This window comes from Zingiber officinale, chromosome 6A, assembly GCF_018446385.1.
Source record: "Zingiber officinale cultivar Zhangliang chromosome 6A, Zo_v1.1, whole genome shotgun sequence".
NCBI lineage: Eukaryota > Viridiplantae > Streptophyta > Magnoliopsida > Zingiberales > Zingiberaceae > Zingiber > Zingiber officinale.
In genome coordinates, this window is record NC_055997.1 from 67232789 (window position 1) to 67304877 (window position 72089).

General features: G+C 38.1%; 1 protein-coding gene across 1 annotated transcript; it reads left to right on the forward strand.

Annotated features, from left to right (window-relative positions):
- The first annotated feature begins 39552 nt into the window (after positions 1-39552).
- On the forward strand, positions 39553-44553 carry LOC121996476 (transcription termination factor MTERF8, chloroplastic-like). Its single transcript, XM_042550464.1, has 2 exons — positions 39553-40781; positions 44223-44553. The coding sequence occupies exon 1, from the start codon at positions 39609-39611 to the stop codon at positions 40779-40781; it is 1173 nt and encodes a 390-aa protein (XP_042406398.1). The 5' UTR covers positions 39553-39608; the 3' UTR covers positions 44223-44553.
- The last annotated feature ends 27536 nt before the right edge of the window (positions 44554-72089 follow it).

Below are 72089 nucleotides of genomic sequence, written 5' to 3' on the forward strand. Positions count from 1 at the left end.
TACTGGACACAAGGTCCAAGGGATGAGCTCCAAGTTGCCCCTAGACATAAGGTCTAGAAGTGTCTTAATGGTTTTGGGATTAGCTACCTCAATTCTCATTAAGAAAGGCGCGCAAAGTAGTACAATGCCGGACCCAAGTAAAGTTGAATATTATTTTAAAGTATAAAAGTATTAATTTGGAAACAAATAGAACAAGTTCCTTTATCCAAGTTGCAAATTCTAGCAAGTTAAATGGTTGTTTCCTTTAGAGATGCATGATGTAGTTCTATATTGCTATTTTCATGTTGAGCATGTACTCTCTGCTTTCTTTAATGTTTATGCATTCCTTATCGGATTTTGTGAGTAGAAAGCACTTACTAAGCTTTTAGCTTATAGATGCTACTTTTCCTCCTACTGCAGATATGGATAAAAATAAAGGAAAGGCTAAAATGGCATAGAAGAAGGCGACAAGGAGACACTGGTGATGTGTGTGTGGATGGCGGAGATGGAAGATTTGGGGACCTTGCTTTTAAATTTCTGCAAGTTAAATTATTTAGGTTTCTTCTTAAATAACTAGGAGAATTAATAAAAAATTCAGATTCTTTATGCTCTCCCTGTTTTACTGTTTTGAAGTTAGTCAAATACTTTTGTTTTGTTGAGTTCTGGAACCATTCGAATGATTAAATGCATAGATGATGCTTGGTAAAATGCTTGGTTTTAAAATGCTCAGAAGTTCTCCTTATGCATGCTGGAAATTTTCACCTGCTGTGAGTTTTCTGCCGTGGAGAAATTTAATCTGTAGAGATCTATATTTTTAGCCTGATTACATTGCTGGACTTATTCAGATCGTTAAATGCTTTTGCTGATTACCCCTTTATACTCTGCTGGAAATGTAATCTACCATGAGGTTCGGTTTTGGATTGCATTGGTTAAACCTGGAAAAAAAAAATGTCTCTGCCGAAATACTTATCTGCCTTTGGGATTCCTGTTGCATGCTGGAATTTGTGTCTGGGTTACTGTAGTGAGGATATAAGATTAGTAATGCTATGTGCGTACTAGTATTTGACCACTTGTAGTATGCTGCCTTATGTGCTGCCAGTATTGATGCATGCTGTAGAGTATTAACATTTAAAGGTTTAGTTGTTTTTTTTTTTAAACTATTCTCCTCTTGTTACAGTTGAAGATTATGCATGCTGTAGAGTATTAACATTTAAAGGTTTAAATCTGCTATGAAGTTTATTCTTATTGAATGGAAATCTGCCTTTATTAATGAATCTGCTATTAAGTATTTAACAGAAGTAACAAGCAAGTTTCGTTGCCTACATGCTACACTTGATTATGTTACACCTTTTTGCATGTTTAATTAGTAAGAAAAAAAAAATTTTTAAATGACAGCAGTTTAAAGTTCTAATAGACATGTGAATTTCTTGATATATAAATGGGTAAAAGCATCTCTAGTGTTAATAGTGAGTAGCATTAGTTATGTGAAGATAGTAGAATCGGTAGCGGTCACCCTCAGAGAAGTAGTAAGGAGGGTGGTTGTTACAGTTGGTATCAGAGCAGGTCCATTTTCCCGCAACACACACACATCAGCATCTACCTTGCCGTCTTCAAGTAAGAAAGTATTTAAGTTCTTTCTTTAGTGCTTTCCTTTCTTATTATTATTTGCAGTATGGATGGATTGTTTATAAGTGATTAAGTAAGATAAGAGTTTTTAGCTATTTCCTTTCTTAATATTTAAATGTGTATGTTTAGAAAGGGTAGAGAAATTATCAAATTTTCTTATTTGTTTAACTAGATGTCGAGAAGAGGACGTCCCGTCTGCTTCGTCTTGAGGACCAAGTTCGGGAGGAAGAGGAGGCCAGCTCAATCGAGCCCAATCTTTGAAGTTGTTTCCAACTTCGAAACAAGTAGGTGAAAGCGAGCAAGTAATTGCCAATCGATGGCAAATCAACAACCGATCCCTCCTACTCCTCAAGCGATGCATGGAGACTCCATGGTAATCGAGGTTCCACCACTACCTGAGGAGTTGTCACAAGACCCGAGACAAGAAGCTTACCTTATACGATGGTGGCAAACCAGAGAGCTTCTCGAGCACGATCGAGCCACAGGATGCCGGGCTTGGTTCAAGACACCGGAGAGCACCATGGAACTTCTTGACTGCCGGAAGTCGAGAAGGTCAAGTGTGCCTCCTTCGCTCTGACGGAGACGCACGCGTGTGGTGGGAGAGAGTCAAAAGCAAGAGGGCGATCAATCGAATGAGATGGATTGATTTTGAGGATGAACTACGACGAGTTCTTTCGCCAAAAGATCACCAACAAGCACTACGAGGAATTTATGGAGTTCAGACAGGGGATCGGCGGTGGAGGAAGCGGTTAAAAGATTCAACAGGCTAGCTCGTCTCTGCCCGGAACTAGTAAGCACAGAGAAGGAGCGAGTCGGACTAATGCTCGAATGCTGAAGCCCGTGATATCACTTAATGTGAGCAGTGGAACTCATCACCTTGACTGGAGAAGAGTTGGTCAGTAGAGCCTTAGTAGCTGAGCACTACCTGAACGGCATGAAGGCACAAAGAGAGCAACACAAGCCAATCAAGATGGAGACCAAGACTGGGGGAAATCAGAAACCCCAGTCAAATAATCAGAACTGGAAAGGCAAGGGCACTAAAAGAAAGCGGTGGGATTCAGGAAGTAACTAGAAGGAGAACGAAACCAAGCGGACTAAGCTCCTTCCCGCCTAAATGTGGGAGAACACATCCAGGAGCCTTTTGGGTAAGACGGATGTTATTCTTGTGGTCAAGAAGGACACATGGCCAAACAGTGTCCTAACAAGTTCAAAGCACTAGCCAATACAATATGGAGCCAAGCCTCAACTACATTATATGCCCGCAACTCTGGAAGGACCTCGATCAAGGAAGGTTGGAAGCCCCACCGGTTCTAGACAATGCCAGAGTATTCTCCCTCCAAAGAGGAAGCTGCTGGTGCCTCCACGGTCGTAACAGTCAAGTAGTTATTTTTCAACATATAGCTACTTGCACTATTTGACACTTGGGCGACCCATTCTTTTGTATCCATACCTTTTGCCAAAGAACTATAGGTACCTACAGAAAGCATGAATTCCAAGTTCCCGACAACTCTACCTTCGGAGAAGTCATGGAATCTAGTCGGTGGCTTCGGTCTGTACCAATCGAATTTCAGACCGAGAGTTATGTGTTAACCTGGTGGTCCTCGCTATGCAGGATTTGCTTCAGTGGACTGCTGCAGAAGAAAAGTGATCTTTAGTCCGAAGGTGAACCATCCTTTGAATTTACAGGAGTACCAAAGAGGAAGACCAGAAATTCCTCTCTTCTCTCACACTCACCAGATGTTAGCTAAAGGGTGTGCTGATTTTCTTGCATTCATTGTGAGTACAGAGGAAGAAGAAAGACCTAAGCAGGAGGAAGTTCGGGTAGTCTGTGAGTATCCAGAGGTGTTCCCAGAAGAGCTGCCTGGACTACCTCCCAATAGAGAGGTGGAGTTTGAGATTGAACTGGTTCCTGGTACCGGTCCAATTTCAAAAGCTCCATACCGCATGTCCCCAGCAGAGTTGAAAGATCTACAAGAACAACTTCAGGAGCTGCTTGACAAAGGCTTCATCCGCCCTAGTCACTCACCATGGGGAGCTCCTGTGTTGTTTGTCAAGAAGAAGGATGGATCTATGCGGATGTGCATAGATTATAGAGCTCTGAATCAAGTGGCCATCAAGAACAGGTATCCACTGCCCAGGATCGATGATTTGTTTGATCAATTGAAAGGGGCAACAGTGTTCTCCAAGATAGATCTGCGCTCTGGGTACCATCAGTTGAAAGTGAAGGAGAGTGACATACCCAGAACAGCTTTCAGGACTAGATACGGACACTACGAATTCGTAGTCATGCCTTTTGGTGTGACTAATGCACCTGCAGTCTTCATGGACTTGATGAATAGAGTGTTACGACATTCTAGTCTATTCCAGAACTTCAGAGGAGCATGACACGCACTTGAGAATAGTTCTGCAGACCCTTCAACAAAAGCAACTCTATGCTAAATTCTCAAAGTGCGAGTTCTGGTTGGAACAGGTGGCATTTCTTGGTCACATTGTTTCAAAAGAAGGTATTCAGGTAGATCCAGCCAAAGTAAAAGCGGTCAGCAACTGGAAGAGACCCAAGAATGCCAGGGAGATCAGAAGCTTCCTTGGTTTAGCTGGGTACTACAGGAAATTTGTGGAGGACTTTTCCAGGATAGCCTCTCCACTTACAGCCCTCACCAGGAAGGACAAGAAGTTTGAATGGTCAGATAAATGTGAGCAGAGTTTTCAAGAACTCAAGAGGAGACTGACCAGTGCTCCTATACTGACTGTTCCAGAGGATGACAAGAGTTTTGACATCTACAGTGATACTTCCAAGATGGGCTTAGGAGCTGTACTCATGCAAGAAGGAAAAGTTATAGCTTATGCTTCCAGACAACTCAAAGACTACGAGAAGAACTACCCCACTCATGATCTTGAGTTGGCAGGTGTGGCTTTGAAACTCTGGCGACACTATTTGTATGGAGTCCAATGCCGAATCTTCACAGACCATCGAGTCTTAAGTACTTCTTTACTCGGAAGGACTTAAACATGAGACAGGAGGTGGCTAGAGTTGGTCAAAGATTATGGTGAAATCCTCTACCACCCGGTAAAGCTAATAAAGTGGCGGATGCACTAAGCAGAAAATCCAATGCATCCTTGATGTCCTTATCATCATTAGCCCCGCCACTGAAGATCAGAATTCGGACTTGAAATTATTTATGGGCAACTTTCGCATTGACCCTAGAGTCAACCCCGCTTGAGGATATACTGAAAAAGCAAAGCGAAGATCCAGATATTCAAAAGATCAAGCAAGGGATACAAGAAGAAGGAAGTTCAATTTCGAGTATCAGACGGTGGAATTCTTTATCGGGAAATCGCCTTTGTGTTCCCAATGATGAAGAGTCGAGAAAGAAAATTTTAGAAGAAGCCCATAGTACACCATACTCCATGCATCCTGGTTGCCAAGATGTACCAAGGCGTGAAACGAAGTTCTGGTGGTCCGGACTCAAAAGAGATGTAGCTAAATATGTCAATACCTGCCTGACATGTCGAGGGTCAAAGCGAACACCAGAGACGAGTTTTACAACCTCTTCCAATACCAGAGTGGAAGTGGGAAGACATATCCATGGATTTCATAACAGGTCTCCCAAGAACCACAAATGAATATGATGCGATATGGGTGATAGTGAAGATTGACCAAGTCCGCTCATTTTCTAGCCATCAAAGTGTCTCACTCTATAGAGCAGCTAGCACTGTATGTTAAAGAGGTGATAAGACTTCACGGAGTTCCCAAATCTATTATTTCGATAGAGATGGGCGCCACCTCTCACTTTTGGGAGTGTATTCATGCACTAGGCACCAAGCTCAAGTTCAAGACTGCCTTCCATCCTCGGATCGATGGACAGAGGCAGAGCGAGTAAATCAGATCCTAGAAGATATGCTCAGGGCTTGTGCACTAGATTTTAAAGGCAGTTGGTGCAAGTATCTGTGCTTAGCTGAGTTTGCCTACAATAATAGCTATCAGGCTACCATCAAGATGGCACCATATGAGGTGTTGTATGGTAGAAAGTGCAGATCACCTATATGCTGGCAAGAAGCAGGTGAAAGAAAAGAAATGGAAGTAGAGCTGGGCATTCAGACAGAGCTGATAGAAGAAACCACTCAGGCTGTCCAGAAAATCAGACAGAGGATTGAGACTGCTCAGAGTAGACAGAAAAGCTATGCTGACACACGCCGTAGGCCACTGGAATTTCAAGTAGGAGATTCAGTTTTTCTCAAAGTTGCTCCTATGAAGGGAGTGATGAGATTTGGCAAGAAGGGCAAATTGAGTCCTCGCTATGTAGGACCTTACCTGATTACAGACAGGATTGGGAAGGTAGCTTACAAGCTGGAATTACCACAAGACATGTCAGCAATACACAATGTGTTTCATGTCTCCATGTTAAAGAAGTGCCTCCATGACCCTAGCCAAGTGATTGAGCCTCAGTCAGTGCAGATCCAAGAGGATCTTAGTTTTGAGAGTAGACCTACACAGATAGTGGACAGAGCAGTCAAGAGACTAAGAAGCAAGGAAGTACCACTAGTGAAGGTCGTCTGGCAGAACCAGAAGCACGAGGAAGTCACTTGGGAGCGGGAGGACAGTATGAGACAGAAGTATCCAGAGCTATTCTAAGTTCGAGGACGAACTTTTTTTAAGGTATGGGGAATTGTAACGACCCAATTTTCCTTATTTTAAGTTCTAAAAGTCCATAAAATATTTGGAAATACTTTTAAAATATTCTAGAGATTTTTAGGAATTTTTAGAGTATTTTTATGTAATTTTTGGAGGTCGTTTAGTAGAGTTACAAAAAGAAAGAAGTTTTGATAAAAAAACGTTGAAGGGGAGACTCGAACCCAAGACCTTGACCCGAACCGAATCTCAGCTGAACCCAGCCCAACCAGCTGAGCTACAAAGTTTTTTGTTAACCTTATAAGGAAAGAATTAAGTTTATAGCATAGTTAAGCGATATTTTAGAAACCGAAAATAAACTTTGAAAATAAAAAGGTGCGCGGATAAGGATTCGAAGCCTAGACCCTTGGTTTGGTTGAGAGCCGACTAACCAACTGGACTGCACGTGTTTTATTAACCTAGTATGGAGAGAAATAGATTTAAGCATAGTTGGAATCGAATTCAAACTAGGTTATAAAAAGAGGTTAAGTTAAGAGAGGAAAACCTAAAAAACTTTCTCTCGAAATTTCTCCTCTCCTTCTCTCGCGACGGCGCCGACTCTCTCGGGCGAAACCGCAGCCAAGGCTAGGGTTTCCTCCTCTCGACATCGGCGAGGCGTTTTCCGGCCGGTCTCCACGCGTGGGTGACCATTCCGGCAAGGGGAGCTCGGGAAACACAAGAAAAAAAGGGAGAAATCGGAGCTCCACCGAAACCCTAGAGCGTTTCCTTCGGATTGTAAGTCCAAGAACCGGATGTAAGTGCTTCTCACCTGCGGTAGGAGTAGCTCTCGGGTTTTATTTGTGTTTTGTTGTAAGATGAACAACAGTAGCCTTTCATTCTAGTTTGTGGTTTCAGATTTGACCTTGATCTAGCAAATTGGTATAGTTTTTCTGGTTTAAATCTGTTGGTGTTTTTATTTAGTGCACGAACAGAAGTTTTGAAGGTTTTCCGTGACTACCACAGCATGCTAGTTAGATGTATTTATCTTACACTTCAAGCATGTTTAAGTAGATATAAATTACTTCAAGCCAGTGTATGATTGAATGATTGTTAGGAGTCAAGAATAAGTTAGTTTTTACAAGCTTGAAATGTGGAAAACTCTTACTGCCATGAGCTGCTTAAAAGTTGTTCCTTATGACCATGTATTCTCCTTTTAGTGGCTGAGGAATTCTGTTGGAATCGGTTTGAATATATATCCGGTTACATTTCAGTGATATAGTAGTTCTTTCTTTAATTATTGTGGAGTTTTGTTTGAATATGTACTGGATAATATTTTATATCAGTGCCATGTAGTTAAATATCTCTTGTTTGCTGAATAAATGAGAGAAGTACAAGCAAAGCAATACTAAGATACAATCTGATCCTAAGTTTCAGAAATTAGAATCAAGGCACACTAAGTGCTTAAATAGATGCCAAGGCATTTATTTAGAAGAAGTGATTAAAGAAGTATATAAAGAAAAGTATTTTACTTTTAAAGGGCATGTACCGGACACAAGGTCCAAGGGATGAGCTCCAAGTTGCCCCTAGACATAAGGTCTAGAAGTGTCTTAATGGTTTTGGGATTAGCTACCTCAATTCTCATTAAGAAAGGCGCGCAAAGTAGTACAATGCCGGACCCAAGTAAAGTTGAATATTATTTTAAAGTATAAAAGTATTAATTTGGAAACAAATAGAACAAGTTCCTTTATCCAAGTTGCAAATTCTAGCAAGTTAAATGGTTGTTTCCTTTAGAGATGCATGATGTAGTTCTATATTGCTATTTTCATGTTGAGCATGTACTCTCTGCTTTCTTTAATGTTTATGCATTCCTTATCGGATTTTGTGAGTAGAAAGCACTTACTAAGCTTTTAGCTTATAGATGCTACTTTTCCTCCTACTGCAGATATGGATAAAAATAAAGGAAAGGCTAAAATGGCATAGAAGAAGGCGACAAGGAGACACTGGTGATGTGTGTGTGGATGGCGGAGATGGAAGATTTGGGGACCTTGCTTTTAAATTTCTGCAAGTTAAATTATTTAGGTTTCTTCTTAAATAACTAGGAGAATTAATAAAAAATTCAGATTCTTTATGCTCTCCCTGTTTTACTGTTTTGAAGTTAGTCAAATACTTTTGTTTTGTTGAGTTCTGGAACCATTCGAATGATTAAATGCATAGATGATGCTTGGTAAAATGCTTGGTTTTAAAATGCTCAGAAGTTCTCCTTATGCATGCTGGAAATTTTCACCTACTGTGAGTTTTCTGCCGTGGAGAAATTTAATCTGTAGAGATCTATATTTTTAGCCTGATTACATTGCTGGACTTATTCAGATCGTTAAATGCTTTTGCTGATTACCCCTTTATACTCTGCTGGAAATGTAATCTACCATGAGGTTCGGTTTTGGATTGCATTGGTTAAACCTGGAAAAAAAAAATGTCTCTGCCGAAATACTTATCTGCCTTTGGGATTCCTGTTGCATGCTGGAATTTGTGTCTGGGTTGCTGTAGTGAGGATATAAGATTAGTAATGCTATGTGCGTACTAGTATTTGACCACTTGTAGTATGCTGCCTTATGTGCTGCCAGTATTGATGCATGCTGTAGAGTATTAACATTTAAAGGTTTAGTTGTTTTTTTTTTAAACTATTCTCCTCTTGTTACAGTTGAAGATTATGCATGCTGTAGAGTATTAACATTTAAAGGTTTAAATCTGCTATGAAGTTTATTCTTATTGAATGGAAATCTGCCTTTATTAATGAATCTGCTATTAAGTATTTAACAGAAGTAACAAGCAAGTTTCGTTGCCTACATGCTACACTTGATTATGTTACACCTTTTTGCATGTTTAATTAGTAAGAAAAAAAAAATTTAAATGACAGCAGTTTAAAGTTCTAATAGACATGTGAATTTCTTGATATATAAATGGGTAAAAGCATCTCTAGTGTTAATAGTGAGTAGCATTAGTTATGTGAGGATAGTAGAATCGGTAGCGGTCACCCTCAGAGAAGTAGTAAGGAGGGTGGTTGTTACAACTAGACCCAGATTGGATAATAGCTATGCAAGAAGAACTAGCCCAATTTGAGCGTAATGAGGTCTGGGACCTAGTTCCACCACCTAAGAATAAGAAAATAATAGAAACAAAATGGGTATTCAGAAACAAACTAAGTGAAACTGGGGAAATTACTAGAAATAAGGCTAGGCTGGTTGCCAAAGGATTTAGTCAAGTTGAAGGACTTGACTATGATAAAACATATGCCCCAGTAGCCAGATTAGAATCCATTAGAATGTTACTAAGTTATGCAGCTCATAAAGGGTTCAAACTATACCAAATGGATGTTAAGTCTGCCTTTCTTAATGGACTAATAAAAGAAGAAGTTTATGTAGGTCAACCTCCTGGGTTTGAAAGTCTAGAACACCCTGATTATGTATTTAAGTTAAAGAAAGCATTATATGGACTTAAACAAGCACCCAGGGCATGGTATGAAAGGCTAACATCCTACTTAACATCTAAAGGATTCAAACAAGGTCAAATTGACCCAACCTTGTTTGTTAAATCATTAAATTCAAACATATTTATTGCACAAATTTATGTAGATGATATAATATTTGGTTCAACAAATTCAGATTTTTTAGAGGAATTTATTAATCTAATGGAAAAAGAATTTGAAATGAGCCTAGTAGGAAAATTAACTTATTTCTTAGGATTACAAATCAAACAAACAAATGAGGGAAATTATATTTATCAACACAAATACACTAAAGAATTACTTAAAAAATTCGGAATGGAAAATACAAAAGAAATAAAAACACCTATGGCAGTAAACACAATCTTAGATAATGACCCAAATGGAAAATCAGTTGACCTAAAATATTATAGGAGTGCAATAGGTAGCCTACTGTACTTAACTGCAAGCCGACCTGATATTTTATTTGCAGTTAGTATGTGTACTAGATACCAAACTTGTGCTAAGGAATCCCACTTGACACAAGTTAAAAGAATTTTTCGATATCTTAAAGGAACAATAAATGTAGGAATTTGGTATCCTAGAACCAATAATTTTGAACTAATAGGGTATTCTGACTCAGATTATGCTGGATGTAAGTTAGACCGCAAGAGCACAAGTGGAGGATGCCAATTATTAGGTTCATCACTTGTTAGCTGGTTTAGTAGAAAGCAACATTGTGTTGCTCTATCTACAACTGAGTCAGAATACATAGCTATAGGTGAATGTGTTGCACAATTACTATGGATGATGCATACTCTAAAAGATTTCAACTTAAACATTACAAATGTAAAAGTATTAATTGACAATATAAGTTCAATTAACTTAACCAAGAACCCTGTGCATCATTCAAGAACCAAACATATTGAAGTTAGGCACCACTTTATCAGGGATCATGTTACTAAAGGTGATATTGAACTCAAATACATTGAGTCCAAATCAAATTTAGCTGACATTTTCACAAAACCACTCCCTGAAAGTGAGTTTAGCAACTTAGGAATGTGCTCAATAGACTAGGAATTTTCAATTTCAAAATTGTTTTCAAAAATCACTCTTTCAAATTATAAGTCAAATTTGTTTGTTTTCAAAACTTTCCATTTTTAGATTTTCAAAAACGGTTTTGGCCTTAGACTAGTTTTGAATCCTTAGAAAGCATGTACCCATAGGACTAGTTTTTGAGCATCTCACCAACACCTTAGGTTTACCTTGCTTGTGTTTGACAAACATAGAAAGGGGTGAGATGCATAGGCCAACTGTCTGGACTTAAGATGCTTATTTCAGTGCATCAGCATAAGTCTGGACGTTAAATACAATTCAGATATTAATCAGATTAAAGTTCATCAGTCAAGTCAAACACTGACTGGTTATAATTAACTTAATCTGACTAACCAAGTGAAAGCTACTATCTTCTGATAGTTAGTTAGTACCTAATTGGTTAGATAGCTGGTTAAAGATAAGGGTCAAGTTCAGGGGGAGAAATTAATGTGTGTTTGAAAAATGTTTTTTTACATCTATGTTAAAACTAACTTATTTTTAAAACACCAGTTTTTCAAAAAGTTAAATTTAACTAAGTTTAATCCAACCTAATCTCAAAACCTGATTTTAAAAGATGAATATTGCAAATTTAAACTTATTCAGTTTTGTAACATATGCTTGAAAAATCAACTTTCCAAACTTAGCTTTTATCAAATTAGCCTTAAAAATTTATTTTAGCAAAATTTTACTTCTTGAAAAATTATTCTTACTTGCTTAATTTTTGCTTTGTTTTGAAAAATCGTAGTTGAAAAATTCACTTTTTTTTGAAAAGAAAATGTTACTTAAACATGAAAAGTAAATTTGAAAAACCTATTTTGAAAATTTTTTTACGCTTGAAAAGTTACACTTGATTACCTTTAAATTTATACTTTTCAAAAATCAATTTATCTCCCCTAAGTCAACTTGACTATTTTTCTTGGTGTTAAAAATTGTACTTTTACAAACTCTTCACTATGATTGTGTACCCTTGTTTATTTTTGATGAATGTCAAAGGGGGAGGGTTAGGTGGTTAAGTTAGCTAAACCAGAATTGAAAATACAAACTAACTTAAAAACCACATAAATGCAGGTTGTTTCTTGCATATGTTTTCACTAACTTAAACAGGTTGTCATTCCATCAAAAAGGGGGAGATTGTTGGTGCGGTTAACACTAACGATTTAACCCAGGTTTTGATGAATGACAAATAGGTTAAGTTAGTTTTGTTGTTGTCTGACACTTTGATCGAGTGTGCAGGAGAAGTCCAGCTAGGTCGACGGGCTGACCGGATAGCTGGCGAGAAGTCCAAGCGGGTCGACGGGCTGATCGGACGCTTAGCGAGAAGTCCAGCTAGGTCTACGGGCTGACCGGATAGCTGGCGAGAAGTCCAAGCGGGTCGACGGGCTGACCGGACGCTTGGCGAGAAGTCCAAACGGGTCGACGGGCTGACCGGACGTCTGGCAGGTAAGTGAGGTAAGTCACTGGAGGGGAGTGACTGTGAGGATGTGTTCCTGGGAAGGGGACATTAGGCGTCGATCCGGCTTAGATCCATTTTGGATGTCTAAGTCGAGATCGTGACTAGATTCCGGTCTCGGAAAGACGGAATCTAAGTCATACTCTTTTTATCCATCTGTTGAACTTTAACTGTGCTAACAATCTGTTTTACAGGATGTATATTTGCCTCAGACTAACTTTGTTTTGCAGGAAAAGAGAGTTTTCTAAAACAAGGTGGTCCGGGCGCCCGGAAGGGATCCAGGCGCCCGGAACAGCATATAAAAGAAGCCCCAGACAGGAGCTTCAGATCAATAAAATCAATCAAGCTGAGAACTCTTCTACTGCTGGTCTTGCTGCTCGACGTTCTGTGCGACGCCAATAAAGCTCCGACACTACGCTCCGTTCTTTTCCCTTTGTGTCGGTATTTATTTTTCAGTTTTCATTAGCATTCCCTGTACGGTTCTTTTGTAATCATTATTCCGAATTGCTAGTGATTGCCCAACGAAAGTGGTCAAGGACCACGGGCCTTCGAGTAGGAGTCGTCATAGGCTCCGAACGAAGTAAAACCATTATGTCTATTTTACTTTTCCGCTGCGTTTAAACTCTTGTTTTTCGAATCGATATTCACCCCCCCCTCTATCGAATCTAACGGTCCTACACATATAACGCCACATAGCATACTTAACATGATTTTTAAGTCATAATGCCCAAACACAAAATTTAAATGTCCTGGAGTCATAAAGCAGTAACATAACTAGGCATAGTTCTTATTAAACAAAAGTAGGTCTTTTTCCTTTTTAGCCAAGGCACTATCACACACATCCTTCTAGCGCCTCTTGCTGCTCCCCTAGTTCATTCATGCCTTGCCTTTATCTGTGGTACAAGAAAGTAAGCTGTGAGCACTCATGGCTCAGTAAGTTCCTTTCCTACTCACAAAAACGTATAACATATTAAAAATCACAAAACATAACACATGGAGGCAATTCATCATATCATAGAGCATATCATGGCATATCGTAACATAAGCGTAAGGTATCATGGCATAACATAACATAATCATCAACTGTACGCTGACATATCATAACATCATCATAAATATCATGGCATAATCATAAGGTATATGCAAGGTGAATTCCTAAACATGTATCATGAAAACATATGCAATATGTCCTTTGAAAACATATAATATACATACTTAAACATAATCTTAACATGATTAGGGCCCCGGCTTGTACCACATACATAAATGCGCGCATCCTATGTAGGTCCAAGGTAGAAAGTCTTGAACCCTATAAGGCATACATACTAGGCCCGTTTCTTAGTCCATCGACCTATGGGCACTTAGGAGCCCATCCCTAACGAGGCCCGTTTCTTAGTCCATCGACCCCGGGGCCCTTATGGAGCCCACCCTTGGTACAAGCCATACATAAAGTAAAATAACATATTTTTACATATCATGGTTCTTATCTTATCTTGTACATTGTGTCACTTATCATTGTAACGCCCCGCCCCTCCTGCTAAGGCGACGGGGGTTACTTGGACACATGCATACTTAATACAGCGGAAGTCTTACTTAGAGAATTTAAAAAACTTTTCATACTTTAAAATCACCATAGACATAAAAGAACCACATAGCATACCTATCATAATTTTTGAGTCTTAATACCCAAACACATACTTAATGTCATGGAGTCATAAAGTAAAAATATCAACATGACATATTTCTTATTAAACAAAAGCAGGTCTTTTCCTTTAGCCAGTCCACTACCGCACACATCTTTCTAGCCCCTCCTACTGCTCCCCTAGTATATCCATTCCTTGCCTTTATCTGTGGTATAAGAAAGTAAGCTGTGAGCATTCATGGCTCAGTAAGTTCCTTTCCTACTCACAAAAACCGAATAGCATATCAAAATCCCAAGTCAAAGGCATGAAAACAAATTTATCATATCAAGCATCATATCATGGCATATCGTATATAATCATCATAAAGTATCATGGCGTATTCTAACATGAACATCAAATGTATCCTGACATAGCATAACATCATCATAAATAACATGGCATAAACATAAAGCATATGCAAGGTGAATTTCTAAACATGTATCATGAAACATATGCAACATGTCTTTTGAAAACTTATAATATACATACTTAAACATAATCTCAACATGATTAGGGCCCCGGCTTGTACCACATACATAAATGCGCACGTCCTATGTAGGTCCAAGGTAGCAAGTCTTGAACCCTACAAGGCATACATACTAGACCCGTTTCTTAGTCCATCGACCTAGGGGCACTTAGGAGCCCATCCCTAACGAGGCCCGTTTCTTAGTCCATCGACCCCGGGGCGCTAATGGAGCCCACCCTTGGTACAAGTCATACATAAAGTAAAGTAGCATGTCATACATATCATAGTTCTTATCCTTTCATGCATATCATGTTTCTTAACATATCATAAAATATGCATATTTTGGCACACAGCACATGCATGAATCATAAGCATACATAATGAACATATCACTTATCATATCATAAAGCATGCATATTTTGGCACACAGCACATGCATGGATCATAAGCATACATAATGAACATGTCATTTTATCATATCATAAAGCATGCATAATTGGGCACATAGCACATACATGGATCATAAGCATACATAAAAGAGCATACCACCTATCATAGAAAGACATAACCATTCATGGAATCATTAAATAACATCTCTTGATTTAGTACATAGCATGTGAGGTACATCTAGGTCACTAAACCTATTATGGCCGAAAGTCATGAGTAGGGGCATGATCTCTAGACAACATATAAACATAAAAATCTCATGATATCTTCACATACTAGCATAAGAAAGATCATAGGCATGTTAACCTAAATTTTTAAGCCCTCCTAGGTTTCTAATTCTTTCATGGCCGAAACCTTCATGAAGAGCAATCAAGTTCTAAGCAACATGCAAACATGTAAACCCTAAACTCATATCATATCATATTTCATAAGGAACAACTTAAGCATGTTTAGTTTGAGTTCTAAGTTCCTTAAGCTTCTAACCTTATCATGGCCGAACCCTAGCATGTCTCATTCTAGGTTACAAGTAGCATGAAAGTGTTGAACCTTAAGCCAATATCTTATACATTTTCATGAGGAACATCATAAGCACATTTGATTCAAGTTCCAAACTTCCTAAACCCATTAACTCAAGGTGGCCGAAACATATCAAGCATGGAACTAGGTTTCTAGTGGCATAAGAGCATGGAAACCACAACTACATTTCATAACATTCATCACAAGAAACATCATGAGCATATCTAAGTTGGATTCTAAATTTCTCTAGGCCTTTAGACTAAGAGTGGCCGAAACATATGAGTATGGAAACTAAGTTTCTAGTGGCATAAGAGCATGGAAACCACAACTACATTTCATAGCATTTATCACAAGAAACATCATGAGCATATATAAGTTGGGTTCTAAATTTCTCTAGGCCTTTAGACTAATAGTGGCCGAAACATGTGAGTATGGAAACTAAGTTTCTAATGGCATAAGAGCATGGAAACCACAACTACATTTCATAGCATTTATCACAAGAAACATCATGAGCATATATAAGTTGGGTTCTAAATTTCTCTAGGCCTTTAGACCAATAGTGGCCGAAACATATGAGCATGGAAACTAAGTTTCTAGTGGCATAAGAGCATAGAAACCATAAACACATTTCATAGCATTTATTACAAGAAACATTATAAACATATCTAAGTTGGGTTCTAAGTCTCCTAAGCTTTTAAACCAATGGTGGCCGAAACATGTGAGCTTGGATTTGTTTTTCATGTGACCTAAAAGCATGGAAACCCTACACAATTTTCATGGCATCATTACAAGAAACAACATGAGTAAACTTAGTTTAAAATCTAAGCATCCTAGCTTTAAAACTTAGTGTGGCCGAAAGTTACATGTAACCAAATTTCTATGTAACAAGCAACCATAAGAACATCAAACTAGTTTCATATCATTTTATCAAGAAGGTCATGAGCCTCCTAGACTTGGTTTAAACTTTCCTAGACCTCAAATCTCATCATAACCGAATCTTCATAAGCATGAAATAGGATTCAAAACCAACATACAATCATGGCATAACATTTTAGCTTCATATCTTGTCTTAGGAAAAATCTTAGCATGCTTAGTTTTAGGTTTAAAACTCTCCTAGGCCTTTAGTTCTTTCATGGCCGAATATTCATGAGCATGGAAATGGAGTTTCAAACAACATACAAGTAAGAGAAAAAAGTTAACAACATCATTATCATAGGGTACATAACACAAGAACAAGGAAACATGTTTAGTTTGAGTCTTAAGCTTACCTAGTCCTCTTGTTCATGCTTGGCCGAGAGTCTAAGGTTCATGGATCTAAGCTTTTATTATTCATTCTAGCATGGAAACCTTAGATTAACCTCTTACATAAGATACATGTCACAAGAAAAATAATAAGCATATTTAGTTACAAATTTCTTAGACTCTTCCTCTTGTTTTGGCCGAAATTTTCATAAAGCAAGCCCTAGGTTTTTAAGCGATCTATCTTCATGGAAAACCATATAAACTATTGTACCACAGGTGAGGGGAAGCTTACTTAGTGTTCACTTGTTAATCCTTAAAGAAAAGGTACCCTTGGTGAAGAGGAAGAAGGGAGCTTTTTCTTCTAGCACTCCTTTTGATTTCTTTTTCTTGGAAGGGTACACCTTGAAGGCTCCTTCTTGTAATTTAGTTTTCTCTTAGGGAGAAAACCTAAACTTGGCTTGTGGAGATGAGGGAGGAGGGCTTCTAGTTTCGACAATGGTGAGGGAGAAGGAAGAAAATGAAATCCTTTTCTTTCTTTCCTTTTTATGCTAAGTGGGTGGAAGATACAAAGATGAACTTTGCTTCCCTTTCTCCTTAATTCATGTATATACTTTTCTAATGAGAATATGTCCTCATTCCTCTCCCTTAATTCTTCTCATCATTGCTCTCTTAAACCCCACGAAAATAGAGAAGAAAAAGAAAGAAAGACAACTTGTCTTTTGCTTACTCCTTTTCTTAACCAAGAGGTAAACAAGAGGAAGAAAGCTACTTGATTTTCTCTTGTTCCCTCACTTAATTATATCCTCACTTTTAACTACAATTCCCATCATTTCCCATCCATATGTTATTCATTATCCTAGTGGTTATCATACATAATTTTATTTCTTTCCTTTGTGAGAGGTTCTGTAATGACCCGCCTTCTACTACTAAGCTGTAAGGCCGATCGTCACATTATGCTGTGCTAAACTATTCCCTGACCATCTCTAAAACTAGATGCGGAAGCTGTACTGATTAAAATTTTGCTATACTATTATCTTTTCTTCATTCTACATGTGCTAAGGGGTGTAATCTAAGCTATTCATGTCGTTATTACATCCCCCATGGTCAAGGAACTGAAATAAGTGTTTTCCAGCGGTTATCAGACCTCCCAATAGATCCACAGATCGATTGGAATGGTCGGATCGATCCAGTGATCGATTCAGCCGGCTACTGTAAGCGGGGCATAGGTTGGATCGATCCAGTGATCGATCCAGCACGCTACTGTTCCCGGGACGATATTCTGGATCGATCGGCTGATCGATCCAGACTGACCAATCGATCCAGCAATCGATCCCAGAGCTTTCTGTTCGCGACAGAAATTGCTGGATCGATCGGCTGATCGATCCAGAAGCCTACTGTTCGTGGAACAATTTGCCCAATCGATCAGCTAATCGATTGCTGATCGATTGGGAACCCTCGAATCGATCAGCTGATCGATTCGAGTTTCTGATTTCGACCAAAGGTCTGATTTCAGCACTTGTTCGTGCCAAAATCGCCTATAACAATTCTAAACCAATTACAAAACATTCTATCATCACAAAATGGTGTTCTAACGTGATAGGATGCATGATTAACTAATTCATGGCATTTAACCTACTAAAGTGCAAAATAACAAAATGCAAAAAGGTTCTCATGCTTAAAACAATCTTGCTGAAATTCCTTAGATCTTTATCCCAAGTTCCTGCCCACACACATCTTCGTAGCATTACCCTCCAATCTCCGCTAGTCCATCTTTCCTTTACCTTTATCTGCAGTATAAGGAAAAGAAAGTATCTATAAGCTTTCCCTTAGTAAGAAACCATCTACTCACTAAAATATGCATACGATGCAATTTATGATTTTAAAACATGCTATTTGAAATACATACTGAATATGCTAATCATGACATGGCATACAACAGATAGAAAACTAAGCTAATCATAATCTATCATGTGTGTTAACGGAACTAAACTGATACAAAAGCTGAACTGAGCTAATTCTAGCTAATGCTAAAGCTTTACTGAATTCATCTAGCATTTTTGTGAAAGTTTGAAAACTATATACATATAATAGATGAAAATACTAAACATGCTGCTGTTTGGGCCCGGCAACTGTACGTGCTATGCGTGCATCCCTAACTAGACCCGGGTTTGCAAGTCCCGAATTCAGTAAGGTTTACTAGGTTATCTAAACCTAGGGACGACTGTGGGAGCCCAACCCAATGGATATCTAATCCTGTACAGTGCCACTGAAAAGTAAAATACTGAATATAACTAATTATGGCTTGTCTTACTCTTTCTAGGTTATCTGAACCTAGAGCTAGGTTGTCTAAACCTAGAGGCGACTGTGGGAGCCCACCCATTGGACATTTAGTCCCATAAAGCTGAAACAAGACTACTATACTATCTTAAATGCTTCTGTTGCATTTAACTGAGCTGTTAAACTGGCTAAACTATACTAGTTATTTCATCGAACACTTGGTGTACATCAACTCTCCTCTCTATTAGGGAGGTCATCTCTAGGCACCCGACAACGTCCAAACCTCCAACTGAAGAGGAAAGATGTGTCCGGCCCATCTAGAGCTGCCCGACTAATCCCTAAATCTGTGAGGAGGGTTAACTACGCCCTGTATATCGACAAAAATCTGCATATGACTAATTTAAAAGCATACAATCATACGAGAGCTACTTATACTGTAGGTGAGGGGTTTCTTACCTCCTGTTCGAATTTTCTTACGATTCTAATCGCTAGATTCCCGGAGGAGACGATCCTTTCGACGATCTTCTCGCGTCTTCGCGTTCCTCTCGCGGAGGGGAGCGTCCTCGTGTCGAAGTCGTCGCCGGAAAAATGCTCCTAGAACCCTTGGCTTGGTGCGCCGAGAGAGGGAGGGGAAAGAGGAGTGGGCGGCGGTGAGGGTTGAGGAGAAGAGATAGGTCACGTTCAAAGAAAATAAAACTCCTCACTTAAATTTCCTATTTATATTAAGTGGGTAATTTCACCCAACTCTAATATAAATTTAATTGCCTCCCTTTTCTTTCAGCACGACACTGCTGGGTTCACTTGGTTACTAATGTCATCTATAAGACGTAGGACCCAACAGGTCTCGGGTTCAATTCTCGCTTAAGCTATTTTCGTTTTCTATTTATTTTTGCTACTTCCGCTACTCTAAAAATTCCATAAAAATATTCTAAAATTTCAGAAAAATCATAGAATATTTCTAAAATAATTTTGAGAATTTTCGGACGTTACAGGTTCAAGGTTCAAACCTTCACCTCTTCTTTTTTATTTCTCTTATTTCTTTTTCTTTTGATTCTTCTTACTTTTATGCTCTAAAGCAAATAACACCCATATACTTATCTTATAATTTTGTGGGTGTTACAGTACCCCATACCTCATAGAAAGTTCGTCCTCGAACTTAAAACAGCTACGTCAGGTGGTGTCGGACTTCCTGCTGAGTGCATCGGCTACCTTGTTTGCTTTAGCAGGGTGATAAAAGATCTCGCAATCATAGTCCTTGACTAGCTCGAGCCATCTATAAGACGTAGGACCCAACAGGTCTCGGGTTCAATTCTCGCTTAAGCTATTTTCGTTTTCTATTTATTTTTGCTACTTCCCCTACTCTAAAAATTCCATAAAAATATTCTAAAATTCAAGAAAAATCATAGAATATTTCTAAAATAATTTTGAGAATTTTCGGGCGTTACAGGTTCAAGGTTCAAACCTTCACCTCTTCTTTTTTATTTCTCTTATTTCTTTTTCTTTTGATTCTTCTTACTTTTATGCTCTAAAGCAAATAACACCCATATACTTATCTTATAATTTTGTGGGTGTTACAGTACCCCATATGTAACGACCACCCTTCTTACTACTACTCTCTAAGGATGACCGTTACTTATCTACTGACTCTACTTAACCGGTATGATTAAAATCCTCGAAGAAACCCTATCGAAAAATTTTGGCAGAATCTCCCCTTTACCGGTGACCTTAAACTGACATACATAACATAATATACACAGCCACAGGCGGCTGGAACACATATCAAACACACAAAAGGAATAACATCACCACGCAGTTTAATGAAATCAAATCATGCAAGTAATGAATAGCGGAAACAAAATAAAAACATACAATTAACTAACAGCGGAAGACTAAATGACTCATCTAATACATTCTTAATAAATGACAATCTTAATAAATTCTTAAACTAAGTCCCAAGGCTTTCATAGTCCTGGCATCACACACCATCCGCGCCACCTTGTCGCCTTCCTTTCTATATCTTTTCCTTTCCTGTATCTGCAGTAAGAGGAAGTGTAGTCTATAAGCAAAATTTGCTTAGTAAGCACTATCTAACTCACAAAATCACGAATGTGCATGTATACGAAAGGAACTAAAAACTATATGCTCTAAAAAGAAATAAAGCATAAACATAACTGCTCATGTCAAACTAATAGCAAAGAAAAGCTAAGAAATCTACTCATGTAATTCTAATCGCTAATCATGCTACTCATCTAATAGGTAAACATGAAAACTACTCATACACTAGATAAACATGGTAGAATAAAGAACTAAACTTACTGAATTCTAAACACTTTCTGAATCTTATTTCACTTGTTTAAAGACTTATTCTTTAATACCTTATACTTATGTAAAACTCGTTTTACTTGTTCAAAAACTTATACTTATAATACTTCAAAATAATAATCAACTTCTTCTTGGGCCCAGGCGTAGTACCATCTTATGCGTGTTCCCTAATAGGTTGGGGTAGCGAGCCACCAATCCTAAAAGAGCAGACCTCGGTCTACCAGGGCCAAGACTCGGAATTGAACACCTGGATTTGTTTAACGACAACCTCGGAAGTCGGGTACTAGCCTCTTCTTAAAAAAGTACTTATAATTTTAATTACTTCTTCTTTAAATGCCTCGACATTTTAATAGGCACCTTGTGTGCCAAAAATCCCTCAAGTCTTGACTTTGGGATCTACTTAAGGCCTCGGCCTTTTCTTTTCTTTTCTTTATCTCTTTTTACTCTTATCTTTTGGTACTTTAGTAGGAAACCACAACTAAAGCCGAAATAAATCTGTCCATGCTAAATGAGGTAGTAGTGAAACAACAAGATCTACTAACTGGAATTTAAACTTGCTGAAATTGAAGCGTAACACAAAACTAGACTTGCTGAACTTAACATAAACTGTTCATGCTCGTAATTTGAGTTCACATGCTTCAATTAAGGAATTAACAAGGAGAAACCAACCTTAAAACTGATCATGTGCATAGAATTAGCAAGGAAAAACTAAGCTACAATGACAAATTCTGCATACATAACCAATACAAAAGAAACCAGAAACTGATTGCTTTAAAGGAATGCCACTCATGCACATTTAATTACATAAGGAACTAGAACTCTAAATCTACTCATGCTCAAACCTATAGCAACGAAATAGAAAATGAAATCTAATCATGCATATTCAATAGCAAATGGGAAAGTTCAAACAGCATGCTAGAATAAACCAAAAAAAATCTGCAATGCTAATCTACAATGCGTTAAAATCTGCTATGCTAGACAATAAAAAATCTGCTATGCTAGACAATCAAAAATCTGCAATGCAAGCTCTAAAGCTAGGATAGGTTTAATGGGCTGTTCTTGTTCAACTTAATGTCCAAAGTGGAGCATGGGAACAAAGAAGTTGACAACAAATCCAAAACCGAACAAAGCATTAGAACATGTTATAAGAAGGAATTAAAACACAATCCTACATGCTTAATCTAATTACTTCCTTCCTTTGAAACTCACGGCAGCAAACCCTTATCCATCAGAATCCACAGGAATGCAGAAATCCTTAGGCATGTTACAACCGAAATGCAAAAGAAATTCGTTCACAGCAGAATCCTTTATCAAAGACTTACACAACAACTAAGCAAAAAGGAACCCAAATAGCAACTACATGGCACAAAAACAACTTCACGGCAGCAAACATGAATTCCCAATCTTCACAGAAAATTCAAAAACAAGAAGGAATACAAATCCGGAGCTATCCTACTGCAGGTGAGTAGCAACTTACCGGCGATTCTTGGACTTACAACCGAAGGAGAGGAAGGTCTAGGGTTTCAAAGCTTTAAAACTTGCGGCTTCTTCTTGTGCCCGCGCTGACCTTGCCGAGAGAAGTTCGGCTTGGTGAAGGATCCGTGGAGGAGAGAGCTCGCCGGCGCCAGAGACCAAACCTGGTTTCTTCTTCGTTTCCGCCGCGAGAGAGGAGAAGAGTCGCCGCTCGCGTCGGGAGAGGAAGGGTGAGGAAAGAATTTAGGTTTCGTAATTAATCCCTAAGTTCTTCCTTTTAATACTCTAAGGTTTCTGTTAACTAGTACTACTTAAATATATTTCGATATAGATTTAGTTAAGAAAAGTTCGGCTGGTCTGTTGGTGGGCTGCGTTCTGCTTAAAGCCCAACTCGTGGGTTCGAATCCCAGCTGCAACCATTTTATTTCCTATTATTTTACTGTTCCTAACTACTACTTAAATATATATCGCTCCATTTATGATTAACAAAACACCCGTAGACCAGATGGTTGGGCTGAGTTCGTTAAGAATTGGGTTCGGGTCTGTAATCTTGGGTTCAAAACCCGGCTTCAACATATATTATTTTTTTTTCTTTTACTTCTTCCTCTTGGTAAAAATACCAAACGAACTCCAAAAATTACATAAAAATACTCTATAAATTCCTAAAAATCTCTAGAATTTTTCTAAAACATTTCTAGATTTTAATAAGGTCTTTTAGAACTCTAAATCATGAAATTTGGGGTGTTACACCATACCTCATAGAAAGTTCGTCCTCGAACTTAAAACAGCTACGTCAGGTGGTGTCGGACTTCCTGCTGAGTGCATCGGCTACTTTGTTTGTTTACCAGGGTGATAAAAGATCTCGCAATCATAGTCCTTGACTAGCTCGAGCCATCTGCGTTGTCTCACATTTAGGTCCTTCTGGGTGAAGAAATATTTTAGACTCTGGTGGTCTGTATAAATCCTACACTGAGCCCCATATAAGTAATGTCTCCATGTCTTTAGAGCGAAGACCACCGCTGCTAGTTCTAAATCATGAACGGGGTAATTCCTTTCATGTTCTTTGAGTTGTCTAGAGGCATAGGCAATGACTTTGCCATCTTGCATAAGTACAGCTCCGAGTCCTAAAAAGGAAGCATCTCTATACATATCAAAATCCTTGTTGCTTTCCGGAAGAGTAAGAATCGGAGCACTGGTCAGTCTCCGTTTCAGTTCCGTAAAACTCTTCTCGCAGTCGTCCGTCCATTCATACTTTTTATTCTACTTGGTGAGAACGGTCATCGGGGCTGCTATCTTAGAGAAGTCCTCTACAAACTTCCTGTAGTAGCCTGCTAGCCCAAGAAAACTTCTGACTTCACTGACGTTCTTTGGCCTATTCCAGTTGCTTACAGCTTCAATCTTATTCGGATCCATCATTACTCCATCCTTGGAGATAATATAACCCAAGAATGATATTCGATCAAGCCAGAACTCACATTTGGAGAATTTTGCATATAGTCGTTTTTCTTGAAGGATCTGCAATACCGTATTCAGGTGTTCGGCATGCTCTTCTTGGGTTCTCGAGTAGATGAGAATATCGTCAATGAAGACAATCACAAATTTGTCGAGATACGCCGCAAAGACCCGATTCATCAAATCCATGAACACAGCAGGGGAATTTGTCACTCCGAAGGGCATAACTACAAACTCATAATGCCCGTATCTTGTTCGAAAGGTTGTCTTTGGTATATCCTCTTGTTTCACTTTCACTTGATGATAGCCGGACATTAAGTCAATCTTTGAGAAGACGGTTGCTCCCTTCAATTGGTCAAACAGATCATCGATTCGCGGAAGGGGGTATCTGTTCTTGATTGTCGCGTTGTTCAATGCTCGGTAATCTATACACATTCGCATAGACCCATCCTTCTTTTTCACAAACAGTACAGGAGCTCCCCATGGAGAGTGACTAGGGCAAATAAGTCCTTTGTCGAGTAACTCCCGTAGCTGTTCTTGAAGTTCCTTCAACTCAGTCGGTGCCATTCGGTAAGGTGCTTTAGAAATTGGTTTAGTACCCGGAACTAATTCAATTGTAAATTCTATTTCTCTATCGGGTGCTAATCCCGGTAGTTCATCAGGAAATACTTCCGGATAGTTGTATACCACTCTGACCTCTTCTAGCTTCTGGCTTCCGGTTTGTCTTGTGTCAACCACGTGCGCTAGAAATCCATTACAACCTTTGTCTACCATACCTTGTGCCTTTACCGCTGATAAGAATGTTTCAGTTTCTTTCCTAGATTCCCCAATAAATTCAAACATCGGTTCAGCTTCAAGTCGGAAGACTACCTTCTTATTATGACACTCGATTGAGGCACCGTACTTGCTCAAGAAGTCCATGCCCAGTATAATGTCAAAATCCCACATGTCAAGTACTATCAGATTGCAGTAGAGTTCTCTGTCTGCGATTCGGATAGGTACGACCCGCAGCATATGATCCGATGGCATAACTTCCCCGGATGGTAGGGTTGTTAAGAACGTACCATTTAGTGTTTGAGGTGGTATGTCTAATTTCTTTGTAAATGGTGTTGAGACGAACGAGTGTGTCACCCCAGTATCAAATAATACTAAAGCATGCTGATTAAAAATAGGCAACTGACCTGTAACGACAGTAGAGGCGTTCGCCACATCTTCATTGGTAAGCGCGAAAACCCTGGCATTCATCGTCGCTGGCGGGGCTTCCAATCTCCCTTGGCTGATCGAAGTCCCTTCTATAGCGGTTTGCATCTGGTGTAGCTGTGAAGGGGCACCCCTGTTCTGGTTGTTCTGCTGGAATGGTGCCTGCAACTGAGTAGGACAGTCTCTGGCCAAATTTCCTTCCTGTCCGCAATTATAGCACTTTCTTGTACCTTTGTGACACAATCCGGAATGCAGCTTCCCACAAATAGAACACTGGGGGTATCTCGGTTGCTTATTTACTGACCCACTTTTTGCATTGTCCCACTACTTTCTTTTTCCGGTAGAAGTTCCTTTCCAGCCTGGTTTGGTACTCTGAGATTTCTGTCCTTCTGCTCATGTCTGACCTTTATTCTCCTTCATTGCTTTCTGATAATGTTCCGTAATCAGTGCACTGCTGACTAATTCTTCTGTAGTCTGCGGTCTATTAACTCTGCCGGCTACGTTCAGTGCTATCTCGATTCGAAGCATCTTCAGCATCAGTCTGACCCTTTCTCTCTCTGTACGCACTAATTCAGGACAAAGGCGTGCTAGACGGTTGAAGCGCTTTACTGCTTCGTTCACCGATAAGTCACCTTGCCGGAACTCGGTGAACTCGTCGTAGTGTCGGTTCGTCACTTGCGTATGGAAGAATTCTTCGAAGAACTCTGTCTCGAAGTCCGTCCAATTCATCAGATTAATTTGCCTCTTTGCTTTAACTCTTTCCCACCACATTCTCGCATCTCCGGAGAAGCAGAAAGATACACATTTGATCTTCTCTTATTCAGGCCAGTCTAGAAGTTCCACTGTGCTTTCTACTGTCTTGAACCAGGCCTGGGCATCCCACGACTCGCAAGTACCCGAAAAGTTTTCCGGTTTCAGCCTCAACCACTGTATCAAGTAAGTCTCTTGTCGAACCACTGGGGCAGGGGCCACCGGTGGTACTGGTGCAACTATTGGCACAACGGGCACTGCGTTCTGAACCACTGGTGGGGTGGTAGGGGTTCCTTGTTGACCCATCAAAGTCGTGATCAACTGTTGTTGTTTCGTGATCTGACGTTGAAGGTCGGTGACTACCTGAGTCAGATCTGGTGGAGTTACTACCTCGTCTGCTCGGGTAGTACGTCTCATAGTCATGCTTATCTTCATTAAACAACAACAAATTATCGTTATCTCTATTTGCTGTCATAAGGTTATTACTAGTCCTATCCTACCATCATGCATACCTATCCTAATTCAAAGTATAAGTAAACATGCAGAATATTAGAGCATTAACAAAAGTTAAATTAAACTAAATCAAAGAATAAGTAAACATGCATAATATTAAAACATCAAAACAAAAATTAAATTAAGCATATAGAATCTTACTTGGAGCGGCAGGATGGAGGCTTGACATGTGTGTAGTGGAAAGGATAAACTTGGCTCTGATACCAAGCTGTAACGCCCTGCCCCTCCTACCAAGGCAACGGGGGTTATTTGGACACATGCATACTTAATACAGCGGAAGTCTTACTTAGAGAATTTAAAAACCTTTTCTTACTTTAAAATCACCATAGACATAAAAGAACCACATAGCATACCTATCATAATTTTTGAGTCTTATTACCCAAACACATACTTAATGTCATGGAGTCATAAAGTAAAAATATCAACATGACATATTTCTTATTAAACAAAAGCAGGTCTTTTCCTTTAGCCAGTCCACTACCGCACACATCCTTCTAGCCCCTCCTGCTGCTCCCCTAGTACATCCATTCCTTGCCTTTATCTGTGGTACAAGAAAGTAAGCTGTGAGCACTCATGGCTCAGTAAGTTCCTTTCCTACTCACAAAAACCGAATAGCATATCAAAATCCCAAGTCAAAGGCATGAAGACAAATTTATCATATCAAGCATCATATCATGGCATATCGTACATAATCATCATAAAGTATCATGGCGTATTCTAACATGAACATCAAATGTATCCTGACATAGCATAACATCATCATAAATAACATGGCATAAACATAAAGCATATGCAAGGTGAATTTCTAAACATGTATCATGAAACATATGCAACATGTCTTTTGAAAACTTATAATATACATACTTAAACATAATCTCAACATGATTAGGGCCTCGGCTTGTACCACATACATAAATGTGCGCGTCCTATGTAGGTCTAAGGTAGCAAGTCTTGAACCCTACAAGGCATACATACTAGGCCCGTTTCTTAGTCCATCGACCTAGGGGCACTTAGGAGCCCATCCCTAACGAGGCCCGTTTCTTAGTCCATCGACCCCGGGGCGCTTATGGAGCTCACCCTTGGTACAAGCCATACATAAAGTAAAGTAGCATGCCATACATATCATAGTTCTTATCCTTTCATGCATATCATGTTTCTTAACATATCATAAAACATGCATATTTGGGCACACAACACATGCAATAATCATAAGCATACATAATGAACATATCACTTATCATATCATAAAGCATGCATATTTTGGCACACAGCACATGCATGGATCATAAGCATACATAATGAACATGTCATTTTATCATATCATAAAGCATGCATAATTGGGCACATAGCACATACATGGATCATAAGCATACATAAAAGAGCATACCACCTATCATAGAAAGACATAATCATTCATGGAATCATTAAATAACATCTCTTGATTTAATACATAGCATGTGAGGTACATCTAGGTCACTAAACCTATTATGCCCGAAAGTCATGAGTAGGGGCATGATCTCTAGACAACATATAAACATAAAAATCTCATGATATCTTCACATACTAGCATAAGAAAGATCATAGGCATGTTAACCTAAATTTTTAAGCCCTCCTAGGTTTCTAATTCTTTCATGGCCGAAACCTTCATGAAGAGCAATCAAGTTCTAAGCAACATGCAAACATGTAAACCCTAAACTCATATCATATCATATTTCATAAGGAACAACTTAAGCATGTTTAGTTTGGGTTCTAAGTTCCTTAATCTTCTAACCTTATCATGGCCGAACCCTAGCATGTCTCATTCTAGGTTACAAGTAGCATGAAAGTGTTGAACCTTAAGCCAATATCTTATACATTTTCATGAGGAACATCATAAGCACATTTGATTCAAGTTCCAAACTTCCTAAACCAATTAACTCAAGGTGGCCGAAACATATCAAGCATGGAACTAGGTTTCTAGTGGCATAAGAGCATGGAAACCACAACTACATTTCATAGCATTCATCACAAAAAACATCATGAGCATATCTAAGTTGGATTCTAAATTTCTCTAGGCCTTTAGACTAATAGTGACCGAAACATGTGATTATGGAAACTAAGTTTCTAGTGGAATAAGAGCATGGAAACCACAACTACATTTCATAGCATTTATCACAAGAAACATAATGAGCATATATAAGTTGAGTTCTAAATTTTTCTAGGCCTTTAGACTAATAGTGGACGAAACATGTGAGTATGGAAACTAAGTTTCTAGTGGCATAAGAGCATGGAAACCACAACTACATTTCATAGCATTTATCACAAGAAACATCATGAGCATATATAAGTTGGGTTCTAAATTTCTCTAGGCCTTTAGACCAATAGTGGCCGAAACATATGAGCATGGAAACTAAGTTTCTAGTGGCATAAGAGCATAGAAACCATAAACAAATTTCATAGCATTTATTACAAGAAACATTATAAACATATCTAAGTTGGTTTCTAAGTCTCCTAAGCTTTAAACCAATGGTGGCCGAAACATGTGAGCTTGGATTTGTTTTTCATGTGGCCTAAAAGCATGGAAACCCTACACAATTTTCATGGCATCATTACAAGAAACAACATGAGTAAACTTAGTTTAAAATCTAAGCATCCTAGCTTTAAAACTTAGTGTGGCCGAAAGTTACATGTAACCAAATTTCTATGTAACAAGCAACCATAAGAACATCAAACTAGTTTCATATCATTTTATCAAGAAGGTCATGAGCCTCCTAGACTTGGTTTAAACTTTCCTAGACCTCAAATCTCATCATAACCGAATCTTCATAAGCATGAAATAGGATTCAAAACCAACATACAATCATGACATAACATTTTAGCTTCATATCTTGTCTTAGGAAAAATCTTAGCATGCTTAGTTTTAGGTTTAAAACTCTCCTAGGCCTTTAGTTCTTCCATGGCCGAATATTCATGAGCATGGAAATGGAGTTTCAAACAACATACAAGTAAGAGAAAAAAGTTAACAACATCATTATCATAGGGTACATAACACAAGAACAAGGAAACATGTTTAGTTTGAGTCTTAAGCTTACCTAGTCCTCTTGTTCATGCTTGGCCGAGAGTCTAAGGTTCATGGATCTAAGTTTTTATTATTCATTCTAGCATGGAAACCTTAGATTAACCTCTTACATAAGATACATGTGACAAGAAAAATAATAAGCATATCTAGTTACAAATTTCTTAGACTCTTCCTCTTGTTTTGGCCAAAATTTTCATAAAGCAAGCCCTAGGTTTTTAAGCGATCTATCTTCATGGAAAACCATATAAACTATTGTACCACAGGTGAGGGGAAGCTTACTTAGTGTTCACTTGTTAATCCTTAAAGAAAAGATACCCTTGGTGAAGAGGAAGAAGGGAGCTTCTTCTTCTAGCACTCCTTTTGATTTCTTTTGCTTGGAAGGGTACACCTTGAAGGCTCCTTCTTGTAATTTAGTTTTCTCTTAGGGAGAAAACATAAACTTGGCTTGTGGAGATGAGGGAGGAGGGCTTCTAGTTTCGGCAATGGTGAGGGAGAAGGAAGAAAATGAAATCCTTTTCTTTCTTTCCTTTTTATGCTAAGTGGGTGGAAGATACAAAGATGAACTTTGCTTCCCTTTCTCCTTAATTCATGTATATACTTTTCTAATGAGAATATGTCCTCATTCCTCTCCCTTAATTCTTCTCATCATTGCTCTCTTAAACCCCACGAAAATAGAGAAGAAAAAGAAAGAAAGACAACTTGTCTTTTGCTTACTCCTTTTCTTAACCAAGAGGTAAACAAGAGGAAGAAAGCTACTTGATTTTCTCTTGTTCCCTCACTTAATTATATCCTCACTTTTAACTACAATTCCCATCATTTCCCATCCATATGTTATTCATTATCCTAGAGGTTATCATACATAATTTTATTTCTCTCCTTTGTGAGAGGTTCAAGGTTCAAACCTTCACCTCTTCTTTTTTATTTTTCTTATTTCTTTTTCTTTTGATTCTTCTTACTTTTATGCTCTAAAGCAAATAACACCCATATACTTATCTTATAATTTGTGGGTGTTATAATCATATCATACCTTACAGACTTTTGGGCACACAGCTCATCATAATGGTATGTAAAGATTTGGACACACAACACATCATATATTTTATGCATAAAGTTGGCACACAGCTCATCATATATTTCATGCATAAATTGGGCACACAGCACATCATATATTTCATGCATAAATTGGGCACACAGCTCATCACATATATCATGAATAAATTTGCACATAGCTTCATCATCAATAATACACACCATAGCATAAGGGTTTCCATCATGTATAGATCATAAGTGTGCATAATTTAAACATAGAAGCATAGAAATCTCAAAATCATGGCATATAAGATACATGAAAACATAATTCGATTTCTAACCCTAATGTCTTTTGGTGGCCGGACCATATGGGTTGGGTTTCTTTTGGTAAAACTTCATACCAACATGTGAACCCTAAGTAAGCATCATTTCTTATACCATAAGATTTATCATGATTAAGTTTAGGTTGAGTTCTAGGTTATTTAAACTTACAACTTATCATGGCCGAAACTTATCAAGCATACATTGGGTTAAGAACTATCACTCAAGCTTGTGAACCCTAAACAACCTTCATAGCAAACATTTCAAGGAATAACATGAGCATGGTTGAGTTAGGTTCTAGGTTTCCTAAGTCCTTCATCATGACATGGCCGAATGTTATAGGACTAAAGATTTAGGTTCAAGTGTCCTAAAAGCATGAGAACCTTAAACAACTTTCATAGCAAAAATATCAAGGAATAACATGAGCATAGTTGAGTTAGGTTCTAGGTTTCCTAAGTCCTTCATCACGACATGGCCGAATGTTATAGGACTAAAGATTTAGGTTCAAGTGTCCTAAAAGCATGAGAACCTTAACAACTTTCATAGCAAAAATATCAAGGAATAACATGAGCATAGTTGAGTTAGGTTCTAGGTTTCCTAAGTCCTTCATCATGACATGGCCGAATGTTATAGGACTAAAGATTTAGGTTCAAGTGTCCTAAAAGCATGAGAACCTTAAACAACTTTCATAGCAAAAATATCAAGGAATAACATGAGCATAGTTGAGTTAGGTTCTAGGTTTCCTAAGTCCTTCATCATGACATGGCCGAATGTTATAGGACTAAAGATTTAGGTTCAAGTGTCCTAAAAGCATGAGAACCTTAAACAACTTTCATAGCATATATATCAAGGAGTAACATGAGCATAGTTGAGTTAGGTTCTAAGTTCCCTAAGTCCTAAATCATGAAGTGGCCGAATGATATAGTGCATGAATTTAATTTCCATACAACAATAAACATGAGCACATTAGATTAGCTATATAACATTTCATCAAGAAGATCATTAACATCCTAGATTTGCTTTAAATTCTCCTAGGCTTTAAAAATTCAAACATAACCGAACCTTCATGGACATGAAATAGAGTTTAACTTAACATATAATCATGGCATATCATAATAGTTTCATATCTTATCTTAAGGAGATCTTGACATACTTAGTTTTAAATTAAAGCTCTCCTAGGCCCTTAGTTCTACCATGGCCGAATACTCATGGATCTAAGTTCTACCAAACATTTTAACATAGATAAATCCTTACCATAAAATACATGCTACAAGAGAAATATCAAACATATTAAATTTAGATCCTTTCATTCTCTAAATCCTTCCTTTGATCTTATCTTGGTTAGAATTTCTTCATGATGTTTTCTTAGCTTTTTATGTGACCGAATATTCATAGAAAAATAAGAGCTATTGTACCACAGGTGAGGGGAAACTTACTTTCTTTCGCTTGTGGTTTTCCTTAGAGAGAAAAGTGTTCTAGGTGATAAGGAAGGTGGAAGCTTCTTCTTCTTGTACCTCCTTTTGTTTCCTTTGCTTGTAAGGGCTAGAACTTGAAGGTCTCCTCTCTAAACTTAGTTTTTCTTGAAGAGAAACTTAGCTTAGCTCTCGGACAAGGAGAGGGAGAGAGTTCTTGGTTCGGTGAGGAATGAAGAAGCAAGAGGAAGGAGGAAAAATGATTTAATCCCTTATTTTTCTTCTCCCAATCTATTTATTCCCTTGCCCATGAAACATGTCCTCATTCACTCCCTCAACTCCTCTTTTCCCCCACTCCATTAATTCCCACGAAAATAGAGAGAGGAAGGGAAGTAGTCAATCCTTCTTTTGCTTGCTCCTTTTCTTAACCAAGAGGGAAAAGAAGGTAAGCAACTTGGTTTTCTCTTGCTCTTTTGCTTAGTTTTCTTTTCTCCTTTAACTAAATTTTTCATTCCTTTCTATCCAATTATTTCTTCTTATCCTAATGGTTATCATTCATCAATTTATCTCCATCATTTGTGGGAGGTTCAAGGTTCAATCCTTGACCTCACCTCTTCTTATTCTATATTTCTTCTTTTTGTTTTTATTTTACTTTTTCTCTTATTCTTTTCATTTCTATGCTCTAAGGAAAAATAATATTCATATACCTATCTTAAATTTCATGGGTGTTACAGGAGGTGCCAGCTATTCTGGAGCCTCCCCCTGAATTAATTACCATTTAATTTAACTTTGTTCTTGGTTTATGTCTATTTCTTTTATAATTAAATTTCACTTGATGATAGTTTACATTTTGTTGAGTTTTAATATGTTTAGATTTTAACCCTTTTGGTTCAGGTTTGTATTCTGGTTTATTTGATTTATTTGACTTTATATAATATATTTTATCTTTAGGGATGTAGTATTGATTAAGTCATACTTGCGTGATTAAACATGCTTTCGGAACCCAAGCTTGTTTTATTGGTTTGTGTTGGGTTATTAATGATTTAAAAGTTTTAGCTGAACTTGATTTGTAACCAAGTCCAGTTTTGTTGTAACTTGCTTTTTGATTGTTTAAAAATTAAATCTAAGTTCTTTGACCTCGTTGTGAATTTTTCTAATATTTCTTTTAAATTATTAATTTCTTTTTTTAGTGATAGATTCTCCTCCTCAAGTGTTAGATCTTGAGTTGGACTTGAGTTTTTGATTTGTTCCTTGAGGTTTTGATTTTCCTCGAGGAGTGACTTATTTTCATTTTCTATTTTTAGTAATTTATTATTTAAGTAGGAAATAATTTTAAAAAATTTTCTGTTTAGATTTCGGTATACCTCTTTGGAGCCTTCGGAAACGAGTACGGACTTGTGGTTTCATTCGGGTTCAGACTCGTCTTCCGATTCATCCTCCGATTTTTCTTAGCCGGCCATCAGCGCGAGGTAACTCTGGTTCTTTTGTTCTTCGGCTTCCGATTCATCCGAGGAAGTGTCGTCCCACGTCGCTTTGAGCGCCTTCTTTTTTATCAGCTTCGGTTTGTCGTTCTTCAGTTTCGGGCAGTCATTCTTGTAGTGACCATTTTTGTTGCATCAGAAGCACGTCACGCTCCTTGATTCAAGGGAGTTGATTTTCTGAAGGTCTTTCTTGCTGAAGCCCCTCTTTCTCCTGGTGAACATTTTCCTTACCAAGTTCACCAGGTGCTCTTCATCTTCAGAGTCCTGGTCAGAATCTGCTTCAGGCTCAGGCTTGTTCTTCTTTTCTTTGGAGGGACCTGCAAACAAAGCAATTCCTTTCTCGACCCTGACGTTAGTTTGTTCGTGTAGTTCTAATTCACAAAACAACTCGTCTAATTTAAGTTTCGATAAATTCTTAGAAATTTTATAGGCATCTACGATAGATACCCACAAACTATTACGTGGAAATGTGTTTACCTTATCAAGTCCCAATTCTCCATTTGGTGGCCGATGGCGTGGAGCCCATTGAGGATGTCCTTGATCCTCGCGTGAAGTTGACTTGAAGTTTCTCCTTCCTGCATTTTTATATTAAATATTTTATTTAATAATAAGTCTCGTTTTGTTACCTTAGTGTTGCTCGTTCCTTCGTGCAATTCGATCAATTTGTCCCACAGTTCTTTGGCGTTCTTATGTGGTCCGACCCGGTTTAGTTCTTCTCTGGTCAATCCGCACTGTAGGGTGTTGATTGCCTTGTTTTCTGTTGACGCCTTCTTCTTTAGATCTGACGTCCAATCTTCTGGATCCAGTAGATTTCCGGAACTGTCTACTGGTATTTTATAGGGTCTGGTGATGCTCATCCATTGGTCGAAGTCCGTTTTGAGATAGACTTCCATTCTCTTCTTCCAATACGGGAAGTCATCCCCGTTGAAGAGGGGAGGACGCACTATGCTGAATCCTTCAAGATGTGACATTTTAGTCCTGTACACAAGTAAACAAATAGACAAAAAGTCCCAAGACTCGGTCTTAGATTAGTAGTGCGGGAAGAGTTAAAAATAGTAGAAAGATCTAAATTGGTGTTGCACCAATTTAGATAAAAAAAACTTTCTAAAAGGGCAATGATATTAATCGTAAAAATGAAAGCCGGAAAAAAAAACTAAAAAATATTTTACCCCCTTTTCTGATTGGTGGTTGCACCAAATCAGAGCGGTACCTGCTCTGATACCACTTGTTGGATCGTGAAGTTTCGATAGAGGGGGGGTGAATATCGATTAAAACTTTCGTTCAAAAAGAGTTAAGCGCACAACGGAAATAGAGTAAAGACAAAGTAAGAAATCAAGGCAAGGCTAACACAGTTCGGTTTTACTTGGTTCGGAGCCTGTGTCGACTCCTACTCCAAGGCCCGCACTCGTTGAGTGATTTCGTTGGGCAATCCACTAGTAGTTCGAATATTTGATTACAGAAAGTTAAGTACAAAAGTGCTAATGGAAAATAAAACAAAGCTTATACCGACAAAGGAGGAAATTAAAAGAACAGGAGCGAGTTGTCGAAGCTTCGTTAGCGTCGCAGGAGCGCAGAGCAGTAGGGCAAGCAGTAGAAGATCTCTTTTTCAATTGTTGTCTTGAAGCTCCCCTCTGACCCTCCTTTTATATGAGGCTCGGGGCGCCCCGGATCCCTTCCGGGCGCCCTGGTGAGACATGGTAGGTCCAACCAGCGAGCTCCACGTGGCAACAACGTGATAGGATGAGAATTGCCTCCCGGGCGCCCGGATCCCTTTCGGGCGCCCAGACCTCCGGGCGCCCGAATCCCCTCCGGACGCTCGGACCACCTTTCTCCAGCAACCAGCTTTCCTGCAAGACTAGGTTAGTCCGAGGCAAATAAATAATGTATATCCTGCAAAACAGAGTGTTAGCATAGTTTATAAGTTTGACATAAAAAGTATGACTTAGATTCCGTCTTTCTGAGATCGGAATCTAGTCACGATCTCAACTTAGATATCCGAAATGGATCTAAGCTGGATCGACGCCTAATGTTCCCTTCCCGGGAACTCGTCCTCACAGTCACTCCCTTTCAGTGACTTACCTTTACTCACCTGCCAGACGTCCGGTCAGCCCTTCGACCCATCTGGACTTCTCGCCAAGCGTCCGGTCAGCCCGTCGACCCGCTTGGACTTCTCGCTGGACTTCTTGCTAGAAATCTGGTCGGCCCTTCGACCTGTCTGGACTTCGTCTGCACACTCGGTCAGAGTGTTAGATCACAACAAACCTAACTTAATCCGATTTGTCATTCATCAAAACCCGAGTTAGACCGTTAGAGCTAACCGCACCAATAGAACGTCTGTCTTCAGGAGAGTCGGTCCCATCTGCACCACTAAATGCATTCAACTCCTGTGAAGAACGTCGATATAAAAAGAGACCATGAAGAATAGTATCTTTGAGATAGCGAAGGATCCTCTTAACTCCTTCCCAATATTGTTCAGTGGGAGAGTGCATATATTGACAAGCTCGATTGGCAGCAAAAGATATGTCAGGATGTATGATAGTGACATATTATAAGGATCCAATAAAACTCCGATATATTTGAGAATCAGTTAAAGCAGGAGATGATAAAGGTACAGAAAAGTTGCCTACAACAATCGGTGTTGAGACAGGACGTGCACCATCCATCTTAGCCCGTTGAAGGATTTCAATAATGTATTACTATGTGAAAGGAGACAACCATTCAGATTCAAGAAAAGTTCAGTACCAAGAAAGAAACGAGTTATACTGAGATCTCTTAGGAAATTCTTGATTAAGAAGATGAAATAGAGAAGTGATACCTTCTTAATCATTACTGGTTAGAAGAATATCATTAACCTAAATAAGGAGAAAAAACATAGAACCGACATTGCACTTATAAAATAAAGAGGAGTAAGTTTTTGAGCCAGAGAACCTTTAAATGTATAGCCAAATAGAGAGAAGATGAAACCATGCACGAGGGACTCGTCTAAGACCATATAATGATTTATTTATCTGACAAACATGTATTGAAAGTTGTGGATGAATAAACTCAGGCGGCTGCTCCATATATATGATTTTCTCAAGATGCCCATGAAGAAAGGCATTGGAAACGTCTAATTGGCGTATTGGCTAGTTGGAGCTAACAACTATATATAGTAATAATCTGATGATTGTAATCTTAATAACCGAACTGAATGTGTCATTAAAATCAATATTTGGTTGTTTATTGAATCTTTTTATTGCAAGATGAGTTTTATATCACTCAAGAGAACCATCAGTATATCTATTCTATCAAATTAAGATTTTCTATATTATATTACTTTCATTGACCATTTTAACAAATTTACTTGATTCTATCATATGAAATGAAAATCTAATTTCCTTGATAGGATATTCTAATTTTTCTTCCACATTTTTTATTCTAATTTTCTTCACTTTATTTCCCTCCTCTATTTTTCTCTCTCCACCGTTCTTTGTTCTTCACATGTTTCTCCTCTTTGTTATTTATTTATTTATTTATTTATTTATTCTAATTTTTCATCCAATAAACTTTTCCAGCAATGATTTTTCTTCTCTTTCACGGTGCCGATCACGTTTATTACAGAAGATTTATCTCTGAATTTATACGAGTAGAGGAGTGAACTTCTTCTGTTTATTTTCCAACAAGTTTCTAACAATACAAATTACACCACAAATTTATTCTGGCATCCTTTTGTCTGCACGCGAAATCTTCATCTATGCGATGGTATCTTAATATTGGAGCAGCTCATCATGTCACGCTAGACCGACGCATCATTATAGTACAAGTAGACGATGACTTAGATTTACAAATTGCTAACTATGAAAACACATATTTTTAGTCATTTAATAGAACTTTTCACATGCACAATATTTATCATGTCGGTCTATTACTAAAAACTTATTTTTTACTCGTCAATTTAGTCTTGATAACAATGTCTTCTTTGAATTTCATTCTGATCCTTGTCTTGTAAAAGGTAGAACGACATGTGTAATTTTATTTCATGCTAAGATTAAAAATAATTTCTACTATCTTCAATATCCTTCCTTTAAAGCTTTTATTGATGAACACACTAATAAATTAGTTTGACATACTCATCTTGATCATCTTTCTTTTGTATTATTCAAAGAATTATAAATCAATTTGATTTGCCTATTCATATACCTCGTCACTTATTTATGCAAGGGATGCTTAGAAGTCAAGAGTCATAAGTTTCCTTTTTCTTCATCTAATAATATTTTTAATTTTTCACTTGAAATGAATTATTATTCTGGACTACACATATTCGTCGACACTACCAAGCACGACCTCCTCGTGCTCCCAAGTGACCAAGCATGACCTCCTCGCACACGTCACAAGTAGCTGGCGGCTACGCTCTTGCACGCTTGCCGCAAGCAGTAGGCAGCCCAGTAGCGGAAGGTCACAACCCGGCAACAAGCAACAGTGCGTTGCTGCCTAGTGCTCGTCGTGAGCAGCGAGCCGCCACACTTTCACATGCTCATAGTGATTAGTAAAAAAATCTCCTGCTCCTGCTGATGTTCGCGTTGATTAGCTAGCTGCTCCATCTCCTCGAAGTTCATCGTATAGAACCTTGGGGACCCGTGGATCATCCGGATTGATATGTGGCGGAATTTACCACAATGAGACGGTAGGGTCGATCATCAAGGTAGTTGGAGAATAAATTTCCTATCCTCGTATTATATCCTGTCCGTCACATGTCCGCTCGGATGCTACGATTTACCTCCCTTGTGAGGCCTTAGATCGGGTGCGACGGGAACGCTGAGGACAAGCGTTTCGCCTTGCCACAATCATATAGAACCTTAGGGTCAACAATGTCTCCTTGATCTTCATCTTCCAGAACTTCTGTTTCTTTGGCCTCTTGGCCAACGGGACGACGCCGACTATTGAAGTAGAGATTTTGAAACGCCGAGGCCCAAAATTGTCAGCTTTGGAGCTTGTCTTACTTCGGAGATTAGGCACGGACAGAAGGGCTTCGCAAAGGCAAGCTCCACTGCCACAGCCATCGTTCCCGCTGATAATTAGCTCCTTGATTGAGCACTAAAGGGGAAGATTTTAGAGGAGATAGAGCTGTGGAGGAGCGGTAGTCGGGGAAGAAGTGTGAACTGATTTTTTTTTTTCCTAGTCTTTCCTATTCCTTCCTCCTTTCTGAGGAATTTTTTCCCCTAGTCTTTCATTCTTTTTCTTTTCTCTTACATTTCCTCAGGGATTTTTTCCTTCTTGAATTTATTTCCTGCTTCAATCCATGCCTCGTCAATTAATATGCTTCAATTTATTTTCCTTTTTCTTTTGATTTATACTAATTTCAATATGTAAATAAATTAAAATATAATCTAATTAATAACTATAACTGTTTTAAAATAATTTTAAACAATTTAAAATAATTTTTATGAAATTTAAATAATTTAATTAAGTTAATAAAAATATTTTAATATAATAGTGTGTATAGTAATTTTGATTGTTGAAATAATTTTTTTAATACATATAGCAGAGCGTTCTTTTATTTTATTTTTAAATACCATTTTCATGATTTTCATAATTTATTTGATTTTTGTCCAGCTTGCTTTTTCATTGGAGGGTAAAATATAAATTATCAAATTATGAGGATAAATGACAAAATTTGAAACATTACACGAAACAATATAAACACGCTAGGGTTTTGGGGAAGAGCAGATCGAAATCTCTGAAGAAGAGACCATGAAGAGGCTATATCATTTCTCCTTCTTCTGCAAAACCGTGTCTTCCACTCGTTCTCCTCACCCCAACGATGCTGCCCTCCTCTTCGCCATCTTACCTTACTCGCCCTCCGCCGCCGCCTCCGCCACTGGGAAGTACATGTTCAGGGCCCAATACCTCATCCACTCATGTGGTTTCGACCAGGAGAAGACCACCGAGGCCTTGAAGCTTCTCAAGGGCATCCAATCCCTGCAGCAGCCCGACTCCGTTCTTGCTTTCCTCAAAAGTTACGGCTTCGATGACGCATCGGTAAAAAGGCTCCTACTTTACTTCCCCAAATATCATCTTTGGGACGTAGAGAAGACACTTGCCCCAAAGTTCCGAGCTTACGAAGATCTGGGTCTCTCCCCATCCGACATCGTCCACCTCTTCCGGAAGAATCCCTCCTCCATCAGAATGAAACACGAACGCATTGTATCTAAGATTGAATTTTGGCAAGGCCTTCTCAGCTCCAAGGATGCACTGGTGAAGTCGATCAAGAGAAACCGAGGGATTCTTATGTGGAGCATTGAGAAGAGGATCCAGCCCAACCTTGAGTTGCTTCGGGAATGTGGCCTGGACGACCAAAAGCTCGCCTATATCTTGCGGAATCGCCCAATGATCCTGTCACTTAATGCTGATTTCTTGAAGTCCTTGGTTAGTCGTGTGGAGGACTTGGGAGTGCCACAGATATCGGGGATGTTCCATTGCACTCTTTGTGCACTCGTCACGGTCAGTCCAGAGAAGTTTAATACGCAAATGGAATTGTTCCGGAGCTTTGGGTGGTCAGAGACCGATTTTGTTGCGGCATTCCAGAAATGTCCTACCTTTCCCCTAAAGTCTTCGATGGCTTTGCAGAGAAGAATGGAATTCTTGATAAACGAGGCTGGATATGCCTCTTCTTACATAGCTATACGTCCAATACTATTGGTAATGAGCTTGGAGAGAAGGCTGATTCCGAGACATGGGATCTTGGCAACCTTGAGGTCTAGGGGGCACTGTGAAAATGATTACAAATTAACAGCATACATGATGCTTACCGAGGCCAAATTTGTAGAGAAATACATTATCCTCTACAAGGACAGGTATCCAGATCTGAGTGAACTCTATGCAAGCTTAAACCACTCTAATGCTTCTGATTCTGGACATCAATGAGTTAAGTCATTTTCCTCCTTGCTGAGTTATAGTTCATGTTACCATTTTTCACTGAATGGCTTCTCTCCTCTGTCAAACTCTAAGCTAATATTTATGCCAACAAGCATGAAGATTAGAAGAATTCACAGAATCATGATCTTGATTTTGCTTCTCAATCTGCACGAACTTAAGAACAATTCACGGGATCATGATATTGATTTTGTGTCAATTGAGCCAAAATCTCTCAGATTCATTACTGGCTATGTTAGACAATTGTTACTGCAAGAGACATCCTTCTTTTATGAACATTCAGTAATCTACCCTTGTTTGAGTTGTGGCTACTCATCGATAGGTTCTGTTGAATGTTGCACGGTTGTCTCCTAACATATTTTTATAAAGGGAGAGGGACCACTGCCACATGGATGAAATGTTTTGAACACTTCTGAATTTTGTCGATTGACTTCCAATATGGATTAACTCGAGTCAAATTACTTTTATAAATTATAATGTTGTTTTATCTTACCTAGCTCACTTGTTTAGAAGGGTTTATTAACTTTTACTCGTAAAAAGCATAATAATTTTTATATATTTTATATAATAGCATATTGGCTTTAATGAGATATCAAACAGTTGCTTTGGATTTATAAGGTTGGTTTTTTTTTTCTGATTGTTTATATATCTAGGGGAATTTTTAAGGTCTCATACAATGAAAAAAATTATATTTTTCCAAAGGTGAAATTGCAAAATGATGTAAGTTTGGAGAAAGCAAGGTAAGGATGGAATTCGGAAATTTGGTTTAGAAGTTTTTTTAGACAATTAATTATTAGATTTGTGGCCATAAATGTGAGTATTAAAGATAAAATGATAGTAATAATAAAAATTGATGCACTATTTTTAAGGGAGTTAATTTTCTTTTTACCAACAATAAATTATTATTATTATTATTATTATTATTACTATTATTATTTTGATATTCGGAGTATAATTTTTAGAATTGACTTCTAGAATATTAGTCCTTTATGAATATGATCCTGTTAGTTATTTTTGTCACATCAGCATGATATCTCATGATTGGCTGCCAAGGAATTCCACGAGGAGGGGGGAGGTATTTGCTACTGGAGACACATATTGACACACCACCTGGCTCAAGAGATTAGATTGTTTTCTGGAAATTTGATCTTGACTCTCATATGGCACTATTATTTAACTATCAACTTGGTTATGTCCATAAGGATAATTTTTTTTCATAAAAAAGTTAATTAATCAGGTTAGGTAGTGTTAAATTTAGGATGATCAATTCGATCCTTCGAAAATTTTTCATTGGTCACGAGAGTAAATTGGAAAGCGCTCGTAATGGGCAATCTAGGAGTCCAGCATCTTTTAGTTGCCTATTCTATTTGGAAGAATTTTTTTTTTGTAAATTCATTATAATTGAGGTTCAAATCGTGAATACCTAGATGATAATTTTAATGCTCTATCATTGTACCATAGTCCCGAGGGCACAAATTTTTTTCATAACTAGTAATTATGATTATAATTTTATGATCAATTATTGTTGCCTTCCGTTGGTGAAACCATTGTAGTCGTGGTAACCATAAATCAACCCTTGGATTTTCCTTATGAAATTATTTTTTAACCAAGAATGAAAAAGGGTATTTTATTAAACAACTGCAACTTTGGTAAATTCATCAAGAGAGAAAAGAAGCCTTACGAAAATTTGCAGATTTTAAAGAAATTTAATTAATAAATTTATATTTTGAAAAGAAAGAATTAAATATTTAAATTACTGTCATTCTATCAATAATAGAGTGTATACTTGGTATGTAGAAATAAATAATGTGAAGTTAATATTTTTATACTCTCTTTGGTGAAGAAGAGAATACAGTAAAAAAATTAATTTAAATTTGATTTGTAAAAAATTTAAAATAATTCCCACTTATCAATTTTGGGGAGGCCTAATATATGTTTTTTTTTGGATTGAGCTCTCATCTCTCCTCGATCTTAGAGGTGTACTTCAGTTCTTAGGATGGACTCCCTTTTAATAATCTTAATGATTTGACTAAAGGTTTTGGAGTTGACCTTTAATCTGTTCAAGGTTTTAGAATTGAATCCACTAAAGATTATAGAGTTGACCTACAAATAGTCTCTCTTAGATCTTAAAAGTTTATCCAATATTTGGGATCAAGCCTCCCTGATCTCAGTCTATCGCCTAAAGGTTATAGGGTCAACCTTCAAACAATCTCTTCTAAACTTTAGAGGTACATCAAAAATTTCAAGATTGAATTCTCATAGCCTCTTTCAAACCTCTGAGATATGCCCAAGGTCTTGGGATTGAGTTCCCTTTTAACTTTAGTTGTTCGCCCAAAGGTTCCAAGGTTGACCTTTAATTTTAGAAGTCCGCCCAAGGTCTTGAGATTGAGCTCTCCCTTAGCATTAGCGTTTTGTCTATGTTTGGGGTCGACCTTCAAACAATCTCTCTAGTTCTCAGAGCTCTCCTTTCAATGACCGACTTCTTTAGCTTGACCTCGTTGTATTCTTGCTCAACTAATATGGATCTATTTGATGACTGACCTCTCCAACTCAACTAGATTCCTATCTATATTTACTTAGGGAAGGCTCGCATACCTCTCCAACTTGACCTTGTTCCCTTTCATCTTCACTATTAGAAAAATTCTTCATCGACCAATCTCTCCAACTTGCCCTTGTTCTCTTTCAACTCCGCTATTAGGGAACTTCTTAGGTGGACAACCTCTCCAACTCGATTTTGTTCACCTCCATTAGGAATATCTTTTCTTCAATGATCCTTTTCAGCTAAGCCTAGTTACTCATAGGGGCCAACTTTAGCATCCTGCTGACCTGAATACCCTAATTGAGTCTCATATATCTCAGCTCGACTTGAAGGGGTCCTACTCCTCGATCTCTCAAGTCTCAACTCCAAGCTCTTCCGGTTCTTCCCTTTGAGTACTATGAGCTCTCCAAGCTCCCCAAACTTTCTACTCCGAGCTTTCCTCTCAAAATTCAATAGGTTAGTCTTCTCAAGCCGGCCACTATGCTTGTGCAGTTGTTGGCCACAAGCAGCCAGTCCACAATCATTATTTTTGTTGTTAATAGCTACTAATAGCATAGCAGTTGACATTAATGGAGGCAACTAGAATTAATAGTCATTGAGCTAAGATTAATAACTTGATAATTGAGATTAACGGTGACGGTTGGAATTAATGACTAAACAATTTAATGATCCATAATTTCTTGATAATCATGGTCACTAACTCCATTGATTTTTTTTTTCAACCTATACCTATAAATACCATGATATATTCCAATGCTGTATGTTATACTTTTACTAGATGGCTCTATCTATCTTTATGCTCTTTTGTCCACCTTTTGGCGGCAATTCTTAGTTTACTTGAGTATTAGAGTGGTGTTGTCAAAAAAATTCTGACGCTTTTGCTACATGAACAGGTCAGACCATGCTATGCAGATTGGATTATACCACCTTAATTAGCCTTGGCAGTAGATTCCTCCAAGTAAAAAAAACATTTTGGTACAAAGCAAGTTAAGAAATTTGGATTAACATAAGTTTGAAGGGCGTGGAAGGCAATTGGAACATATTGGAAGTGTGTAGCTCGGAAAAAATCAAAAAGAGCGTATGTGTAACAGAGCAACTACAGAGTACTTGTTACAATACTATAATTATTTTTTTACTTTCGGCTTTATTGTAGCAATTATTTTCTAACTATTATGATGTTGTAACAAGTAATATAGCAGAGCAACTACAATAATAATTTTCACGGTATTTTTAAATATAAACATAGTATGGGATGTGGGTATGTGCTTGCTGTTTTACATAGTTTATTCAATTATATTTATTATTTTGGATGTTAATGGGAATGAATCATAATTATATAGACTTATCCTTCATGTTTAATTTATTTGGGCGGAAGGATTCAACAATTGAGAAAAATTTTCTGTGATAAAATTTCTTTGTTTATTTCATAAGAAAGAAAGGATGGATTATTTATCTTTTTTTCATGTACTTGTTATGAAATCATCCATGGATGAATTTATGAATTTATTTACAAATTAATTTGTTAATAAATTTTTATTCATCCAAAATGGAGCGGAATGTCCTTTCCCCATCGTCTCTATCCTTAGACTACTTCATGCTCACCGCGAGCGACCAAGCACGACCTCCTCACGCTCTTCACGAGTGACCAAGCACTGTCTCCTTGCACTCGTCACGAGCAATAGGTAGTCGCGCTGTTGCCGCAAGTAGTAGGTAGCCCCACAGTGGACGGTTGCCAGTAAGCAGCATACGACTATGCCCTACGGTGAGTTGTCGTGCTCTTGCATGCTCGTTTTGAGTCGTAAATAAGTATTTTGTTGATCTCCGTGTTGAATAGTTGTCCATCTCCTCAAAGTCCATCGTATAGAACCTCGGGGTCAGCAATGTCTCATTGATCTCCATTGTATTTTCAAACTTCTGCTTCTTTGGCCCCGTGCTCAATGGGTCGGCGCCGACGACCACAGCAAAAATTTTGAATGGCGAGGTCTAAAATTGTCAACTTTGAAGCTCATCATGCTACAGAGCTTAAGTGAGGGTGGAAGGTGTTGGTACAATTTTGTATTAATGATCTAACTCAGGTTTTAATGAATAACAAGTGGATTAAAGTTAGAGTGTTTTGTGGTCTAATTGCTTTACCAAGTGTTTAGGAGTTCACGGGTCTAAAGGATCTGACACCAAGCTGAAATCCAGTTAAATCCGCAGGACCCGATAGCTGGTGGGAAGTTTAGATAAGTCCGCGGGACCCGATATTTGGCAGGAAGTCCAGTTGGGTCCGTGGGACCTAACAACTGGCGGGAAGATCTGGTGAGTCAAAAGCAAGTCAAGCGACTGCAGTTGGTAAGTAGAGGTAAGTAACTGGAGGAGAGATCTAGTAAGGATGTGTTCCTGGTTAAGAGAATTGTAGGCGTTTGCCCAATTTACGTCCATTTGGGAAACCTAAGTTGAGACCTTGACTAGATCCTGGTCTCGAGGAGACAAGATCTAATTAATACTACTCTTATCGTAATTGTGCTAACTTTATTTTGTAGGATAAACATATTTTTATTTGCTTGGACTAATCCTTTTTTAGGAAAAAGGTGGCTGAAAAAAGGGAACTTGGGCGCCCGGACCAAGTGAGCTCGGGCGGGTGCCGCAGGCTCCCGGGCAGTCCGAGAGCTCGGAGCTAGTTTGAGCGCCCTGACTAGAAAATTTATCGAGAAGCTAAGTTGGAGCGCAACGATTGGCCAAACCCATGTTAACGGTCCAAGTGTCCGGAGGGGCTCCGGGCGCCCGGAAATGGATAAACTTCGCGGATGAAGTTTCGACGAGAGATCACCATATTAGCATCTGTCCAGGCGCCCAAAGGGGTTCCATGCACCTGGAATGGGCCTATATAAAGGTCTTCAACCTGCAGCTTCAAAACATCAATGACTACGACTTTCATTCCTGTGCACTGCTCCGGAAAAGCTCCTACAACGGTGTAACGTTCCTCCGACAACCGACGATCAAGATTTATTTATTTTCTCTGTCGTTGGTAACACTTTTTTATAGTTCCTATACTTAAATTTTGTAGTCATTCAAACTATTAGTGGATTGCCCAACAAAAGCGCTAGACAAGTGCAGGCCTCGGAGTATGAGTCATCGAAGGCTCCGAACTAAGTAAAAAACTACTTGTGTTAGCGCTTGGTTTTTCTTTCTCCTTTCCTCCTTATTTTCATTTCTACTGCGTAACTTGTTTTTAGTCGTGATTTTCAATGAAAACTATTCACCCCCCTCTCTAGCATCTTTACGATCCTACAAATGGTATCAGAGCGGTACCGCTCTGAATTGGTGCAACAACCAATCAAGCAAGGGGTGATTTTCAAACTTTTTAAATATTTCCCATTTCGATTTTGAACTTTTTCAATATAATCCAAATTGGTACAATTACCTCTTTGGATAAATTTTTCTATTGCAAACTATTCTGAATTGGTGCAACACTAATCAAGTCTTAATATCTTTATTATCTCCCACACTACTAATCTAAGACCTAGTCATAAGATTTCTTTCTTCTTCTTTGTGTGCTTGGTTCTTTAAATGACACAAAATGAAGGATACAACACGGTTCATCCACCACTCTTCAACAGAGACTACTTCGCATATTGGAAGAAGCAGATGTAGGTATACTTGAAAATCGACGTTGATCAATGGTTCACCATCCGATGAGGATACAGGGCGTCGGTGGAAGAAGCAAAAAAAGTACCAATCAACCCAAAAAGATGGAATTCGAAGGACAAGAAAAAGGCTAAGATCGAATCGAAGGCAACAAAACAATCCAGTGCAGAATTACTAAGGAAGAACTGAACCGCATTGGCCCATTCGAGAATGCCAAGGAGCTCTGGGACAAACTGATCGAATTGCATGAAGGAACAAATGAGACAAAGGTAACTAAAAAGGATTTATTTCTGAATAAATTACTTAACATCAAAATATAGGAAGAAGAAAATGTGACTCGGGATGAGGCGCCCTCCAACGAATTAGACATTGAAGATCGGGAGCATCATAAATACCTTGTGTTGATAGCATCTAGACCGGAATTAGATAGCGAGACGGAACAAGATGACAAGTCCGAAGATGAATCAAGCCACGAGTCCGTACTCATTTCCAAAAGTTCGAACGAGCTATCGTTTATCTTAACTGCTAGATTCTTTAAAATAATTGCACATCTTAATAAATAGTTAATTAAATATGAAAAATAAAATGACACACTTCTTAAGGAAAATCAACACTTTAAGGAACAATTTAATTCCCAAACAAAAACCTCTAACCCAACTCAAGACGAAAGACTTGAGGAAGAAAACGCTAAATTGAAAACTGAAATAACCAATCTAAGAGAATTATTAGAAAAAATTATAACTAGATCCAAGTACCTAGACATGATACTTGGATCTCAACGAGCTATATATAATAAATTTGGGCTTGGATACAAGTCCAGTTCAACAAACAAAACCTTATATGCCAAAACAAGAAACAAATTAAAGCCTAGGTTCCGAAAGTGTATCTAACCATGCAAGTAAGATTCAATCAATACTATATACCTAAAAATAAAATTCATTACCTAAAACCAAATCCATCTAAATTTATTAATTCAAACAAAAACTTAAAATCAAACAAATCAAATTCAAATAAAAAAACTAAATTTAAATCAAATAACTACAAATTCAATTTAAATATAAGTTACAATCAATTTTATTACAACTATAAAACCAATCGACATAAACCTAAAACCTAAACCCAAAATTCAATAATTCTGGAGGAGGCTTCAGATTAGTTGGCACCTCTAAATTAATAATTTATCCGGCTGCATAATTAGGACTAGGTTAAAAAGAGACAGAAGTTTAACTTGACAAACAACACTGGAACAGTTTTGAATGATAGTAGGTTAGGGAAGCTCTATCTATGTATGTTTAGAAAGATATAACTTCGATCTGGTGCATTTGACTTAGTGGAACTAACTTAAGTTACCCCTTACTAATCTTCGCTAGTTAGACCAAAGTTTTGTACTAAGTTCTGTGGGTAGGACTATTTGAAAAATTTTGAAGGCGTAGTTACTCTAATGATGTCCATGTGACTCACCACAACATAAAAGTTTATCCAAAGAATGTCTGCTTGTTGAACCCAAAGCTAAACTTGAATCTAACATAAATTAAACCAAATCTTGAAATTTAATTTAACTCATTTCACAAAACTATAGGATCCGTTTGTTTGAAAACTTAGACTGGTGAGATGAATATGAATAAATAAATTAAATTAAATTAAATTTAAATAAATAAAATAAAATAAAATAAAATTTAAATAAATCAAATCAAATTAAATTAAAAATACATTAAAATAAATTTAAAATAAATTAATTTAAAAAATTAAATTAAAAGTTCATATTTGAGTTAAAAGTTTATTTCTCCTAATTTTTTTTAGGAATCTGAATGAAAATTGGGCAGTGGTTGCTCTCGACACATGACCGGGGATCAAACCATGTTCATAAAATTAACATTTAAAAAACTAGGAACAGTTGTCTTTGGAAACAATGACAAACTAAAGGTAATTGGAATAGGTAACATTCAAGTAGAATCGAATTTCGTTATTAATAAAGTACTCATTGAAAATTTCAAATTTAACTTACTCAGTGTTTGTCAATTGTATGATTAAGAATATAAGGTTAACTTTACATCCACTGAATGCTTAATTAAACATATGAAATGCTACTATAAAATTAAAATGACTTAGGAATAATAACATTAATATAATTAACCTAGCCAGCTCCTCACTTAAGTGTCACTTGACACAAAAAGAGGAAACTTGGTTGTAGCATAGGAGAATGTCCCATGCTAACTTTAGAAACCTCACCAAATTAAATGACTTAGTTAGAGGACTACCAAAACTACCTAACTTGGACTCAATAATTTGTAATGGTTATCAATAAGGAAAATAATTTGTAATTTCACCTAGGGTTACCCCCTAGGACTTTTGCCTGAAGCACTCGACCCACCAAGACTTTCTGCATAGGGTTACCACCCCCTATGACCTAGGGTTACTACCCCCTAGAGTTTTCACTTGCCTAACCATAGCTAGAACTTTTCCTGAAACACTTAAACAGACTTGTTAGATCACAACATAACCTTAACTTTGAATCCTTTGCTATTATCAAAACTTAGGTTCGATCGTCGGATGCTTCCCGCACCAACAGGCCCGACCTTCCACTTCCATATCTATCGAGGATAGACTTGCTCGACTCGAGGAGTCTTCCGCGCAGACACGATAGCTCGTCTCCGTCGGTTTTCGTACACTACGGGCTGAGTGACCTCCGGATTCACTACTCTCCGAGAGGAGATTCTTCGAGCACTACATGTACCCGAGCAACCTCTATCACCTCCTCCAGCTGACGATCCTCCTAGTTGATCATATTTTGGACATGCATTGTATCTATTGGACTTACACTTACTCCTTGTGTAGATAACTCTCTTCTGGGTTGTTTGGTCTTGTGCTTAGTATAATAGAAATTACTTTTTCTCGTCTTTTTTAAACTATGTTTTTAACTCAATTTTTAAAAATCAGCTTGATTTTAAAATTCTAGGAAAAATATTTTTCAAAATCTCAATTTTGTTAGTTTTTCAAAATTTGGATTTAGCTTAGGAATTTTCCCCTTAGAAAGCATGTACCCCTAGTTTTCAACCAAAACATCTCACAAGCACACTAGAATTAACTTGCTTGTGTATGAAAACACTTAGAATGGTGTGAGATGCATAGGGTACTGTCTGGACTTAAGAATGCTTATGTATGTGCATCTGTTGGTGCAACATTCCTCAGGTCAAGGTTGACCTGGTTGACCAAGCTTGAGTCTTGGTTTGGATTTCGATGTTTGACAATGCAAGGTTGATTGAAGAAGAGTCAAGTAGGTCAAGGATGACCGGATACTTGACTGGGAAGTCCTAACTGGGATGTTAGGCAGGAGGAAAATCCTGGTGAGTGAAGCCAGGTGAAAGACCTAGTGAGTGAAGCTAGGCAGGAGAAAAATCCTGGTGAGTGAAGCCAGGTGAAAGACCTAGTGAGTGAAGCTAGGCAATTGGGAAAGTCCTGGTGAGTGAAGCCAGGCAAGAGAAATCCAGATGGGTCAAGGTTGACCAGACATCTGGTGAGAGTCCAAGTAGGTCAAAGGGATTGACCGGATACTTGGCACGAGGAAGAAAAGTCCAAGTAGGTCTTAGGGAGTGACCGGATACTTGGTAAGAAGAGAAAAGTCCAAGTGGGTCAAAGGGATTGACCAGACACTTGGTGAGAGAGTCCTAGCTAGTCAAGGGTGACCGGATGCTAGGTCTTATGTACCAACAAGTCATGGTTGACTAGATGTTGGTTTAGGGGGCTTTGGGCTTGGTTTTGGGCAAAAACCAAGATCTGGATTGATCAGCCGATTGATCCAGCAGGTTTGGATTGATCCGTGGATTGATCCAGCAGGTTTGGATTGATCCGTGGATCGATCCAGCAGATCTGGATCGATTAGTGGATCGATCCAGAAGATCTGTATCGATCCACCGATCGATCCGGTGAGTCCCCACGAACAGAACCCCTCTAGATCGATCGGTGGATCGATCCAGAGGTCCCAATCGATCAGTGGATCGATTGGGACGCTGCTGCTTCGCGCGATAAGCGCTGGATCGATCCGTGGATCGATCCAGAAGTTTTTCCAGAGCACAGAGGCGCTCTGGATCGATCCGTGGTTCGATCCAAAGCCTCCCCGATCGATTGGGAGCATTCCAATCGATCGGGATTTGACCGTTAGCGTCGATTTAAGCCGCAGGGCTCATTTCCTTCAGCAGAACTTCATCGATTCATTCCAGATTCATCACAGCTCCTCCCCAACACTCTCTAAGCTCCTCACCGCCAGTTCTTGAAGGTTCTTGGAGGTTCATCCAAGTCAAGAGGCGAGTTGCAACAAGAAGAAGAAGAAGCTAGGGTTTTTACTGCATCTCTTGTAAGCTTTTGCTTATTCTTTACTACTCTTTCTTCTACTTGTATTGAGAGTCTTGTAGGGCTTCTCCGCCTTCGGTAGTTACCGAAAAGGAGTATTTATTAGTGGAGGTGTGTGTGTGTGCGTGGATCCTTGGACTAGTCACCTCTTGTGAGGTGGATACCAAGTAAAATCCTATTGTTAGCATTGTTGTAGTTTGTTTCTTTGTATTCCGCTGCGCATCACTTTGAAGAAACAAGCAACGAAGCACGACGAGCACACGCAAAGCTATTCACCCCCCCCCTCTAGCTACTTTTCGGTCCTAACAAGTGGTATCAGAGCCAGGTTGCTCTTCACCGGAATCACCGCCGGAAGGGGCAAACATAACAAGCAAAGCTAGAGGGTGAAGAAGTTGGAGCAAATTCATCAAAGTCAAAGAATTCAAGAAGCTCAACTTCAAGATGCAATTCCAAGATGGACTTGGATTTGATACAAGGGTGGCTCCACCATACACATCCACAAGCTTCGATTCTTGGAGATCAAGAATTGAAAATTTCTTGATGATGGAGATAGAGCAATGGTTTGCTCTAATGGAAGGTTTTAAGGCTCCAAGGAATTCAAAGGGCAAAGTTCTCAAAAGGAGCAAATGGAGCCAAGAACAAATCCAAAGATGTGAGGCAAATGACAAAGTGACCAAGCTTTTGGTCAATCTATTGCCGAGCAACATCTTGGAGAAAATTGGAGAAGTTGAAGATGCCAAAGAGCTATGGAGCAAATTGGAAAAGGCTCATGAGATCCCCTCCACTGTACCTAACCAAGAAGAATCCAAAGAGGGTGACTCATTAGAGCAAGATTAAGAGGAGGACTCCGAAGTTGAGAGATGCTCAACTTCCGAAGAAGAGGAAATCCAAGAAGCTTCATTCTCAAGGGAGTGTAATCAAAAGAGCAAGGAAGGAACATATTCCTTGTTTCATGTACAAGAGGATGAAGAAGAAGGTGAAGCCTCCACCTCTAGGATTGAGGGGGAGCAACTCTTGGTGACACCGGATCAAGAAGAAGGAGAATCCTCCACATCCGGGTCAAGAGAAGAAGAGGATGAAGAAGCTTCCACCTCCACAAGTCAAGATAAATCAATTGGAGGGAAATCGATTTCGGATCAAGAGGAAGCCTCTACATTCATATCAAATGGAGGAGCAAGTGCCACCCCTACACAAGAAGGTATAAATAGTTCAATTAATAATAAAAATCATATTATATGTTTTGAATGTAGGGAACATGGGCACTACAAAAGCAAGTGCCCTAAATTGGCCAAGAAGAAGGGCCAAGTGGCACCTAAGGGCAAGGAGAAGCCAAAGGAGATCATCCCCGGAACAAAGAAGAGCAAGGAGTACATTGTGTGCTTCTCTTGCAATCAAAAGGAGCATTACCGGAGTCAATGCCCTAAGGGGAAGAAGATGGTCAAGGCTCAAGGAGGAAGCTCAAGTCAAGGGGGAGCCTCTAAGGTAAAAAGGAATGCAACTTTTATTGAGTCTATCCCTTTACATTATGGTAAAAAGCATGCTAGTTCTAACTTATATCATTTTAATGCTATTTACCATAAGAATAGAGAGCATGGTAAAATTAAGGAAAATAATGTAGCTTACCATGCTAAAACTACCACACCTAGGATTAGGAAGGTAGATAAAAATCTAGGCAATCACACTAAGGACCTTAGCTACAAGCCTAGAAATAAAAATGCTCATAAATTTAATGGAAAACCAAAAACTAAGGACTTAGTGATAGAAAATCAAGTCTTGAGGTCAAAGCTTGATAAAATGGAAAAGACCCTAAAAAGGATGGAAAATATCCTAAAAGGGCAAAATGAGCATAGCCTAGGTCTAGGAGCACAAAGGTCATCTAATGGCCATAGGAGTTTGGGATACAAACCAAAGGCTAAGAAGGATGTAATCTCTTACCATAGGGTTCCATATAGTTATGGAACCAACCCTAGGTCTAGTGGTCAAGCCAAAAATACAAGGGAAGTTATCCCTAAGAGTATTTTTGCAACAAATGTGACTAAGACTTCTAAGAAGACTAAGAAAGTCACAAAGAAGGTTACAAGGGAAGCAATCCCTAGAGTTGACCTAGAAAAAGTGACCAAGACTTCTAAGAAACCAAACAAGGTCACTAGGAAGGTATCTAGGGAAGTTATCCCTAGTGAATACCTAGAGCATCCAAGGAGCACCAATAGGTTTTGGGTTCCAAGGAGCATTTTCTCTATCCCATAGATGGGTTAGAGAGTGTCAACTCTGAGAAGAAGGGTAGTTAACCCAACTTTGAAGAAATTGACACTCAAGGAGCATTTTCAAGGTTTTTGTTAACCTTTGAAAATGAAATGGATTTATTGTTAATCTTGGAAAGAGTAAAATGTGCTATAAAGGAAGAAATTTGAGATGACTTTAAATGGCACAAGAAATCAAGTGTTAAGAAATACCAAATTGGGACTTTGGTATTGTCTTAGGAATTTAAGGCAAATCTAAGCCTTAATTTAAAGTGATTACTCTTATGGGAAAATGAAATATGCCAATATTTGAGGAATATTTTAAATTTTTAATTGGCATAATTAATTCAAGAGATTAAAGAAATGTCAAGTTGGGTTTTTTCATTTTCCTAAGGAAATTGGGCAATCTAGGGTTTATGCTTTAGGATTAGCTAAGGGTTAAGGATACTTAGATAGATAATTTAGGTATATTTTAATTATGCAAAATCTTGCCATGTTTGGTTGTCCATTATATGCCATGACATCATGTTTTATTTGTACATTCATGACTTATTATGAAAAACTCAAAAATACCATGTCATGACATACATACATCATGTAGTTATAGGAAATTTTCTTCTGAAAATTATTTCTTTTTGATGTATGCCATAACATTATCATGCATTATGTTATTTCCTTAAAATTAAGGACAAATGGCAGTTATCATCAAGTGGCATACCAAATGACATCCTAGGTGGATGGTCAATATCCATAAGATGCCTAGATAAATATGCATGAACCCTAGGTTAGAGCAAAACCAAAATTAACATCTCACAAAGACCTATAAGATGACTTGTATGTGTTTTATACACAATAGATACAAGTGAGATGTTAGGAAGACGAACAAAACTCAACATGCTGAGTTAGTGCATTTCCTTGAGTTTTAAGTTCATCAAAACACATAGTTATGTGTTTTCCCATCATTGGGAAAGCTAATGTACAAGTCATGTGCATTAAGCCCAAGGAACATGGTGGGATATTGGTTTTGAAAATGTTTTTAAAATGATTTTGGAAAACCTTGGTGAAGGCTATCTTTTGATAGTAATCACCATTGAATAGTTAGACACAAACTTGAAGAAAACACTAAAGTTTTTACAAGTTCTCAAGTTTGTATCAATCTTTGAAAATATGATGTATTTTCATAGAAAACTATTTTTCCATGATAAATTATACCCTAAATAATGTCTACACAAATTTTTACGATTTTTGAAATTTTGTAGAATTTTCTAGGGGTTTCTGATATTGGCTGAAATTGAATTTCAGCAATTTCAGGCCTCCAATCGATCAGTGGATCGATTGGAGTGCCTCAATCGATCATCCGATCGATTGAGAAGGCATTTCTCGCGAGCAGAAGCTCGCTGGATCGATCAACCGATCGATCCAAGAAGCCTGAATCGATCAGTGGATCGATTCAGCAGGGTTCAATCGATTGGAACCCAACTCCAATCAATTGAAGATGCTGATTTTGGCTGGGAAAGCTTATTTACAGCATTTTGAACCTATTTTAGTCTAGGTAACCATTCCAAACCCCTGAAAATACATTTGTATACATAAAAAGGGTGTTTTCGTGTGGAAAACAAGGATGGATTGGTTAAGGAAGGCTAAGTTGAAGTTTAGGTTGAGGTTTGTTTCAAATTTTGAATATTTGAACCTCAAAACTTCTAAAATTGGGTTTCCTAAAGTTTTGGGGATTCCAAGTCATTGTTGGTGCAATGACAGAAGTTACCACCATGTCTTTATGGGGAGGGACTCTTTAAAGACATAAAATTTATTTTTCATGAACCTTGGAAGGTGGTTAACCTTCCGTTAAGAACATGCTCAAGGTTGAGCGTTTGAACTTTAATGGGGAGTGGATATCCTCATTGTTCAAGTGGTTTCAAGTGGATAATGCTCAAGGATGGGCATTTGCCTACATTGGGGGAGAATGTAAGGTTAAGGTTAATGAAGGGTATGGGACCTTCATTATCGTGCTGATCACAACGAGTGAAGTTGTGAACGACGATGAGCAACTCTTCAGGGGGAGAGTTTTCAACAAGTGAATCTGTTGATGTGTGCCCAAAAATGGGGCATGGTTTGATGTGTGCCAATAGGGGGAGAATGAAAGGGAGTAAGTTAGGCTTTTATCACCTAGAGGGAATTTGCCCTCTTAGGGGGAGAATGAAGGGCTTAACTTATGCATTCATTACCTAGTGGCATGAAGAAGGTTTAGGCTATGGGATTAGCCTAACTTACATGTGGTATTGTAAGTGATAGTGTTGGTATTGTCAAACATCAAAAAGGGGGAGATTGTTGGTGCAACATTCCTCAGGTCAAGGTTGACCTGGTTGACCAAGCTTGAGTCTTGGTTTGGATTTCGATGTTTGACAATGCAAGGTTGATTGAAGAAGAGTCAAGTAGGTCAAGGATGACCGGATACTTGACTGGGAAGTCCTAACTGGGATGTTAGGCAGGAGGAAAATCCTGGTGAGTGAAGCCAGATGAAAGACCTAGTGAGTGAAGCTAGGCAGGAGGAAAATCCTGGTGAGTGAAGCCAGGTGAAAGACCTAGTGAGTGAAGCTAGGCAATTGGGAAAGTCCTGGTGAGTGAAGCCAGGCAAGAGAAATCCAGATGGGTCAAGGTTGACCAGACATCTGGTGAGAGTCCAAGTAGGTCAAGGGAGTTGACCAGACATCTGGTGAGAGTCCAAGTAGGTCAAAGGGATTGACCGGATACTTGGCACGAGGAAGAAAAGTCCAAGTAGGTCTTAGGGAGTGACCGGATACTTGGTAAGAAGAGAAAAGTCCAAGTGGGTCAAAGGGATTGACCAGACACTTGGTGAGAGAGTCCTAGCTAGTCAAGGGTGACCGGATGCTAGGTCTTATGTACCAACAAGTCATGGTTGACTAGATGTTGGTTTAGGGGGCTTTGGGCTTGGTTTTGGGCAAAAACTAAGATCTGGATTGATCAGCCGATTGATCCAGCAGGTTTGGATTGATCCGTGGATTGATCCAGCAGGTTTGGATTGATCCGTGGATCGATCCAGCAGATCTGGATCGATCAGTGGATCGATCCAGAAGATCTGGATCGATCCACCGATCGATCCGGTGAGTCCCCGCGAACAGAACCCCTCTGGATCGATCGGTGGATCGATCTAGAGGTCCCAATCGATCAGTGGATCGATTGGGACGCTGCTGCTTCGCGCGATAAGCGCTGGATCGATCCGTGGATCGATCCAAAGCCTCCCCGATCGATTGGGAGCATTCCAATCGATCGGGATTTGACCGTTAGCGTCGATTTAAGCCGCAGGCGCTCATTTCCTTCAGCAGAACTTCACCGATTCATTCCAGATTCATCACAGCTCCTCCCCAACACTCTCTAAGCTCCTCACCGCCAGTTCTTGAAGGTTCTTGGAGGTTCATCCAAGTCAAGAGGCAAGTTGCAACAAGAAGAAGAAGAAGCTAGGGTTTTTACTGCATCTCTTGTAAGCTTTTGCTTATTCTTTACTACCCTTTCTTCTACTTGTATTGAGAGTCTTGTAGGGCTTCTCCGCCTTCGGTAGTTACCAAAAAGGAGTGTTTATTAGTGGAGGTGTGTGTGTGTGCGTGGATCCTTGGACTAGTCACCTCTTGTGAGGTGGATACCAAGTAAAATCCTATTGTTAGCATTGTTGTAGTTTGTTTCTTTGTATTCCGCTGCGCATCACTTTGAAGAAACAAGCAACGAAGCACGACGAGCACACGTGAAGCTATTCACCCCCCTCTAGCTACTTTTCGGTCCTAACAGCATCGACATAAGTATGGGCAATAAATACCAATTTACATTAATCAAGTTAAGTTATCCTATCTTTGTCAAATCTAACTGGATCACTGACTTAACTTGACTAACCAAGTGAAAGTTGTTACCCTCTAGGTAAACAACTAGTAGCTAATAGTTAGACATTTGGCTAAGGAAATTAAGTATTTAGTTTTAATTTTTTTTAATTACTCATGCTTGGACTTTAGGACTTTTAGAAAAGAGAACTAACTTTTACTTTGAAATTGACTTACTCTTTTTGGTTCTATGTGAAAGTGGCCTTAGCTAAAGTTTTACAAGTTAATACTATTTAAGCTACGTATTTTTCAAATTTAACTAAGTAAAATTAATTTTTGAATCTCTAAAATTTTTTCTTTAAAGTTTTATCAAAAATTTTTGTTCACTCTTTTTACACTAAATTTGTTTGCTAAGTTACTTTTCAAAGTCAACAAACTTTTCCTTAGCTAAAAACTTCTTAGTTTCTGAATTTTTTTTAAAGACTTTTTTTTTCTTTAAAATATAAGTACTTTCTCAAAAATCAAATTATTTTTAAAGAACTAAGCTCCCTACTTAACTTTTGATAAAGGTTTTTCTATTCATTCACTTAGCTAAAAAGTCTACAAGAAAATTTATTCTTGAAGCTAAAGTTTTATGTTTTAAGTATTTGTTCAACCTTCTATTAAATTTTTTTTAGCTAAAAGTTTTTGTATTCTAAAAGCTAAGTTTTTTTAAATCTTTCTAAGGCTAAATTTTAAAAACTAAGTTTATGAAAGCTAAGTTTTTTCAAAACCTTCTGAAAAGTTAAGTTTTAAAAGCTAAAATATTTCTCAAAACTAGTTATTAGCTATGTACTTTTAAAGCTAAATTCTTAAACTATGGTCTATGATCAACTTCTCAACTTGTCTTTTTTTATTGGTTATACCTTCTTTTTGTTGTTTTTTGATATATGGTAAAGGGGGAGAGTATATGAAAATTCAAATATGAAAATTCTAAAAAGAGGAGCTTTAATTAAGGAGGAGTTGTTTTTTTCTCACTTATGCTTTTATTAAGGGGGAGCTTTGCTTTTATTAAGGGAGAGCTTTGCATTTAAATTTTTGTTTGTACTATCATTCAGTTATGCTTGCGTTATTTTGAAACTCTTTACAGCATTATTTCTTTATTCTTTATGTCTTTTTTACTTAACTTTGAATCTTTGTTGTCATAATCAAAAAGGAGGAGATTGTTGGTGCGGGAAGTATCCGACAATCGAACCTGAATTTTGATAATGTCAAAGGATTCAAAGTTAAGGTTATTTGTGATCTAATGTGTTGAATGAGTTTGCAGGAAAAGTCCTAAGGTATCTTAGGCAAAAGTCCTAGTTGCGGTTAGGCAGGCAGGAAAACCCTAGGGGGTGGTAACCCTAGGTCCTAGGGATGGTAACCTTAGATGGAAAGCCTTGGTGGGTCAAGGTCTTCGGGCAAAAGTCCTAGAGTCGGATACTCTAGGTGAAAATCCTGGTGTCGCGGATCGGGTGGAAAGTTTGGGCGGGTCGTGGAGCGGATGTCCAGCGGAAAGACCTGAAGACTTAGCGCTGAGCAAAAGTCCAGTCGATCTGGAAGATCAAACTGGCAATAGGTATACTCTCCTGAGTGGAGTAGGTGAGGATGCGTTCCCCGGAGAGGGAACAGTAGGCGTCGGTTCGACCTAGGATTTCCGGTCAGAAATTCGAAGTCAGAACCGGACAGTCCGAAGATTGTCAAATACTTCTGTTACCATGTTTATTATGTGCTAATTTTGTTTTGCAGGATATATGTTGTTATTTTGTGGACTAACGTAGCTTGCAGGATGAAGAAAGAGCTCAAATCCCCGGATGAACAGTGTTTGGGGCGTCTCCATGGAGCTTGGAGGCGCCTCAGATGCTATGGAAGAAGGTGTAAGATATTGGAAAATTTAAATAATAGGGTTATTTGAGAAATAGCCTTATAAAATTTTTCGAGAATTTTTAGAAATTTTCTGGGAATTTTTCGGAACTCGTACGACGGGTTTTGAGGGGATTAATTACGGGTATGGATAAAGCCTGTTTGGGATACCCGTTTAAGTTAGGAAATGTTTATAATATAATTTCATTTCTTTTTCTTTTTATTTCCCAAACGCCCGAACCCTCCTCTCTTCCCTGATCTCCCCTCTCTGCCTTCCCTGTTCTCTCTTGCGGACAAAGCAAAGCCGACGGTTCCGGTGACTGTCGACCTCGACGGAAACCAGTGGAGTCGCCGGAGCTTGCTAGAGCACAACGGGAACCAGCAGAGTCTAGACTATCTTGGCCGAGAGATCTCTGTTTCGAGAGTTCTTGCGCCGATTGTCGACGGCAAGTGGCAGCGGCGATCGTTGGTGTCGCCTGAGGAGGAAGCCGCCGGAGCTCAGATCCGGCTGACGCCTTTCGTCTCCGGGCTGCAGACCTCGCATTGTGTCTCCTCGCGACCTCGCCTCACTGCCATCACCCGATCGCCGGCGCAGATCGGGGCTCGGAGCACCGAGGTGAGGAGCTAGCTTCGATTCTTCTTCTCTCGACCCTTGCGGACCCGTGCCCTAGATCGTCAGGAGCCGGGAGTGTGCGTCGCCGACAGAGGTCTTCGATCAAGAAGGGAAAGCCTAACCCTAGCCTTGACCCTTCCTCTTCATCGTCGGCTTAGATCTACTGTTTTGGGTTCTAGCTTCCATTCTACACGCGGTAAGCATCCTTAGTTGTTTCCATTAGTGAGCTATTAGGGTATAATTGTTAGGTCATTGTTTGGATTATGTGATCTCCATTTCTTGATCTCACTTTGAGCTGATCAGTGAGGAAAGATTTTGGCAAGGTTGAGTGCAGTGGTGTTCTTTGATCCAGTAACAGTATCTTGTGTGGATCAACAAAAGGGAGGGCTGAGCTTGAGGTATGGTTTTTGATCTTGATACATATTGATAATTTATTCATCATTAGGTTGTTTAGATTAATTAGGTAGGTTGTGATTGTGTTGATTAGGGTTTTACCCTAATTTAGTTTTAGGGATTTTATTTAGCTATTCATTTGATTTAGCTAAATAAAACTGTTTGTTTGACACAGGACTCTGATTCGAGACGGACGTCTCGACTTCGGATTTGGATTGTACCTTCTATTTGAGGCGAGTACCCTTTGACTTATCATTTTAATATTGTCTTATGATATGTGTAGTTTATATATAATTACTAGTAGTAGATGGTAGATTTATCTCTTCCTTGGTCTTAGGTTAGTTGATACCTATCACATGCTTCTTCTGTTAGTTGATGTACTTTAGATTTGGATGATTTTTACCTTTTGCTATGTTTATGTATGTTATGGAGATGGATAGATACATTTAGTGTTATTTTCCACTGGATCAGTTGCTGTAGATAATTGTTATATGTTGTTGGATCTGTGCTGCTTGTATCATGGTTATATTTATATGTGTTTACCTTTTTGGCACGCACATATATAGAGGAGGCTTTGTTCAGGTATGTCATATTGTAGCCGTATGCACCATATCGCATGATTGCATGTTGGGCGATTGACAACTCCATTATTGTTGAGCTCGTCGGCCTGCTACATGGGCCTGCACACAACGTGTCCACTCATGGATAGTGGCACAACACTAGGGTGTGTATGGTAGTTAGTTCTGTAGTGCTCCGCTGGTCCGCTCATGGGTAGTGTGACTGCAGCGTGGTAGCAGGCAGGGATCCCTCCCCGTCATCGCGTACCGGGAGATGAGAGCATTGCGCTCCCTCACTATGTTTGAGGTAAGAGGATAGGTGTACTCCGACAGCATCCCGTCCACTCGGTCACTCTTCAGGGGCAGTGATGGCAGAATGCACGGTGTCACAGTCCTACCCACTCGGTCTCACCATTGTGTGTGAGATGGCTGACTGGCTGACAGGGGTGACCATGTCATATTGCATCATATGCACATATTGCATTTATTGTGATTGTTGCATATTGGATGATGCACTTGGATGACTACATATGATTGACATACATATAGGATACATGCTTATTTGCTCTGACTATCTTTATCTGTGTATGTCCACAGTTATTTGCCCAAGTCTCGCAAGTGAGTACAGTTTATTTCAGTTATGCATTTTCTTATTATTCTTGCTATAGACTGTACTTTATGCCTATTGCTAGTTATTACAGTTTATTTCAGCTATGCATATCTGTTATACTGTTAGGAGACCGTACCATAGGTTGTACTATTAGGAAACTGTACTGTAGGCTCTATGGTTTAGTGTACTGTACCATAGGATGTTACTGGTGGTTATATGTTGCTGTACATATCTATTGGATTACCTGCTGAGTTCTTTGAACTCACCCCGTTGTTACTATTTTTCAGTTTGAGGCCGTCGGGAGATATTCCAGTCGCTAGCCCCATTATCGTAAGGATTTTCTTTGTCGGATTATATTTTGCTTTTGTATCTTATATACTTGTATTGTGGGTTTGTATTGTGGACTTTATGTCGAACCTTTGGGTTTGCTACTTTTGTTTTCCGCTGCGGATTTTCTCACTACTTCGTGGATTTGTTTTCTTTGTTGTAGTGGAGTAGGATGTTTACATATATCTTCGAGGATTCTATATCGTTCTTCCTTATTAAACTACGTGGATTGATTATATGTTGAGCTGTGTGGAATGTTGATATAAACTGCGTGGTTTGTTTCTTATTTGTATTGTATTGTTCCGACCGTGTGTGGCCGAGGTATAGATATATGTATTCTGGATTCATATTGTCACCCGTACAGAGGAGATGCTGCTAAAATTTCTTCGGACAAGGACTACCTGGGGCGTGACAGAAGGAGCGCGCGAAGTCAAGCTGGAGGCACCCTTAAGGAGTGTTGAGGTGCCTCAGATGGGCTTGAAGGAACCCTCCATGGCAATGGAGGCGCCTTCAAGAGGATGAGCGGCGACTTCTTCAGCCCTTATCTTCGTTGCGGAATCGGCGGAGTTGAGGGCGCCCTCAAGGAGGTTGAAGACACCCTCAACGGGCTTTATAAGAAGGTCTCGAGTAGCAGCATGGATAATCAAGTACTGAGCAATCTTTCTTCAGCGCACTACTAACGAGACGATCCGGTTGAGCTACAACAAGACACCGACGACCAAGATCTTCAGTTTTTCGATTCCCTTGTGTCGGTATAGTCTTTCAGTACAATTAAATTGTAATAATCTCTTATACTATTTTGCGATTATAGTTGTTGCCCAAAGTAAACGCTCAACGAGCGTGAGCCTTGGAGTAGGAGTCGCCCAAGGTTCCGAACTAAGTAAAAACACTTGGGTTTTTCTGTGTTGTGTTTTATATTTCCGCTGCATTTACTCGTTGATTCTCCGAAACGAAAAGTGAAAGTCACGAGCGTTATTCACCCCCCTCTAGCGCATCTCGATCCAACAGGTTGCTTTTTAGAATGTTATGAGATATGATTTTGTCTAAGAAATATTGCATATCTTCCAGTAGAACGTGTTGGATCGTGAAGTTTCGATAGAGGGGAGGGTGAATATCGATTAAAACTTTTGTTCGAAAAGAGTTAAGTGCACAGCGGAAATAGAGTAAAGACAAAGTAAGAAATCAAGGCAAGGCTAACACAGTTCGGTTTTACTTGGTTCGGAGCCTGTGTCGACTCCTACTCCAAGGCCCGCACTCGTTGAGTGCTTTCGTTGGGCAATCCACTAGCAGTTCAAATATTTGATTATAGAAAGTTAAGTACAGAAGTGCTAATGAAAAATAAAACAAAGCTTATACCAACAAAGGAGGAAATTAAAAGAACAGGAGCGAGTTGTCGAAGCTTCGTTAGCGTCGCAGGAGCGCAGAGCAGCAGGGCAAGCAGTAGAAGATCTCTTTTTCAATTATTGTCTTGAAGCTCCCCTCTGACCCTCCTTTTATATGAGGCTCGGGGCGCCCCGGATCCCTTCCGGGCGCCCTGGTGAGACGTGGCAGGTCCAACCAGCGAGCTCCACGTGGCGACGATGCGATAGGATGAGAATTGCCTCCCGAGCGCCCGGACCACCTTTCTCCAGTAACCAACTTTCCTGCAAGACAAGGTTAGTCCGAGGCAAATAAATAATGTATATCCTGTAAAACAGAGTGTTAGCACAGTTTATAAGTTTGACATAAAAAGTATGACTTAGATTCCGTCTTTCCGAGACCGGAATCTAGTCACGATCTCGACTTAGATATCTGAAATGGATCTAAGTCGGATCGACGCCTAATGTTCCCTTCCCGGGAACGCGTCCTCACAGTCACTCCCTTCCAGTGACTTACCTTTACTCACCTGCCAGACGTCCGGTCAGCCCTTCGACCCATCTGGACTTCTCGCCAAGCGTCCGGTCAGCCCGTCGACCCGCTTGGACTTCTCGCTAGCTATCCGGTCAGCCCGTCGACCTAGCTGGACTTCTTGCCAGACATCTGGTCAGCCCGTCGAGCTGCCTGGACTTCGTCTGCACACTCGGTCAGAGTGTTAGATCACAACAAACCTAACTTAATCCGATTTGTCATTCATCAAAACCCGAGTTAGACCGTTAGTGCTAACCGCACCAACAATCTCTCCCTTTTTGATGGAATGACAACCTGGTTAAGTTAGTAAAATTATGCGAGTAAAAAGGTTAAACATTTTGTTCTAGCATGAAGTTTAAGTTAGTTTTTAATTTTATTTTATTTTTCTAACTTAACTACTTATCCCTCCCCCTTTGGCATTCATCAAACAAGGATATAATTTAAACATTCAAAAATACAGAATGATGTCAAGTTAACTTGGGGGAGTTTTAAATTGCACCACATAGTAATCTAATTTTTGTAACATAACTAAGTTTTGAAAAATAACTAATTTAGCAACATAACTTAGTATATTTTGAGTAGGGTAATTTTTGCAACATTAAAAGAATATGAAAACTTAAAGAGAAAGTTTTTAAAAGCTAATTTTCAAGTATAAGTCTAATTTTCAAACATAAGTATCCAAGTTTCAAGAAATTAAATTTTCAAAATAAATTTCAACTTGGAATTTTTTACAAACATGAGTTTTTTAAAATCAAAATTTCAAAATGAAGTTTAATTTTCAAATCAAACTTTAAAGCTAGATCCAATTATTGAAATTTTCAAAATAAGCTTGTAAAGTTAAAACACCTTTTTAAACATAAGTTTTATAAAGATAATTTTGCAAAAGTAAAATTTTCAAAACCAAGTTTATTAGATTTTACAAAGATAAGTCAGATTTGTTTAAAGTATTTTTCAAAAACCAATTTTAGTAAAGGAAAAAATAAATATGAGACTAATTGATCCTCCCCCTAAACCTGACATCTAAAATAGCTGTCTAACCAATTAGTTACTTACTGACTATCAGAAGATGACATCTTTCACTTGGTTAGTCAAGTTAAGTTCATTGTGATTAGTTAGTGGTTTACTAAGCTGAATAACTTAACTTGATTAATGTAGGTTTTGTATTTAACGTCCAGACTTATATCGATGCACTGACATAAGCATCTTGAGTCCAGGCAATTGGCCTATACATCTCACCCCTTCTAAGTTTGTCAATCACAAGCAAGGTAATTCTAGGGTGTTGGTGAGATGCTCAAATATTAGTCCTGGGGGAACATGATTTCTAAGGGGACTTTTCTAGTCTAAGGCTAAAGTTGTTTTGAAATTCTAAAAGTTTGAAGGTTTAAAACAAATGAAAACAAATTTAACCTAGAATTTAAAACAGTTAATTTGAAAGCAATTTTGAATTTTGAAAATCCTAGTCTATTAAACATATTCCTAACTGTCTACGCCGATTGCTAAATTCACTTTCAGGGAGTGGTTTTGTGAATATGTCAGCTAAATTGGATTTGGACTCAATGTATTTGAGTTCAATGTCCCCTTTAGTAACATGATCCCTGATGAAGTGATGCCTAATTTCAATATGTTTAGTTTTGGAATGATGCACTGGATTTTTTGTTAGGTTAATTGAGCTAATGTTGTCAATTAAGACTTTGACATTTGTGAGGTTTAAGTTGAAGTCTTTTAGGGTGTGCATCATCCATAATAATTGTGCAACACACTCTCCTATTGCTATATATTCTGACTCAGTTGTAGAAAGGGCAACACAATGTTACTTTCTACTAAACTAGCTGACAAGTGATGGACCTAATAATTGATATCCGCCACTTGTGCTTTTGCGGTCTAACTTGCATCCAACATAATCTGAATCAGAGTACCCTATTAATTCAAAGTTATTAGTCCTAAGATACCAAATGCCTACATTTGTTGTTCCTTTAAGGCATCTAAAAATTCTTTTGACTTGAGTCAGATGGGATTCTTTAGCACAGGTTTGGTACCTTGCACACATACTAACTGCAAATAAGATATCTAGTCGACTTGTAGTTAAGTATAGTAGGCTACCTATGACACTCCTATAATGCTTTAGATCAACTGGTTTTCCATTGGGATCATCATCTAGGATTGTGTTTACTGCCATATGTGTTTTCATCTCTTTGGTGTTTTCCATTTCAAATTTCTTAAGTAATTCCTTAGTATATTTTTGTTGATAAACGTAGTTACCTTCATTTGTTTGTTTGATTTGTAATCCTAAAAAATAGGTTAATTTGCCTACCAGACTCATTTCAAACTCGTGTTCCATTAAATTTATAAATTCATCTAGGAAATCTGAATTTGTTGAACCAAAGATTATGTCATCTATGTAAACTTGTGCTATAAAGATATCTTCCTTTATTAATTTGACAAATAAGGTTGGGTCAATTTGTCCTTGGTTAAATCCTTTAGATATTAGGTAAGATGTTAATCTTTCATACCATGCCCTAGGTGCTTGTTTAAGTCCATATAAGGCTTTTTTAATTTATAGACATAATCAGGGTGTTCTAGACTCTCAAATCCAGGTGGTTGTCCTACGTAGACTTCTTCCTTTATTAGTCCGTTTAGGAATGCTGACTTAACATCCATTTGGTATAGTCTAAACCCTTTGTGTGCTGCATAACTTAGTAGCATTCTAATGGATTCCAATCTAGCTACTGGGGCATATGTTTCATCATAGTCAAGTCCTTCTACTTGACTGAACCCCTTAGCAACTAGCCTGACTTTATTTCGTGTAATTTCTCCAGTTTCACTTAATTTGTTTCTAAATACCCATTTTATTTCTATTATTTTCTTATTTTTGGGTGGTGGTACCAAGTCCCAAACTTCATTTCGTTCAAATTGAGCTAATTCTTCTTGCATAGCTATGACCCAGTCTGGGTCAAGTAGTGATTCAGCTATGGTTTTGGGTTCAATTTTTTAAATTAAAGATATTTGACTTAGATTTCTGAAGGATGATCTACTTTGAACTCTAAGATCTGGGTCACCAATTATTTGATCAGTTGGGTGATTTGGGTTGACTCTATAGTTCTAGGGGGTTGACTTTCTTGAGGTTGTTCTTCTTCTTCAGGACTTAGAGTTTGGTTAGTTCCTTCAGAATTATTATTTTGTTGAACAAATTCAATTGGTTGAAGTTGTGTTTGTTCTGGATTTTGTTTGGATTCTTCAAATTTCACATTAGTAGTTTCTTCAATTCTTAAGGTAACCTTATTGTAAACCCTATAGCCTCTACTATTTAGGGAGTAGCCTAGAAAGATTCCATTTTCAACTTTAGAGGTGAATTTTTCTAAGTGTTCTCTTGTGTTTAGGATAAAAATGGGACATCCAAATACTCTAAAGTATTTTATATTGGGTTGTTTATTATGATAAACTTCAAAAGATGTTTTGTTATGGATTTTATTTAGAGTTGTTCTGTTTTGTACGTAGCAAGCTGTACTGACAGCTTCTGTCCAAAAGTATTTAGGTAGGTTGTATTCATTTAATATTGTTCTAGAGGCTTCAAGTAAGGTTCTATTTTTTCTTTCTACAATCCCATTTTGTTGGGGGGTTTTAGGACACGAAAATTCGTGATGGTAGCCATTTTTAAGACAAAATTTGTTGAAATTATGATTTTTGAATTCTCCCCCATTATCACTTCTAATTCTTTTAATTTTAAGGTCTTTTTCATTTTCAATTTGTTTACAAAAGTTTGTAAAAATTTCAAAAGTTTCATCCTTATTTTTTAAGAATTTTACCCAGGTAAACCTAGAGTAGTCATCTATTATCACTAGACAGTATAAACTTTCATTTATTGATTTGACTCCATGGGAGTCAAATAGGTCTAAGTGTAATAGTTCTAGTATTGAGTTGGTTTGTGATTGATTAGTTGGTTTGTGGGTGGATTTTGTCTGTTTACCTTGTTGACAAGCATTACATATGGTTGAGTCTAAGTTAGGTAATTTTGGTAGACATCTAACTAATCCATTTAGTTTACTTATATTTCTAAAATTTGTATGTGATACCCTTCTATGCCATAACCAGGTTTCTTCTTTTTGTGTTAAGTGACACTCAATTGAAGAAGTGGTTAAGTTGATTGCATAGATGTTATCTTTTCTATACCCTTTTAGGCTTATGTTAGGAGTGTCTAGGTGTTTGATTAAGCATTCTGTAGATAAAAACCTAACCTTATACCTAGTATCACACAATTGACTGATACTCAAGAGATTATATTTGAAATTTTCAACAAGTAAAACATTTGTAATAATAAAATCAATTTTTAGTTCTATGTTACCTATACCAATTACCTTGAGTTTGCCATTGTTCCCAAAGGCAACTGTTTCTAGGCTTTTATAGGTGAGTTGAGTGAATTTTGTGTGATCTCTAGTCATGTGTTTGGAGCAACCACTATCCAAAATCCACTTAGTTTCCTACAATAGATAGGAATTGGGGTTAGTCTAACTACTGAACTTAACAATGTTTTAAGTTTTAATAAATTTTTAAGTTAAAGTAAATTTAAGTCTTAATTTTAAGTTTTACTAATAAAAAAATTTTAATAAAAAATTTTAAAGTTAAAAACATAAGTTTTAATTTTGAAAAAAAAACATTTAACTTTAATTTAATTTACTTTAATTTTAATTTTAATTTTAATTTTAATTTTAATTTTAAATTTAAATTAATTTAATTTAATTTAAATTTATTTTATTTAATTTAATTTTAATTTTAATTTTAATTTAATTTGATTTTAATTAATTTAATTTAATTAATTTAATTAATTTAATTTTAATTAATTTAATTTAATTTAATTTTAATTAATTTAATTTAATTTAATTTAATTAATTTAATTAATTTAATTAATTTAATTTTAATTTAATTTAATTTAATTTTAATTGTATTTTAAATTTAATTTAATTTTAATTTAATTTAATTTAATTTAATTTTAATTTAAACTTTTTAGTCATCTCACCCGATCTATGTTTTCAATCAGGGAATCCTATAATTTTGTGAGATGAATTTTGATTCAGTTTTAGAGTTTGTTTTTAACTTGTGTTAGATTCAGGTTTAGCTTTGGGTTCAACAAATAGGCGTTCTCTGGATAAACTTCTGGGCTATGGTGAGTCACTCGGACATCATTAAAGTAACCTTGCCTTCCAGGTTTTCCAGATAGTCCTATCCACTAGACTTAGTACTAAACCTTGGTCTAATTGGTTGGGATTCATAAAGGGAAACTTCGGTCAGTTCCACTTAGCCAAATGCACCAGGTCGAAGCCATATCTTCCTAGACATGCATAGACTAAGCTTCCCTAACGTACTATGATCCAATATTTCACCAGTACCATTTTCAAGTTAAACTTGAACCCTTTTTAACTAATCCTAATTACCCTAACGGGTAGGTTGGTTAGGGTTACCCTGCCGGGTAGGTTAGTTTTGGAGGTGTAACGCCCCGACCCTCTTGCTAAGGCGACGGGGGTTACTTACACATACATATACATACCTACTTGCTACAGCGGAAGTCTTATCTATAGAAATTAAAAACTTTTCTTTTCTATGAAATCATTCATGACTAATCACTTGGACATATAACGCCACATAGCATACTTAACATGATTTTTAAGTCATAATGCCCAAACACAAAATTTAAATGTCCTGGAGTCATAAAGCAGTAACATAACTAGGCATAGTTCTTATTAAACAAAAGCAGGTCTTTTTCCTTTTTAGCCAAGGCACTATCACACACATCCTTCTAACCCCTCTTGCTGCTCCCCTAGTTCATCCATGCCTTGCCTTTATCTGTGGTACAAGAAAGTAAGCTGTGAGCACTCATGGCTCAGTAAGTTCCTTTCCTACTCACAAAAACGTATAACATATTAAAAATCACAAAACATAACACATGGAGGCAATTCATCATATCATACAACATATCATGGCATATCGTAACATAAGCGTAAGGTATCATGGCATAACATAACATAATCATCAACTATACGCTGACATATCATAACATCATCATAAATATCATGGCATAATCATAAGGTATATGCAAGGTGAATTCCTAAACATGTATCATGAAAACATATGCAATATGTCCTTTGAAAACTTATAATATACATACTTAAACATAATCTTAACATGATTAGGGCCCCGGCTTGTACCACATACATAAATGCGCGCGTCCTATGTAGGTCCAAGGTAGCAAGTCTTGAACCCTATAAGGCATACATACTAGGCCCGTTTCTTAGTCCATCGACCCCGGAGCCCTTATGGAGCCCACCCTTGGTACAAGCCATACATAAAGTAAAATAACATGTTTTTACATATCATGGTTCTTATCTTATCTTGTACATTGTGTCACCTATCATTGTAACGCCCCGCCCCTCCTGCTAAGGCGACGGGGGTTACTTGGACACATGCATACTTAATACAGCGGAAGTCTTACTTAGAGAATTTAAAAACCTTTTCTTACTTTAAAATCACCATAGACATAAAAGAACCACATAGCATACCTATCATAATTTTTGAGTCTTAATACCCAAACACATACTTAATGTCATGGAGTCATAAAGTAAAAATATCAACATGACATATTTCTTATTAAACAAAAGCAGGTCTTTTCCTTTAGCCAGTCCACTACCGCACACATCCTTCTAGCCCCTCCTGCTGCTCCCCTAGTACATCCATTCCTTGCCTTTATCTGTGGTATAAGAAAGTAAGCTGTGAGCATTCATGGCTCAGTAAGTTCCTTTCCTACTCACAAAAACCGAATAGCATATCAAAATCCCAAGTCAAAGGCATGAAGACAAATTTATCATATCAAGCATCATATCATGGCATATCGTACATAATCATCATAAAGTATCATGGAGTATTCTAACATGAACATCAAATGTATCCTGACATAGCATAACATCATCATAAATAACATGGCATAAACATAAAGCATATGCAAGGTGAATTTCTAAACATGTATCATGAAACATATGCAACATGTCTTTTGAAAACTTATAATATACATACTTAAACATAATCTCAACATGATTAGGGCCCCGGCTTGTACCACATACATAAATGCGCACGTCCTATGTAGGTCCAAGGTAGCAAGTCTTGAACCCTACAAGGCATACATACTAGGCCCGTTTCTTAGTCCATCGACCTAGGGGCACTTAGGAGCCCATCCCTAACGAGGCCCGTTTCTTAGTCCATCGACCCCGGGGCGCTTATGGAGCCCACCCTTGGTACAAGCCATACATAAAGTAAAGTAGCATGTCATACATATCATAATTCTTATCCTTTAATGCATATCATGTTTCTTAACATATCATAAAATATGCATATTTGGGCACACAGCACATGCATGAATCATAAGCATACATAATGAACATATCACTTATCATATCATAAAGCATGCATATTTGGGCACACAGCACATGCATGGATCATAAGCATACATAATGAACATGTCATTTTATCATATCATAAAGCATGCATAATTGGGCACATAGCACATACATGGATCATAAGCATACATAAAAGAGCATACCACCTATCATAGAAAGACATAACCATTCATGAAATCATTAAATAACATCTCTTGATTTAATACATAGCATGTGAGGTACATCTAGGTCACTAAACCTATTATGGCCGAAAGTCATGAGTAGGGGCATGATCTCTAGACAACATATAAACATAAAAATCTCATGATATCTTCACATACTAGCATAAGAAAGATCATAGGCATGTTAACCTAAATTTTTAAGCCCTCCTAGGTTTCTAATTCTTTCATGGCCGAAACCTTCATGAAGAGCAATCAAGTTCTAAGCAACATGCAAACATGTAAACCCTAAACTCATATCATATCATATTTCATAAGGAACAACTTAAGCATGTTTAGTTTGGGTTCTAAGTTCCTTAAGCTTCTAACCTTATCATGGCCGAACCCTAGCATGTCTCATTCTAGGTTACAAGTAGCATGAAAGGGTTGAACCTTAAGCCAATATCTTATACATTTTCATGAGGAACATCATAAGCACATTTGATTCAAGTTCCAAACTTCCTAAACCCATTAACTCAAGGTGGCCGAAACATATCAAGCATGGAAACCACAACTACATTTCATAGCATTCATCACAAGAAACATCATGAGCATATCTAAGTTGGATTCTAAATTTCTCTAGGCATTTAGACTAATAGTGGCCGAAACATGTGAGTATGGAAACTAAGTTTCTAGTGGCATAAGAGCATGGAAACCACAACTACATTTCATAGCATTTATCACAAGAAACATCATGAGCATATATAAGTTGGGTTCTAAATTTCTCTAGGCCTTTAGACTAATAGTGGCCGAAACATGTGAGTATGGAAACTAAGTTTCTAGTGGCATAAGAGCATGGAAACCACAACTAC

Bases quoted from the DNA above. Each gene is read 5' to 3' on its own strand.
- LOC121996476 (XM_042550464.1), top strand. From the start codon at position 39,609: ATGAAGAGGCTATATCATTTCTCCTTCTTCTGCAAAACCGTGTCTTCC.